A 72,089-nucleotide genomic window follows, 5' to 3' on the forward strand; every position below is an offset into this window, starting at 1 on the left:
AGAAGAGGGCGGTGTTTTCTACATGTTCTATATTATCGTCAAGAAAATTTGCCCAACATGTTTTAAGTCAATTCCCAAAGTCCTGAGTGGTATAAGTATGTCGGGAAGGACCATATTTTTGTTTTACTCTGAGTGTCCCTGCCCTGGAAGTATATGGTGATTGGGGCATGATCTGATATCTCAATAGGTAGTATGGAGGCATCTATAATTTTCTCGAAGAGTGAGACAGATAAAAGGAAGCAGTCTATCTTGGAAAAGCTCTGGTGTGCCGAGTAGCAGTCTGCATTCATTATGCACCAGGGGTTACAGTGATCGTGTCTCCATAAGGTGGAGTACATCCATGGAAGCCTGAGTATGGGTGTTATTTTACAATGACCTGTACAGCGATAGGTGCGTGGTAGTGTTAAGGGTTCAACCCAGTATCAGAAAAAGTTGCTGGCTCTGTAGCATTATAGTATTTAGTTTTGCAAAAAAACCTGGTGTTTGCCTGATTAGGGGAATAGAAGTTCAATAGTGCGTAGTCTATGTTATGTATTCGTAGCCTAATTAGTAGCAATTTGCCTTCTATATCTGCCAACTCGTCCTCTACCAAGAATGTCAGACCCTTGCAAAAAAAAAAAAGGATGGCTACCCCTCTGTTCTTAGATGTATAATTTGCTCTGTAGCAAGCGTGTAGCCAGGGGGCTTTTAGTGGGGCCCCAGAATCATGTTTTCAATGTGTCTTTTGTAAGTATATGATATCAGGGCGAAGGTGCCTCAAACGTGTAAGACTTCTTGTCCTTTTTACTGGGGTGTTGAGGCCTGCCATGTTCCACGGTACTACTTTAATTTGTGCGGGTGTGAAGTATTTTTATTTTGTCTCAGTGTTTGTGTCTGACAGAGCGGGGAGTTTTTTATCGTGTGGCTTGTGTAGTTTTGTTGTACTTTTCTCCTTCACTGGCCCAACAAGCGGCAAAGGATCAGGTGGGGCACTTGAGGGGGCCCACGTGCTGACGCATCAGGTCCAGGTGTCAACAGAGAAGAGAGGCATTGCGGTGTCAAGTCCAACTTGCAAACGGAAAGAACAGAAAACATGGTTAAACAAAGCCCCTTATAGGGAGGGGTAATTCAAGTTCACGCTGTGGAGTGGTGAAACCCGTAGGCTACCACTCCGCAGTGTATCAGAGCCTTCGGATATGTTGCTTGCTGTGCTTAGTTGTTGGCTACAAGGTGGAAGTTTTGGGCTGCCTCTTGAGGGTCGTCAAACAACAGTTTTCAGCCATTTTCTTGCACCCTCAATTTAGCTGGTAATAGTAGATGGAATCTTATGGAACTCTCATGGAGGTGGCGACAAACTGGAGTTAAGGCTTTCCATTTCTGGGTGACCGATGATGAAAAGTTTTGCAATATGAGGACTCAAATCTCTGACTTTCAGATTTTGTTGGCGGCTGTATTGACGTAGGATGGTCTCTTTCACTGCCGAGTTGAGGTATGAGATGAGGGGGGGGTGTCCATCTCTATGCACAAGCTCTGAACTCGATCTGTCAGATATAGTCTTTGGAGATAGGGCCCTAGGGAGGTCTACTGTTAGTAGGGTTATTAGGTCTTCTCCTGTGACATTCTCCAGGATGCCCACAAATCTGAGGTTGTTTCTGTGGTCCCCATTTTCCAAGTCCTCTAGTTTTTCTCTGCAGGCCTGTTTGTTCTTGTGGAACCTAGTTATGGTGTGTTACATGTAGGAGATTATTTCTTGCGAGTTTAATTTGTTTTCTAGGTCTGTGATCTTTTGTGTGTTCAAGGTGATAAGAGTTAGATCGGCATTGATAGAGGTGTGTAGTACCTCCAACCTATTATCCATCATGGGCATGAGAGTTTTTGATACTTTCTGTGCTATTGAGGTAGCTTGGAGGGCCCCCAAGTCTGGTGGTTGAGTTGGACTGTGGCATGGAGATGTCATATTCTAGGACTGGGTCCTGAGTCGGGTCTGATTGTTGACTTGGCTGTGGGGGGTCTTGGGCAAATCTCAAGGAGGATTTTTCATTTTTACTTTTGGTTTTAGTCATGCTTGGAGGAATTCAATCTCCCAGGCAGACCTGTTGAGATATTTTAGACGTGTCCAGTCTTTTAACAAATTTGTCCATGCCCGCCTTTCCTGGACGTTTGGGGGTTATGGTGAAGAATTTGTTCTGGCTTATTAATTAGTGCATATCCTTAGCGTTTTATTGATCATGCTTTTGTTTTATTGGGCCTCTCAGGTTAGGGTCACTGGGTATCTGACCCGTTATCTGACATTTCGGTTGGCCTTTGTGTTTGGGTCTGAATGGGCTGTGGCGTGTTCAGGAATACTTGTGTTCTGTCTTGGCTTTCGAGCGCCAGGCCGTTGTCAGTTCGGCCATGTTGTTTATATCGTGAAGTAGTTGACTTGTGTGATCTGTTTAAGGTCAGGTGGAGGGGTGGAATTCCCCAGCTGGTCCATGTCTCTGCCTAATTAGGCAGAGACACCTTTGTCCTCCACAGTAGAGAAACTTTGCTCTCCCTTGCTCACAGCAGGGAGAGGCTTGTTAAAAAGCGGGAATACGAGACATCCCACCTCTGGGTAGACCGCGGTCCTCTTTTAGAAAGGTGGGTAGTCGGGCATTCCTTCTTTTATGGACTTCCTCCCTTCTTTTCTGTGCTTTGTATGTCCTTCTAGATTCCGCCACAAGGAGGTAGCAGTGCACTGATATCAGGCCCAGAGCTAGTGTTACATATGTGTAATGGTTTTTAATCTCTAATGAAAGCAAGTGAAAAAATTCAGGGCAATGCTCTGCATTTTTATCAAGGTAATGCTGCTTTGTATGGTGGGGGGTTGGAGCAGGGCCTGTTTTCCTCTCCCAGTATTAAAGTGCAGGTCCTCCCAGCAGGTTTCAGGCCACAGTTTCCAGACCTTTGAGGTGCGCTTCTCACCTGTTCCCTCAGGCCAGGGAGACTCTGCCATGGTGCTGCTTTATGTGGTGGGGATGGGATAAAGGCTTCCTGTCCCCTCAGGGGGCCATTGTGTTTGTCCCCCCCCCCCCCCAGTGGCAGCCAGGCCATGCAAATGCATGTCAATATGTGGGCTATTCATGTAAAAAAAATGGCACATGGACAGGGGTCCAATATAAAATTGCACCCAAATCAGGTATATTTTCTAGGGCAACAAAGGCATGTTGAAATGCAACATATCTTAAAAAAAAAAAGAAGAAGATAACCGATACAAATTATACAAAGCTGAACAATTGCAAGCAAAATGATTGTTAGCTGACTGATCTTGAACGGTCATCCTGTAGAAAGAAGTCAGTGGTGTTTAACATTTTTGTCCGATAGTTAGACTCAAGACCTTTCATTCTTATAGAAGCTTTCACCCACAAATCATTCCTTGAAAGAACATTCCCGAAAGCATCATTAGGCCTTTACTCAGTCATTGACCATATATGGCCAGTTTGAACAACAACATGGACTAAAATGTATATCGCTTCAGCGGAACGATTGTTTACCAGATTATCATTCAAATGTTCAGCTATCAACCTTCTACTACTGAACATGAATGGCCACATTTATCCTACTTTTTACCTAAAATCTTCATCTACCCTTATACACATTTGATCAGGAGCAGATCCTGCTCAAATCCAACAATATTGTGTGTCGCGAGACACACAAAACTTGCACGGACACACAACCCATTATTTGCGATGGATGTATTTGCCGTTTTACTCACAGTGATAGAACGAGAGAAGGACATTTTTCTGCTATGCCACAGAAAACACTCATTAACATCCCCAGGAATCCTCCTGTAAGAGAGGCACTGACCACAGAATACACAAGGCTAAAAATAGGTGGCTTTTAGCCAGTGAATTCCTGAAATTTTTCTACTTCTGTCACATTCTCTATTACTAATACTGTCTCTTGAGGTTTAGAAGTATCAAACATCAGATATTTCATAGCAGAAACTATGGATGTGCACCAAAGTTTTCCAAAGGCTTCCTTCACACACACACACTTCTGTTTGTTTGCAAAACACTTTTTATGCATTTTTAGCAAGTGTTTATTGGCTTTTTTGTCATGCATTTTCTTCTCAGGCTTCCTCTTTTTTTCCTATAGAAAAGTTTACTGAAAGGTGCCTTAAAAAAAAAAAAAAAAGCTATATTCACAAGTCTGCTGTCCTCCGTATGTGTACACACACTGAAAAGATGAACCAATATACCCACTGAGAGCAGACTGCTTGGGCGGGCAGCAAGGGAAGGGGGAGGCAGGCTAGCCTTTATTACAAATAAATAAATAAAATTATATATTATATTCAGCAGTCCCTTAGTTTCTGGTCCTCATTAGACGCTGAAAGGTTCTCTTCAAAAGAAGTTTGTCACTAGTTTTTGGGTTACCAACTGAAAACACACATAGATGCCCAATGAGAGGAAGAGCACAATGGTCCCTTTCCAGTGTGACTGAGCTGGGAAAGCCTAAGCACACCTGCTTGCTTAGTGTGGCAACGCTGGAACACATGACGTTTCCAACAAGTTGAGCTGGAGACGTCACAAAGAACTCAATGGGCATGATTTCTTAAGCAATGGGCAAGAATACAACCGGACGGTGGGCATAGAGGGGAAATGTCCATCAGAGGGTGCTACCCTAATTTTGCATATAGCATGTGGCTCAAAGACCAGGTTATATCTGGGGAGTAAAGTCACAATGAAAAATTATAAAAAGGTTCCAATACACTATTCATAGCATTGGGCATCTACATGTGTATTCAGTTGGTAGTCAAAAAACTGACAGACCCCAAAGTACAATATGCTGAGCTTGTACCCAAAGTCAGAATGCTCTTCTACAGCAGTAAAAATTGCATAATCACAATAGTCTATAACAAAGGTCTTGGTGTAGTTATAACCTTAGGTTGCAATTATGCAGGCCTTTCACAGCATAAACGTTCGAATTACAACAGTCACCAACTCTCTGAGTCGGATACTAGTACAACATTAAGACCATCATTAAACTGCATAGTGACAAATGTTTCTCCAGTTAAGACTGCAGCCATTGTACTACACACGTCTGTGGGTAGCCTAAGCTAAGGCTACCCACAGACGTGTGATCAGCCTATGATTTACTGCATATTAAGAACCTTGTTGCTGCACCTCTGCATGTGGTACAGTTGAGGCATACACACAGCTTAGAGCCAATTCACAGGAGTATTTTCAGTTTGTGTGCTCTCCGAGACTACAGCTGACTAGACTGGCAGCATGCAGACCCATAGTACTCAATATACCAATTCACACATTAGGCGGCGGCGCGCCCCCCCCCGCGTCCAAGTATGCCGACATGCCACCCTGACTGGCACCAACAGGCCAGTATTTTAGCCTCCATTTGAATGGGGGTCTATGGTTACGATTTTCCCAGTGTAAACACTGCAGGTCTTCACCTGAACATGGGGTACACACAGCCCAAGGGCTCCTTCACACAGGCATATGTGCATTTGCAGAATGAACTATACTTTTTTGCACACATATCGGTGTATTTTACTGAACTTTTTCCACCTGCAGAAAAAAAAAAAAACCCGCACCCCTTGAAATGGCTAATTTGTCTAATGAGTTGCAGATGTGTCTTTTTCTAATTTCACAAGCAAAAGGTGCGTGCAAAATACAGAAATGTGAATGAACATATCGAATTCAATGAGTTTTGTTCTCTGCACATTGCATGTGCAAATACTGGCCGGTGTCAAGGAGCTGTTAAAACGGATTGTACCAAATTAGAAAAAAAACCAAAAAAAAAAAAAAACCAGGTTTACAATATTCTAAAACCCGCAGTAAACCTGTCCATGGGTTGTGTCTGCTGTTACAGTTCCTCCGAAATGTACAGGATTGAGCTGCAATATAACATACAACCTGGACAGGTGTGGAACGGTTTTATGGGAGAAAACAAGCAAGCGTGTTTTTCCATTTGTGCACAGTCGCCAAAAATGACAGTATTCAGACCTGCATGTGAATGGAATACAACGGAAATGTCCATCACATGGCGCTACCCTAATTTGCATGTCGCACGTGGCCCACAAATCAGCTTACAGTGAGGAAAAAAGTATTTAGTCAGATACCAATTGTACAAGTTCTCGCACTTAAAAAGATGAGAGGCCTGAAATTAACATCATAGGTAGACCTCCACTATGAGAGACATGAGAAAACACATCCAGAAAATCACAGTCTGATTTTTAACGAATTTATTTGCAAATTATGGTGGAAAATAAGTATTTGGTCACCTATAAACAAGCAAGATTTCTGGGTCTCACAGACCTGTAACAACTTCTTTAAGAGGCTCCTCTACCCTCCACTCATTACCTGTAGTAATGGCATCTGTTTGAACTTGTTATCAGTATATAAGACACCTGTCCACAACCTCAAGCAGTCACACTCCAAACTCCACTATGGTGAAGTCCAAAGAGCTGTCAAAAGGACACCAGAAACAAAATTGTAGCCCTACACCAGACTGGGAAGCCTAATTCTGCAATAGGCAAGCAGCTTGGTGTGAAGAAATTAACTGTGGGAGCAATAATTAGAAAATGGAAGAGATACAAGACCACTGATAATCTCCCTCGATCTGGGGCTCCACGCAAAATCATCTCACCCCGTGGGGTCAAAATGATCACAAGAACGGTGAGCAAAAATCCCAGAACCACACGGGGGAACCTAGTGAATGACCTGCAGAGAGCTGGGACCAACGTAACAAAGACTACCATCAGTAACACACTACGTCGCCAGGGACTCAGATCCTGCAGTGCCAGACGTGTCCTCCTGCTTAAGCCAGTACATGTCCGGGGCCGACTGAAGTTTGCTAGATAGCATTTGGATGATCCAGAAGAGTATTGTGAGAATGTCATATGGTCAGATGAAACCAAAGTAGAACTGTTTGGCAGAAACACAACTCGTCGTGTTTGGAGGAGAAAGAATACTGAGTTGCATCCAAAGAACATCATACCTACTGTGAAGCATGGGGGTGGCAACATCATGCTTTGGGGCTGTTTCTCTGCAAAGAGACCAGGACGACTGATCTGTATACATGAAAGAATGAATGGGCCCATGTCTCGTGAGATTTTATGTGCAAACCTCCTTCCATCAGCAAGGGCACTGAAAATGAAATGTGGCTGGGTCTTTCAGCATGACAATGATCCCAAGCACACCGCCAGGGCAACGAAGGAGTGGCTTCGTAAGAAGCATTTTAAAGGTCCTGGAGTAGCCTAGCCAGTCTACAGATCTCAACCCTATAGAAATCCTTTGGAGGGAGTTGAAAGTCCGTGTTGCCCAGCGAAAGCCCCCAAACATCACTGCTCTTGAGGAGATCTGCATGGAGGAATGGGCCAACATATCAAAAACAGTGTGTGCCAACTTTGTGAGAACTTACAGAAAACGTTTGACCTCTGTCATTGTCAGTAAAGTATATATAACAAAGTATTGACATGAACTTTTGTTATTGAATACTTATTTTTTACCATAATTTGCAAATAAATTGGTTAATCAGGCAATGTGGTTTTCTGGATGTGTTTTCTCATGTTGTCTCTCATAGTTGAGGTCTACCTATGTCAATTACAGGCCTCTCATCTTTTTAAGTGGAAGAACTTGTACAATTGGTATCTGACTAAATACTTTTTTCCCCCCGTGTATATCTGGTGAGTGGAGTCACACTAGAAAATAACCAAAGGTACCAATAAACTCTTCATATCACTGGGCATCCACCTTACCCACTTCGCCCTACTACCGCACTTCTGATATAGTGATAAGCATATGCACATTACTATTCATTACAGAGAACAAAAAGGATTTTTCTAGACATCACAGCAAGACTGTAACAATAATTATGGAACCACTGATTTACTTCAGCAATAAAGTAACTTTAAGCCGCAAGTCATATAATTAACAATATAGAATACTTATCACACAAGACAATCCAAAAGGAATCTCATTTAGATTTACAGTACTGCAAGGCACATACAGAACTTTCCCTCATTTACACAGCAGATGTACTCCCTGAAGTAGAATTTTAAAAATTCTGAAAACAATTTAGAAATACTATAAAGTTAGCATTTTGTTTTCTAGATTAAAAAAAAAAAAAAAGTTTGTAGAAGATCATGCATTTTCATAAAAAGTGATTTCACAGATTTATGTACATATTCTCTCTGATGCTTTATGATAGTTAGTGGAAAATACCCTGAACTGGATCAAAATGCAAACCATTATTGCTTTCGGCATAGGATGCTCCATAAAGCTTTCAGTATCTCAGGAAAAAAAATGTAACACAAAACAATGAGTAGTGAAAAAAAAATAACCCAGTTCTACAGATTGCTACACTTGTACAATTGTATAGAAGAACTGTATATATATATATATAGGCAGCTTATTTTCTTAAAGAGAACACATTGATGCATATCCATTCAAGTGTACATGATTCTTGCAAATAGAAACAAGAAGCTGCCCATCAATTCTGTCGATTGGTTGTAGTAAAATGTGATATGTCACAGTCAGGTAGGGCTACACAGTCTCATCGGCCAGTGTGGTTTTGTCATTAGTGCATATTGGACAATAGATAGACAATTTGACTTTATTCAAAAGACAAGTCTGCCAATGGTGCTGAACCCTCCTTCTCCACCGCCTCCGGTAGGACCGCAGCTCCCAGGTGGATCATTGTCATCAAAACCGTTCGGGCGAAAAGAGCAGGAAGCAGATGCTGCTTGTAGAGCCCGTGTGCGTGCGTTCAGTTCTTGCTCCTAAGGCCAAACAAAAAAAGAAAATTTAGTCGTGTTCCAGTGTTCAAATCTAGTGCACATGAATGATGGCGGCACTGGAATCAAGCTGGTCTTAATAGAACACCGGTCGGATTCGACAGCCCGCCAATGGGAAATATTCCATTAACATACATACACTTAAAAAATATTAACTACTTATACATTCATGAAAGTGTTGGAAGTCTGGCTTCACAGCTCCAGTTTTTAATAGAGGGTGAGACTTTATTTAAGACGGATCTGGTACATTTCTACTATCTCCATGACCCTGTTATGAACAGTTTTCCTCGTGAGCAGAAAAGTGTCTGAATGATGAAAAAGGAGACTGCAGGCAACCCCTTTCCTAATTGGCCATCAGATTGCGCCGCTATTTCCCAATTTAGAAATAGAAGCTTTTTCTTATTCGTTTAGTCTACGAGCACATTCTGCTGCAGAGGCCGTAAGGAAAAATACTGGTAAAATAACACTGACAATTGGGCTATGTCAGGAAACTTTTTAATGTTTCCCCAACAGGACCATTGTGTGGTCAGGAAGGTTGTTTGGAGCATGCTTGGGAGAAGATTCTGCTCCATACCTGGTGGCTATCAGCTTATTCTGACTGCCCCTGGCAACTGCCACGATCGGAGTTAGCGTCCATCATGGATGTTAACTATATTTGCAGTAAGCTTTGGACACAGCATCTAAACAGCCGGATAAAGGAGGGGCCTTCAGCATCACATCAGCCCTCCCTGGGATGCAATCACAAGGGGTTGATGGTTTAGCATGGCAACTTGTAGCGTAGTGGAGGCTCATGGGGCTCCCACACATGGATGCCTATTAAGCCCCGCCTGTGGCAGCACTTTATAGGAAACATTGAAAATTATTATCTACTGTGTTAGGCCTCCTTCCCACGAGCGTGACGGGGTCCGCCGCGTAATATTACGCAGTGAAGCCCGTCACGGCGCCCCCCAGAGCCCCTATACTTACCTGCGGGAGATAGCGTGAAATCGCTTCCCCGCCCACCACCGCCGCGTCACCGCCCGTCACCGCCCACCACCGCCGCGTCACCGGCCGTGTCACGTGCACGGCCGGCCGTGTCACGTGACGCGGCCGGCCGCGTCATTTGGCGTCATATGACGCGCAGCGGTGGGCGGGAAAGCGTTTTTTCACGCTATCTCCCGCTGGTTACAGCGGGAGATAGCGTGAACGGACGGCTTCCATTGACTGCAATGGAAGCCGTCAGTGCGTACAGCCCGTCCTCACCCGCAGAAAATAGAGCATGCTGCGGGTGAGGACGGGAGAAATCGCGGTGCGTAATTCCGCGCTGGAATTACGCATCGTGAGCATTGTGCTATTAGGTTCAATAGAACCTAATAGCTGCGGGCAACGCAGCGGATTTTCGCCGCGAATTACGCGGCGGAAATCCGTTCGTGGGAAGGAGGCCTTAAAGAATATATACCTAAAAGGATCTTCAGAATTTGTAATGCTAGAGATGAGAAATCAATAAGTAATATTATAGTGGATTTAAGTATTCATATTATGTATGTATTAGCATAAACAGGTTTTCTTCACTCTAATATCTTAATGATTATCGGGGGTGTAACATGATATGACAGCACAGCAGCTTATCTCTACTAGAGTTAAACAGACTTGCACAACCTAAGCAAGTTGACATCATAGTGTTATCAAGCACTTTAAGAGTGGGACACAGGACATAAGACCACCCTTGTTTACTGGTTTCTGATTGGAAGATAAGAACATCTGTGGATAAATAAGACACACCCTCTCTAATGGTGAAGTTGGATAAGAATGTACTATTTTTCTATTGGTTGAAAAGAAGCCGCACCCTACAAGCTTATGCTTACTGTTATGCATAAAATACCCGCTGTTTGATGCATAAAGGTGGATCATCGGATAACAACAATTGTGTGCGATTTCTCTTGATTTCCAGAGTGGCTCCTGAAAACGCTGCTTCTCGCCAATTTGGCACAAGCAAGATATGCTCGTATACTTCAGGAGTGTAGCAATATATAGTAGAAGTGGTCGCAAATTCAAGCACTCCATGCTTAAATTTAGTAAAAAAGAAGGTTAAAAAGTTAAAAATGTAAAAAAAAAAAAAATTTAACCCAAAAAACCCTTTCCCATAACTCAATCTAAGTAGTTCAAAAGAAGTCCAGTCTTAAAATATCACACAATTTATCCCGCACAGTGAAAAATGCAGAATACCAGAAATGCAACGTTTCTTGTTAAGTCTCCCAAATAAATTGAATTAAAAAAGTGATCAAAAAGATGTACTTACCCCAAAATGGTACCAATAAAAACTACAGCTCACCCCACAAAAAATAAGCCCTCCTACAATACAATTGATGAAAAAGTAAAAAAATGTTACGGCCCTCAGAATATAGTACAGGAAAATAATTTTTGTTTAAAAAGTAACATTGCATTGGTAGGCTGAAAAAAGGCATACGTCCATACAGTTCAGCCCATTTCCCCACCCAAATGTAGTAGAAAAAAATAATTATCTATATATTACACACACTTACACATACACACACACACACACACACACACCATTTTTTATTGTACTGTGAATACAGTTAACAACTAAAGCCACTTCAAAAAAAGTGCAATTTAATTTAAAAAAAAATATTTTACTGTACTTAAAAATTCTTAAAAGTTTTCCAGTACATGACATGGTACATCAAATGGTACCATTAAAAAGAGAACTCATCTAGCGGGGGAAAAAAAGTTATGGCTCTTAGAAAGCAGAGACAAATACAAAAGGTAAAAGTCTCTGGGTTTTAAGGGGTTAAACCAACTTGAATTATTTTTCCTTTATGATACATTAGTTACTGAAGTCAACAGAACAGTTATCAGCCCATACCTGTAAATAGAGCTTATTATCCTTTGTAATGGCATCCATGAGCTCCTTCTGAAGTGGGGGCTCTCCATTGACCCATACTCCATGTGAAGAATTAGACTGCACATTGTCTATATCACCAGAGCTGTGCCTTTTATAGATCAGCACATAAGCAGTGTCCTTTGGAAATCGACTTGTAATATTTAAAACGGACTGAAACGACGTAAAAGTCACTCTGCTGTCATTAAACAGAAACCATTCTTTTGACATATCATTGCACGGCTTATCATTTCCAACCACAGAGTTGCAGGTTTCCTTGCCTACTATCTGACTCTGATGAGAAGTCAAGGCGGTTTTCTCTGGCTGGATACACCTTGCTGAATTATTGATATTCCTGGCATAGGAGTAATAATGGCCACTTTCTGAAGAGGTGCCAGAATGGACCACAATGGAGCTTAAAACGTAAGTTATAAGTTGTGTGCAGCTCATATCTTCAGTGCCAGATGGTTTCAACTTTTTGGCCAAGTTTCCTCCAACATCAGGGAGGTCACCATCTCGATTCCAATCTCCAGGAGAAGCCACTGAGGTAGTTCTTTCTACGGGCAGCTCAAGTACCAATGGAATGGATACATTATCCAGAATTTTACGCCTGACATGACATTTTGGATCATATGAAAATCTTAACAGAGTTAATATGAGGTATTCTGGCTCTTCCAGGATTTGCATAGTCTTTTCAGCATTCTGGAGGGAAGAACACTTTTCACAATGATAACGATTTTCTCCATCAAGGATCTCAGGTGCTAAGAAATAGTTTAGCAAGTCTGTTACAGACATCGGTTTATCTCGCTCGCTGTTTCTGCAAGAGTCATTAGCACATTCTACTGTACTTTCACATGTAGGGGCGCCCACTACACAAGTACTAGTGGCCTGAATTTCCCTCCCAACAGATTTCAGCTCGGAGTCTTTGACACCCTCTTCAGCTGAAGGGAGATTTACACTTTGTGGTTCAGTTTCAGGTGCAACATCAATCTCTATACAATCATCATCTTTTTCTGTGGGGGAGCATATCATGTTCTGTGCAGGTTTGTCAATGGCTGGAGGACAGAATGCTAAAGAAAGGTCTGAGAAGGCTTCTATCTTCTGTGAAGTACTCCTGCAATTCAAGCAGCAAATATTCGTTTGGAGCTTTCCTCCAAACATGCTTTCTATTAGGGTCTTGTCGTCACTTTTCCAGCCTGTGCTTTGTGGACGGGGAAAACCATCCGCTCCTGAGGGTGAGGATGGCTGCACATTGCCATCAGTAATCATGGTGTCTGGACTCATTGAGGACACAGCTTTGAGAGTCTTCTCCTCTTCATGTAATCTATCAAAGACCAAAGAATCCATTACTAAAGGGAAATGGAAAGAAAAATTTGGATGGATAGAAAAAGGGATACATTGGATGAAACTAAATAGCCTCTTGACTACACGGTATGTTTTCTAAAACGTCTAATTTAAGGCTCTTCTATCTGAAGTATGGGGCTCTTATACAATTACAGAGGTTAATAGGAAAAACAAAAATGCACATTTGCATTGAAACAAGGTTTTTGTTTTTTGTTTTTTTAAGATAAGAGATAATTCAGGACATTCCCTCCTTTAGAATGTGGGCAATTCTGTCAGAAGAATTTTTACGTCTTGGGTGCTATAGGGTCAAAGGGGTTTTGTCAGAATAAAAAAAAAAATTCTACACTTGGCTATTCCTCCCCAGGCAATCTTCTTACCACATCTCCTCATCGATCTTTCTCCCAGCTCCTGCGGTCCCCTGGGTGACGTTACCGCAAGCCGGCCTAATCCTCTCTTTCTGGTGATGTAGTGTCCATTTGCAACATTTAACTTCCTGCAGGTCAGTGTTTGCTACGTCACTAATGACATAGCATTCACCACCTAGCAGGAAATGCCGAATCCTCGGCATATGGACACGAGTGCGCATGCGCGGTGTCTCGCCGTGAGTGTTCATATAGCATATTACTGAGGTTTAACAGGAGAAAAAAAAAAAAAAAAAAAAAGCACATTTTTATTGAAACAAGGATTGCAATGCAGCGCTGCAAGCGTTCATATAGCAGATCAACACTCGCGGTGAGACACCGTGCATGCGCACTTGCATGCTAAAACAAGCTGCAGAGGATTTGGCATTTCCCGCTAGTTAGAAAATGCTAGTGACTAGAGATGAATGAGCACCAAAATGCTCAGGTGCTCGTTACTCGAGCCAAGCTTTTTGTAATGCTCGAGAGCTTGTTTCGAGTAACGAACCCCATTGAAGTCAATGGGAGCATTGAGCATTTTTAAATGGAGCCGCGGCTGCTGCCGGCGGCTCCATTGAAAACAATGGTCTGCCGACACCCCTGAATTTTTCATGGAAGGGCTTTACAGCAGCCGCGGCTCTATTGAAAACGATTTAGTATGTGTCCTGTCCATCTGCACTCATTTTACACTGTCTATTTTTTGCTAAAGTGTATTGAAAATACTATTTTGCATACACTTTAGCAAAAAATAAACATGTGGGGAGGAGAGGGTGAAATTTTCTCGAGCACCGCGCGGTGCTCGCTCAAGTAACGAGTACTTTCGAGTATACTAATGCTCGAACGAGCATGCTCGCTCATCTCTACTAGTAACGTAGCATACACTGCCCTGCATGAAGTAAAATGTAGCAAATGTATACTACATCACGGGAAAGAGAAGATTCGGACGGCTTGCGGTGACATGGGTGAGCCAGGAGAAGATGTGGTAAGACGACTGTCTGGGGAGGAATAGGCAAGAATATTTTTATTCTAATGACAGAACCCCATTAATCACACTAACCTATGTGAACATGTGATACTCTGAGCCACAACCACTACTTAGTTTATTTAAGACCTTTAAAACAAAAAAATATAAAATGGTTTTACTTCTCATAAGAAAAAACAAAAACAAATGAAAAATTATATTTAGCTCCACTCTTCTCTAAATATTAAGAAACAGCTTTTATAGTAATTGTCCAATATACTTCCAGTAGCAAAGGAGGAGAAACAGAGTTATGTGACCCAACTAGCAAACATACAGCCTGTCCTGGGCTAATGGGCCTCACTCTACTAGACCGAAGAGATTGTTTAGTGTAAGGACTTTGTGATGCTCACTGGTTAGTGGATTCGCTATACAGCGCTGGAGAATATTTCCTGCTTTCTATGGAACGCTCCATCCCAGGATGTTGAGATGGCAGGTTCACTAAGTCCAAGAGGCACCCGGATGCTTTTCTTGAAAAATATATTACGAGTTATTGGTACCAGATTTCTGGAGATGGGGCGTTGATCCAGAGGTTTATTCTGGCTGCCATACTTGGAGTCAGGAAGGATTTTTTCCCTAAATGGGTAGAAATTGGCATCCACCTCACAGGCGTTTTCGTGCCTTCCTCTGGTTCAACATAGTAGGATTATAGGTTGGATGCGATGGTTGTCTTTAACCATATCAACTGAGTAACCTTGTAAGACCTCCTTCGCACTATGTTGTGGTAGTTCTTTTCTGCTGGTAAAAACACCATGAAATGTACGCGATTTTAACATGCTCCTTTTTTTTAGCCACACTTTTTTAATGCATTTTTTGTGTTTTTTTTTCCTTTTCCTATACAGAAGTCTATAGAAAAACACCTGAAAAAAAAAAGGAATGTCATACCTACAACATGCTGGGTTTTTAAAAACGAAACTTGGGAAAAAAATAAATAAAAGTTCCAGAAATTGGGACAGGCGAATGAGTAAAGTACTGTCTTTCTACAGATGGCAAACTACAGAGAAAGGAAAAAAAGGACTGACTTCATAAGGATAATAGACTGGATATAATTACGGGGAGACTACTAGGATGTAAAAGCACATTTTTTTCCCCTACTCTGAAGTCATAATGATCTCTGGGGACCTTTTGCATAGGCAGAATTGTACCGCAAACAGCGAGTGGAATCTGCTGCCGTGCAGAAAATTATACATGAAATTAAGCATATCAAGGGTAATAAAGCAAGTAATGCAATTCTACTATACCTGTCTAAAAGAAATCGGAGGTACTCGGAGCAGTCTTGCTGAGATCGTGGGGTGAACCAAGGTGGTCTAGAAGCCTCAAAGAAAACATGAGGTGCATATGCTTCCCTCTGTGTAGGGGAATAACCAAAAACATAAAAAGATCAACAAGATGTAGGAAAACAAAAGCTGCAATCTCCGCAAGAGTTTAAAATGCAAAAAAAAAAAAAAAACACCGACACTTTAAGCTAGTCTTATTATTCTTTATAAGTACCTGTGTATGAGCCAGAAATGCAAAAAGGTGCTGGAGTTTCTTCATCAATGAGTTGCACCCATTCAAATTAAGTGAGAGCACCTGCCTCCTAAAACTGAGAAAAGAACAGATAAATATTGCAGGGCCTCAAAAAGGCACACAATATGCAATGTATTTTTAATCCTGCTATTTTAGGACCTCATTAAATTAAAAGATTTCCATTTTAGGCATACCTGAAAAAAATGTGTATTTTTGGTCAAACTACACCAATAATTTAATTCCTGCAAATTACACATAGTATAAAATGCAGCTGACTCAGTCCCTGCCGCACGGATGTGTATAAAGGGAAAAACAAAAGCGGTGTCCGTTTCTGTAACTCCAAAACACTTGAATGCAGACCCTCCCACGAGCGTAGACCATAGTTTATATATTCTATTCATTCTCTTCATGTGGGTGTCAACAGGCTCCGGAGACACTCGGTCCCCCAACAGGTAGGTCTCCACATCTATCAGACATTTGTGGCAAGCTTTCAACGGTACAAAGCTTTTAAGCTCATTTTCGAATCTGTGCAAGTCTACAATCTTCCGTCTCATTAGAGTTAGCCTTTTTGTTATCTACAGTACATGTTGATGTATGATGAAGTGGGATTGAATGTGTGTGACCTCATATTCCAATAGGTGGCGCTGCAGAGGTTTTGTTTCATCTTCCCTACTTGCATATTTCCCAGAGGCGCACGGATGGCATAAGTCTCCTCACACCTACCAGACACATGTCTACAGGCCTCTCACAAGCCAAGCCAGAAACCTACTGCAAACTAATGAGGGGAAAAAGCCCTGAAACAGCTGTCTATGGATTCTGGCTTGGCTTACATTTCCCAGTCATTGTTATAAGGCTTGTCTAAAAGGTCTGACATTAAAGGGGTTGTCTCGCGAAAGCAAGTGGGGTTAAGCACTTCTGTATAGCCATATTAATGCACTTTGTAATATACATCGTGCATTAAATATGAGCCATACAGAAGTTATTCACTTACCTTCCCTGCGCTGGCGTCCCCGTCTCCATGGCTCCGTCTAATCGCCCTCCTGATTGGCTGGAATCGGCACACGTGACGGGCCGGAGCTACGCGATGACGCGTAGAAGGGGGTGGAGCCAGAACGCCGCTCGTGCCAGACCGAGCCGAAGGCAGAAGACCCTTCTGCGCAAGCGCGTCTAATCGGGCGATTAGACGCTGAAGTTAGACGGAGCCATGGAGACGGGGACGCCAGCGCAGGCAAGGTAAGTGAATAACTTCTGTATGGCTCATATTTAAAGGGGTTGTCTCACGCCGAAACGGGGTTTTTTTTTTAATTCAATAGGCCCCCCTGTTCGGCGCGAGACAAACCCAAGGGATGGGTAAAAAAACAAAAACAAAAAAAAAAACAAAAGTTTATTACTTACCCGAATCCCCGCGCTGCGGCGACTTCTTTCTTCCTTTACCAAGATGGCCGCCGGGATCTTCACCCACGATGCACCGCGGGTCTTCTCCCATGGTGCACCGTGGGCTCTGTGCGGTCCATTGCCGATTCCAGCCTCCTGATTGGCTGGAATCGGCACACGTGACGGGGCGGAGCTACGAGGACCAGCTCTCCGGCACGAGCGGCCACATTCACCAAGGAGAAGACCGGACTGCGCAAGCGCATCTAAAAACGCCAGAAGAAAGCGAATTTAGACGGATCCATGGCGACGGGGATGCTAGCAACGGAGCAGGTAAGTGAATAACTTCTGTATGGCTCATATTTAATGCACGATGTATATTACAAAGTGCATTAATATGGCCATACAGAAGTGCTGAACCCCACTTGATTTCACGAGACAACCCCTTTAACTTGCAGGAATGCAGCCATCCAATGGGTGGCGCTGCAGAGGTATTGTTCCATCTTCCCTATTTGCAGAGCAGCACGGATGGTCTTAAAAGACTTCTCAACCACCCCCAAGGTGCTCTCCCTAAGCTCATATTTAGAGACATTAGGAGTAAAATATTGCAGTATGTGAGTGAATGTCATAATATTTTTACCTTTGTTGGTACTTTTATATATTTCATATTGTGATAGATTCACACAGTTTTTAAAAGGATGATTGAATTTCAGTGTTTCTGTAGAATAAGGGTGTTATGTTCACATGTGGTATAAATACTGCAAAACTTCTGCAAAGAGGATCCACAGCATTTACACTACATCATTGGTGCAGAAAAAAAACATCTGCATGAAATCCGCAGCAGAACGGATTAGTAGTTCAGATTTTAAATCTGCAGAGTGTCAATTTATGGTGTGAGTTTTCAGTACAGATGAGGGAGAAATCCAGGTCAGAAACTGCATGTAATACACGGGGAATTTGACGCAGAACTGTGCCAAAATCCACGTTAGAAATCCACTACATGTGAACAAACCCTAAAGCCATGCTCACACGGGGTGGATCTGCAGTGTATTTAATTTAACCCTTTCCAATCCACTGTCTGACGTCTAAAGACATTATGATTTAAGGCTGTTGAGCTCCGATGTTGGAAGACGCCCGTCGGGGTTCTCTTACTGTACAGTGCCAGCCTCTCTGCGGTTGGAGCCTATCCAATGTGTCCCCTCATGCAGTACTGGCTTTAGCCAGCATATAACGGTAGAAAAATAGCAAGCCACCCTAGGAAAACCAGGATACAAATTGGGTTGGAAAGGGTTAAAGTAGCAGCAACATAGATGAGATTTTCAAAATTTTGGAAGACATCTGCAGAAACTGACCTGCGGTGTGGAATTTAAATCTGAAATAGGTCAAGTTTTAGCAGTGGATTTAGTGCAGAAAACTTGCTGATTTCGACTTTAGACTTCAATGGAGACGCTAAAATCCACACCAAAAACGGCAACAACAGCGGCAGATTTGGAAAGCAGATTTCTGCATTAGATTTTCTGATAGAAAAAAAGGCAGATAATACACAAGAAAATAATATGCAACATATCCACAACAGATCCACGTTAGTAGCCGTGGATTTTGTTTAACCCATGTTTTGCATCTTTTGTTTTCTGTGACTAATCCACTGCTAAAATGACATGCTGCAGATTTAAATTCCACTTTCTTACATTGCATCGACAAGATTCTGAAAATCTCATCCATAGTCTGATATTGTACATGCTGCAGATTTTCCATGCAACAAATCCATCCTGTGTGAACATTGACTAAGGGTTTAAAACTAGACAATCTTATGAAGATTAACACAATGCCTGTTATACTGGAGCAAGTGTCAGAAACGTTATCTTTTCCCCTTAGGAAGAGCAACTAGACTGCAAGGAGACTCAAATGGCCATGCATGCTGCTCTGGGTAATATGCAAATAAGGGAGATGGAATAAAACCTCCACAGTGCCATCTATTGGTAGGCAGCATTCCTTCAAGTCAAAGTCATTCTTTATACAAGCCTGACTGGGAATTAAAAGCAAAGCCTGACTCCATGTCTTTGCTTTGGCTTTGCTTTTAATTCCCAGTCATTGTTACAAGGCTTGTATAAAGAGTCTGACTTTGGCTTGAAGGAATGCTGCCTTCCAATAGGTGGCACTGTGGAGGTTTTATTCCTTGTCCATTATTTACTGGAGCAAGTATCATTGGCATCCCTCACAGTGCTGCCAGAATGGAGGCGGAGCGGCCAGAGAGTGTTCTCCCTGTGCACGCCTCCATTCACAGTAAGCAGACAGTCGTTCAAAAGTGAGCGACTGTGGTTTTACACTGAATGGCATGTCGTTCAGTCGCTGCATGCGTTTACACGGGTGGATTATCTTTCAGAATCATTCAGATTACCATGCCAATCTGAAGGGTAATCATCCCCTGTAAAAGGGCCATAACATTGTGAACACTGGATACTTACTCTGTAGCCATAAAAAGTGCTTGTAAGACACTATTCATATAACACGTATTCCCTAGGTTGATTAACCCAGTTTTTCCAGTTTCTGATTTCCCCGACAGTCTAGGTAAACAGGATGCTAAAGCATTGGATTGAGATGTCCAGGCACTTTGGTTTAAAATAAGTTTAACTTTTTCTTCAGATGGTTTGGGTAAGTCCTGCAAGAAAACAAAAGGGAGAAAATACCAAACACTTCAGTACGTATAGATCAACTGTCTAAACACACGGGAATCTCCATTGTTGCACTAAGAACAACAAAATAAAACAATGAACTGTGAACCAACAGCCAACAATAACTCCTCGTGACGCCAATAAACGATCAGTCTTTGAAGTTGGAACAAGAGTCGCCTTTCCTTACACGTACTTGATTACCTACGATGCCACAATTACAAACATTATATGTTAGCAATGTGACAAGGCAACAGTACAACCACAAAAAGAATATTGCAACATACCGTTTTGAAAGAATGTTAGTCCTGACACTAAGGGCTCCCACCCACTTGCGTTTTAACGCTGCTATATCGCTGCTTTTTTTTTTTTTTTACGCAAATGTGAATGGGACTTTCTAATGTTAAAAACGCATCACAAGTTTGTGCTTTTTGTGTGATGCGTTTTTTAACGTTAGAAAGTCCCATTGACATTAGTGTTTAAAAAAATGCAGCGTTAAAAAAATTGCAAGTGGGTGGTAGCCCTAGGGGCTCATTCACACGGCCGTGATTTCACCTTGGTGAATGGAGTCAATGTAAGTAAATGGACTTTCATTGATCGATTCGCATTAACGTATAGACACCGGTTGTAAAAAACGCGCAAGAAAAACAACGCAGTATTTTTTTTCCCACTGCCTACCACGCAGAGTGAGTGGCGTATGCACCACTGTCTATTTGCATTACATTCTATTATGGTGATAATCCATACGCAACTCCGCTGTGAAACAGAGCAAAGAATAAAAAAAAAAAATCAGATCACACTGCGCATGATAGCATGCGTGATATACGCAGTCATGCGCACTGCACTTGTTGCCATACGCAGCGGTAGCCGTCTTTTTGCCGGCATCAGACAGACTGGTAAAAACGCTGCAGGACCCCCACAACGTTTTACGCATACGGTCGTGTGAATGAGGCCTAAGAGACAGTCCACTGAAACAGCACAACCAGCAAGTGTATTAAATACATCAATATGAAATATTTCATGTGTCTACTACGCTAGGTTATCAATTAGCACTTTATTCCTGTTTAACAGCATATACTCATTTATGTCCATTATCCGTATACAAATGTGCCAACTCTTACCTTGGTGAATTCTGTTGATACATGATACAGATACAACATAAAATAACGCCATGCACTGAAAAGCTGCAATTCACAACACAACCACTAGTCACGTATAGCATAAAAATAGAAAATGAATGATAGCCGACTAAATGGACAATGTAGTATTTTTCTCTTATATGGTTTCCTCTTAGGCTGGGCTCACATGAGCGCAACTCACTGTGTGCCGCCTGCGAGAAAGAAGTATGGCACGCAGTAAGTACACAATAACATTGCATACTTGCTGCAAAATACCATGAATGTACGTATAATACGTGCCAAGACACAGCATGCTGCGATTTGTCTTGTGCACGGATTTTGCACAATTCATGTGAATGCTACAGTGTATTATACACACCAAACCCGTGCACATAATACGCTATGACAATATGCTTGTGTGAGCCCGGCCTTAGGATAGATCAGTGCTTACCCCAGGCAGCTTGTTGATTTCCCAACCACGTCTGCTGGAGGTTTGTTCCAAGTATCTACTACTCTTTCAGTAAAATATTTCCTTACATTGCTTCTGAGCTCCTTGTTCTAGTGCTTAACTTCCCCATAAAAACACTTCTCACCTGAACCTTATTAATACCTTTAACATCTCCCAACAGAGTAGATCAGATTGTTTCATTCTTCAAAGCTGGCCATCTTGGCCCACTCCCCTTGAGATATGTCAAGAAGAAAGGCAAGGAAGGACAAATCTGTACATTTATTATGGCATTCACCAAGTCGTCCCATTTAGGTTATCTGTGCTCTAGTGTTCCGCCTGGCGATAGTCTCTATAGGATTTACACGGGTAAGCTAGGCCATGTTTATACTAGCATCCATCCATTTCTACTCAAGCTAATCATGATGAACTGATAAAAATTTGTGTAAACTGGTGCAATAACCATCAAATTGAGGGAATATTTAGCGGTCTCAACCAGTAAAGACCAAGAGGCTGTTCACATCACATTTTCTTTTCAACTAGGAAACCTAGTTAGACCGGAGACCAGAAAATACAACAAGCTAATAATCCTCTCTTCCAGTAAGTTCTTTGTCAGCAGCTCTGGGTCTCCCCTGTGACAGTGTTGACAGGCTGCTGCAGCAATCAGGTGCTGAGCTCTGACTGGCTGCTGCAGCCCGTGATGTCCTGTATACCAGCAGCTGCAGCCTGTAACGCTGCATCACAGGGGAGCCCGGAAGTTGCCGATGGAGGACATGCAGGAAGTAGGTAGAGGCGAGTATCAGCTCATTATTGTCTGACATTGGAGTCCAATTTAAAAAAAATACATATCAACCCTTTAAATATACAGCTGATTATTACACTGTAGAAAGTTACAGAATACAAAAATGTTATTGTCTGAAATTGTACATGGAAGAGAAATTACCTTAAGAGCTTCCAAAATAGGCTCATAAAGGTCTGGAAATCCAGAGTAATGATAGATCATACAGTGCATCAATTCAGAAAACTGGATGAGGAAAGTTGTACTAGACGGGAGGCCATCACTTTTAAAGGACTGTACCAAATTTACAACATGGGGGACAATCTAATAGAAAAAAACAAAAACACAAATTAAAATTATTGTTGATCAAGATGAACATATTTTTTATGTACAGAGAACGGTAAAATGTATCATGTCTGCAAAGCTCCTTTACTAAACTTTTTTCACCATGACTTGCCGTGCATCAGCCCCCTATATGACACTGCCAGGAACCCCCGCTATCAGCTGCTGTCACTGGGAGAAATTGCTAGTTAGTGATTATTGCTCCTGCAGTGATGCTGTAGGATAAATAAAGCACTACACAATGCCAAATGAAATATTGTACCCCCCACCCCCACCCACAATTGGCTCTCCAGAGGAAGAACATCTCCATGCAGCAGATATCTAATAAATCCATATTTTTTTTACTAGTAATTAGGAAATTATAACAGCAGTGTTGCTGGTGGCACAATGTGCGTCACATATAGCTCCGCTACATACATTTTTCATCCCATACAACAGGAATCACAACCAGCACAGCAGAGTCCTGCAGACACCGATCCCTCCATGGTCATGAGACCCCGGACTCCTCCCACACAGGTGACTGATCACATGACGGTGACATCACAGGTGCTGTAAGGCTCTGCAGGGTTTTAATAAAGTGAAGGACCTGTGATGACGTCACAGTCATGTGAACAGGGGCAGAGCACAGAGTCCATAGCAACTGAGGCCGCGGGGGTTTGTAGGGGGATGTAGTCCGCCTGTAATCTGCACAGGGATGAAGGACACATGATGGTGACATCACAGGTCCTGTAAGCACACAGCTGCTGTCAGACTCTGCATGTTTTTTGACCTTTGATGACGTCACCGTCATGTGATCAGTTGTGGAACATGTAACTCACTCACAGACAAGTGGTCGTTAATATTTTGCTAGAAAATCTAAATAGGGGGAGGTTTAAAAACCAAGAACCTTTTTAAGATGTAATTATAACCACCAAATAAGCTAAAGACCACAAGAATTCAAATCTGAGAGAAAGAGCTGTCATGTTTATTATAATTGTGTCAGAGGAGCCTCATTAGTAACTGTGGTAGAAGTTTGTTCTCCCCTATGAAGAGCCTATTTAGTACAGTCCATGCAGTTTCATCATACAGGACGTTCTGGTGACTGCTGGAGAGAACAGAGGCACAATTCCCAGGTGGTAGCAATGAGATCACACAACCCAAATGAAGAGAAGGCCTCCAAGAATTTTCAGATAGAAAGGAACACCTAAAACAAGGTAATACTAGCTGACATACACTGCCTCACAGAAAAAAAAGGGACATGAAGTTTTTGTCATAACAATTTTCAGGATATGTTAAGACAAACAAGTTATGCAAATTGATGCAGTTTCGGGCCAATCACATGATCTGGGAGCATGATAAAGGCAAAAACCAGCCTGTGAAGCTAACTTTAGAGATGTTGTCACACCCATGGAAACTGCTGTGTCTTTCTTAAGGTGTGAAGATGCCTCCAAGACACCAGTGAGAGCCATTTCCTCAAACAAACGAGTTTACTAAAGATTTCATCGTAGGGCTGCATACGGACGCTTGGCCTTTGCGTTGATACGATAGGGGTGCCACAACCATGGGTCAAATTTGAAGACGATGGTCAGAACGAAATGTGCATCATCATAGTGGGACTGGATTACCGAGAGAAATGTCACAATGCAAAGATCAACCCATTCAGTGTTCTGCAGTACAGCTCCACAATCGGCACCATTCTGCAGACGGTACAGACAGATCTGGTTGCTCCAGTAGCCACAATTTTTGGAAGATTTGTTGAAGCTGGTTTGCAATCAAGTCATTCTCTGGGAAGACATTCACACACAGACCTACAGAGCCTGATGAACAGCAGAGTGTGATGTTCAGCGATGAATCAAGACTCTGTCTTGGCCAAGATAATAGTGCGGGTCTGTAAGAGTTGTGGCAACCGGCAGGATCCTTTCACCATTTTGGAGCACCACACCCCTTGTTAAAGTGAAGTCACGGTTAGGGTGCCATCAGCCTCACGACCAGCTGATCACCTCTATAACGTATCAGTAACATACTGATGACACGACATTATGTTGATTAGATGCTGCAGCCTGTTGCACTGTCATATCTTCAGGCCATACCTAACAATTCTTCTGCAAGGAAATAAGTGGCCTCACATTGCGGACATCAGAACGCATGCTTTGCAAGTTATCCAGGCGTTCCCTTTGCCAACACCATCAGCAACCGAGAATTTGTGGGACATGTTTGATGACGAGTAAAAGCTCTCCCACAGCCTTGTAATGAATATGAACTGTGGACTATGGTCAATATAACCCTATGACAGAACTCATTCAATGTATGCCAACTGCATTGCCCACTACTTACTGATTGCCCTGTTTATTGGGCCACAGGAGACGTGCAAGTATTTAAAATAAAAAATAAAAAAATATCGACTGTTCACAACTTAATTCTGTGTACATTTTGTCTCATTTAGAGTATTTCTTCAAGTGCTGATTTACTCGGTGAGGCAGCATATATGCTGTGGCATTACATAATTAAAATTTTTTCACTGGAGTGGCACGCCCTGGAAATTTTCCAGGACGAGCTCCACTGCCCAGCCCATAGCGATATAGCCCGGAAGATTTCCGGGCTATGTTTCACTATGGGACCTGCAGCGCACAATGCCACAAGCTGTGGCATTGTGCTCTGCCTGCACAGACCCACACAGAGCAGTGCAGGACTTTGAAAAAAGAAGCAGGGAGATATTACCGATCTGCCGGCAATCTCCCGCTTCTATTTCCAAACTCCTGCACTGTTTTGTTTACAGGTTGCCATGGAGACCAGATTGTCTCTGACAGGGAGAGCTGGTGCTTGGCTGTCAGAGTATAACCAGGCACCAGCTCTTACAGCATAGATGGGAGAAAACGTCTGATCTCTGTTTTGTTAACCCTTTACATGCTGCGGTCTATGCGACCACAGCATGTAAAGGACTGACAGAGGGAGGGGGCTCCCTCTGTCAGAGGATAGTCAGGCACCAGAGAGACTGCAGCATGTAAAGGGCTGTCACCATCGGACCCCTGGAATGTGATCAGGGGAAGATCTGCGAAAGTCCCTCAAAAGGGACAAACATTTTGAAAAAGTAAAAAAAAAAAAAAAACACTTTTGTCCATTTACTTTGTAAAAAATAAAAAACAAAGTTACACATATTGTATCCCACAGTCGTAATGACCCAGTTTAAAAAAATCATAACTCCTTTATTTATTCATCAACGTCGCTGCATGAGGGCTTGTTTTTTTGCGGAGAACTTTTACAAAACTCTAAGTGGAGTAAAATGAAAATAATGACATTCCGCCATATTTTAGTGCGTCTTGCTTCTACGGCGAACAAACTGCAACAAAGATGACATGATAACTTTATTCTATGGCTCAGTGCGATTACTACGATACCAAGCTTGTATAGTTTTTTTGCTGTAGTACTTGTATTTTTTTCAGACATTTAATTTTTTCAATTATTTTCTGCTGCATCTTCTGCGCACAATAAATTTTTTTATTTTTCCGTCGACGTACTTGATCAAGGGCTCATTTTTTGCAGGATGAGCTGTGGTTTACGGTAGTGCTAATTCGGAATACATATGACTTTTTGTTGCATTTTTTCTGGGAGACAGGGTGACTGAAAAAGTGCATTTCCGGCATTCTTTATTTATTTATTTCGGACGACGTTCACCGTGCGGGGTACATAGTGCACTACTTTGATAGATCGGACTTTTACGGACGCGGCGATACCAAATATGTTTTTCTTTTAGGATTTAGATTTTTTATTATAGATATGGCAAAAGGAGGGCGAATTAAACTTTTATTACCTTTTTTTTTTTTTAACTGTGAAAAAGTCACGAAAAAGAAAAAAGCTATTACAATTTGGTATTGGCATAATCGTACTGGCCTGTAGAATTGCTTTAATATATTATTTATACTGCTCAGAGAATGCAGTGAAAAATAAAAAACATGCCAGAATTACAGATTTTGTTAATCTTGCCACTAGTAAAAATGAATTAAAAAGCGATCAAAATTTTACATGTTCCCAAAAATGAGATAAAGACTAGAGTTCATCCCGCAAAAAACAAGCCCTTCTAGAGCTCTGGCAATGAAAAAATAAAATGATATGGCTCTTGGAATGTGGCGACACAAAAGCAAACCTTTAAGAAAAAAAAAAATGTTTTAAATGTACAGAGATAGAAAAACATAAAACTGTATAAACTTGGTATCGCCGGAATCGTGCTGACTCAGAATAACAATATCACATTATTCATTCTGCACGCTGAACGCCGTAAAAAAAACAAATGGCAGAATCTCTTTTTCCCCTAATCTCCCTACAAATTTTGTTTTTACAAAAGTTATGCAATACATTATAAATACTCAAAAATGATGCCATCAAAAAGTACAACTTGTCCTGCAAAAAAGAAGCCCTCATATGGCTGTGTCAATGGAAAAATGAAAAAGGTTATGGCTCTTGGAACGCGACTGGAAAATTAGTTGAAATTAAATGATTGGCCCATTTAAAAAAACCTGCCCTGGTAGGTCTGACAGGGTGGTAAGAAACCCGCCAATCAAGGGGTTAAGGAGCAAACATTTACATTTTGAAAGTCTTCCTGCATTACCTACATGGTAGCAGCTGACTGCAAGAAGTTCCGGAGGGGTTATGAAGGGGTCAATATGCCTGGTGGTCTATAGAGTATTAGAGGTGGTAATAGTAACTTTGCTGTCCGTGTAGGATACTGGCCAACTATCACATATACACTCATTGTCAGACAGAAAATACCGTATATACACTCGAGTATTAGCCGACCCGAGTAGAAGCCGAGTCAATAAGTTTTACCACAAAAAACTGGTAAAAACTTATTGACTCGAGTATAAGCCTAGCTATACTCGAGTATATACTAGGTAAAGAAAAAAATGCAATACTCACCTCCCAGCCGGCGTCTGTGTCCCCAGCATGATGGTCTCCCCAGCGGTGCGGCAAGCTGCTTGAGACTTCTCCCCGCTGTCATCTCTCTGCTCAGCTTTGAATTCCCCTACCGTCAGCACTGTGTAAGTAAGCACTGTGATTGGATCGAGCGCCAGCCAATCATAGCTGGCGCTCAATAAACCAATCACAGCCATTCAGTGAGGTCATCCACTGAATGGCTCTGCATGATTGAGCGCCGGCTGTGATTGGCCGGCGCTCGATCCAATCACAGCGCTTACTTACACAGTGCTGACGGTAGGGGAATTCAAAGCTGAGCAGGGAGATGACAGAGGGGAAAGTTCTCAAGCAGCTTGCCACACCGCCGAGGAGACCATCGCGCCGGGGACACAGACAAGTATTGTGGGTTTTTTGTTGGGTTTTCTTTTTTTTAACCTCACTCGAGTATAAGCCGAGGGGGTTTTTTCAGCATAAAAAAAATGTGCTGAAAAACTAGGCTTATACTAGAGTATATACAGTAAATAAAATGAAGCACCTATGAGACGGCAGACGGAGTTGGAATTGAATTAAACTTCATATGTGCGATTGTAACATGGATATAACGAATGGCTCTTTTACACGGGCCGTCAGCTAAACGACCGCCCAAGTGCGATGTCATGCCTAAGGTAGTCAGCGACGGTGCAGCGTGTTTACACAGATAAGACTTCGTCGCTCGATTGCGGGCTTTTCACCAAGCGCTTCACTTTCTATGTGAAGGACTGAGCAGGAAGCATTTACACGACAGTTTTTATGCTGACTGAAAGCCAGCGATAACTTCTTGTGAACATATTGTGAGCATTTTTTTTTTCTTACACTGCATGATTATCACTCAAATTCAATCGTTTGAACGAATTTTGAGCGATAATTATGTGTAAATGGGTCATAAGTGATTACAATATCAGAGCAAAAGTATACTTTATTTCAGAAAACTGACCCCTTGAAGGGAGGCTCTAGCACCCTGTTGTACTGCCCCTAGCTTGGATGCAAGATGTGATACAGGAGGCATGGAGGCTGTAGTACTCCGTTGTATACATGCTAGGGGTGGCACAAGATGTGATACAGGCGGGCATGGAGGCTCTAGGACCCTGTTGTACCACCTCTAGCTTGGATGCAAGATGTGATACGGGTGGGCATGGAGGCTCTAGTACCCTGTTGTACGGTCTCTAGCTTGGATTCTAGATGTGATACGGGCAGGCATGAAGGCATACAGGTTTCGTATGGTAGCCTTGTGGGTGTGCCCTCAAGCATCCACTAGTCCTAACACCTCTTAAGGGTGAGTGCACATGGGACGATTTGAATTGCAGAATCCGGACCGCCCCAGGATTTTGCAGCAAATACTGTCCATAGCATGCCATGAAAACGTGATTCTTCATGCACACAAGTGGAAGCCAATTGCAGTTTCCGCTTGCGAATGATAAATCGCAACATACTCCATTTTCCTGTAGTGACCGCACGGACGCCTTCCACTGAAGTCAATGGAAGCCGTCTGACCCACAACTTTTCCGTAAGTGACAGGTGCTGGAATTGTTCTTTCTTTTTTTAAAACAAAGACTACATGTTGCATTATTTCTCCAGTTAAAACGATGGACACCATCCTGGAACACAGCCTTAGAAGGGGGTTTTCTCACTAAAAAAAATATTTTCTAACAGCTGGGCAAGCTGATTTTCAGGGGAGTAATGTACTTATTTTATTTACTCTTCTCCTCAGATACACAAGCAATATGTCCAGACGTGATTTCAGTCACCTACTTCACATAGCCATCTTTGTTATATGTAGTATTGGCCATTCCAACTAGACCCAATACGTGACTTTTAAAACATTTTTTTTAGTGGATCTGAACATTAAGACTATAAGCAATTAAGTACAACAGTTTACTAACTACAGAAGTCGGCTTACCATGTGAAAAGCCTCCGGAGAATGTTGGAAGCTAAGTAACATATGAGAAAGAACAGCCAAAGCTCCCGGCCTCACCAGAGGAAACCAAAGTCTGTTAAACACCTAAAAAACAATAAATGATAACAAATCAATACTTTGAAAAAGTAAGGTAAAAATGTTCCATCACAAACTGAACTTGTTAAACGCCAATCAATCACCCCAGGTCTCCGCCCCTTTGTGTTATACACACTCGTATAGATTTGTCCAGATATACTTTATTACACCTGGCTGATGAAGGGGCCCAAGTAGCCTCAAAAGCTCACACCGTTATCTTTGTGTTAAGCATTAAAATGTATCCTATCGGCAAAGTTATTTTGTTTCTCTTCCTGAACTCCTACACAACAGACTGAAACCTTCAGGACCTTGGTAAATTCCTCAGACATCTGTATTGTAGCGACGGCTTTCAGAACATTTTCTACCCTTCCGTCAAACAATATGATAGCGGAGAGAAACAACACTATGTAGTTTGGGAGCTCAGACTAGTCAGCAACACTTTGTAGACCTCCACCATCTGAGCCATTGTGTTTGTCACTATCAGCAGAAAACTGCATAGGGTCTCAGAGGCTGAAAAACAAACAAAGGCCTTTGTTACACAGCTAAATAGAATGATGCACAATGACTTTCTAGTCTGGTTGTGTCAGTTTACTAACATTATGGAGTCCCTGCTAGTAATTACCAAGGTTACTGTGTAAAACTAGTAGTCATCTAAACCCGGTCCTCAGAGCGCATTCTAGTGAACTCTCCCACTTCAAATGGTTGGTTTGAATTTCTGATGATACATCCACCTTCTTGTGAAACTACTCTTGCAATTGCTTACTTCTAAGGAAGAATGGCACCCGACATGTGCCACACTATATTGCTATGCCTGGCGGTGTATGTGATCCAGTACAGCTCTGTAGTTCATAGAACTTTCCTAAAACGTAGCTAAAAACAAAACGTTCGGTAAATCTGAGAAGAAAAAAAACTAATCTCTAAATATAAGCAATTACTAAATTTTTAAAATTTCCATTGCAGTTAGCCTGTATGGGACGATGGTCTTTTATGCAAAATAACCCAACCCCCCTCCAAAGTCGCCACCATGTAGAGTTGTGGAAAGTTCCCAGCATCCCCAGCGGTACAATTCCTAAAATGCACACCAGCATGTGTTTCAAGATAGTCAAAACTTGCCCAGAAATAGACCCCGTTGTTTTCAATGGGTATATGTACATAGAATGTGCTGGGATTTTCTATTTTTCTACAATTTGGCAGAAAACTCACGTACTATTTGCTATGGGCAGATTAAAAGTTGCACAAAATAAAAGAAATTTTACGAGCATGATATTGGTCCAATCTTAGACTAAAACTGCGCTTGCCTGTGTAAATACAGCCTAATTTATTTATTTTTTCTGTTTAATTGCGGCAGTTTCTGAGGTTAGGAGTCCAGTGGGCGGACCCATTAGTGAATGACAGCTATTGCGGAAAGCACAGGTAGACGGGGAAGGCTATAGGACCATCCACTGAAAGCCAAACACCAAAATGAGCAGAAATTGAAATAACGAGAAAAAAAAAATTATACTTAATCTTTTTTCCACAAAACTAAACAAAATTATTACAAATGATCTTCCCAATTTTAAACCCTCATAACTCACGTTTTAGGATACTCAGATACATAAATGGAAACAATCTCAAAGTTTTGTCGCACAACATCAAAGTGTTCTCCACATCAGAGGTGATCAGTGTGGCCCCTTTGTCACTCGACATACATGGAGCCTGTAGTCAAGATACTGCCATAAATGTTGTGACATATCCATCAGTTTGGTGGTCGCCTATTGAGCTTGCTTAGGACCTCACTGTAAAAAATACGGGGTGGGAGGGCCATCCTGGTGGAAGATGAAACCTGGGATTCCCTGATCCGGCTGCGGCAGAAGCCATATCTGTAGCGTCCGGGTGCGAAATCCCCTGAGTGCTTCCTCATGGAGAAAGAAGCCGCCGCACACTTTCCTACAGGTTATAGCGCAAATCACATTCACCTTGGGGGAGTCGCGCTCACGCTCCACGTAGACAGGTGGGGTCTGCTTCCCCTGATTCTGACATTACGTTTGTTACCCGAAAGATGGAAGGCGGCTCCATCACTAAACACTAAAGATTCCATGAAACCATCACCTTCCATTAGAGTTTGCATCCTCTTGTAGAAGGAACTTCGCCTCGCTTTGTCATCTGGTTTCAGGCCCGGTAACAATCACAATCAGTAGGGATAACATTGCGAACATTTGTGCAGAATATTCCACACAGTCGGCTGTGAGATATCCAATGCTCTGATGGTGGTTTTCTGAGGAGTTCATGTGAAACTTGCACGGACACACTCCACTGCTTGCACACTTGATTTTCACATAAGAATGTCACCTTTTTCCTTAAGCTGGAGTACCCCTTACAGATTGTGTGGATCTTCACCGAACTTTGTTCAAAAATGATGTTGCACACTAATAACTGGTAAACGTGAAGTCAAGGACACAAAATGCTCTTCTCTTTGTTTGCAGTTATTGTCGCTTTATCCCCCTAGCGATGACTACGGCAGAATAAAACATTTTGGGCCTCATTTAGCAAAACTGTCTAACATGAAGACTGTCCTTGTTGTCCACAGCAACAGAGACGGCCCTGCTGGTAGACAGATTTGCTAAGTGCAAATTTTTGAGTTTGCTCCCAGGAATATCAAATGTATGTATCTGAGTGTCATTAAACAGGAGTTGTGAAGGGTCGAGAAGAGACATCATATATAGATGTCAGCTCCTGCTGCCTGCAGATTAACAGTGCTGTCCAATATCAATCTAACGGGTTCCCATGCAGTGTGACATGTACCAACACCCGGATTCCAGCTTGTGTGCTGGCGAGAGGCCTATACCCACACGTGCCCCGGTATATAAAGCACTCCATGCACAGGTCTCCGCTCAGCATTCTTAGTTAGGTAATGTACTCTGAAATGTATAGGCTAAAATAAAGAGACATTATCCTTTACATACCAATTCAATTTTGAGCAATGTAACATCGATGAGAATAGTAAATTTCTGGACGGCAGCCAGCCCCTTGAGCAGAGCGATCACCCATGTCTCCACATGCTGCGCTAGAGGCCAGGAGAGCCAGTCAATCATTCTGAAAGAGAGGGGACAGCATGTTCTAATCACTAAACTTCTCCTCGCAAGAGATTCAATAACTCTAATTAGAGGATATGTCTAATGATAGATGTACTAATGAGCCGGGCTGGGGAAGTAAACACTGTTCTGCATCGCTCAGGCGATGCTGCGGCGCATAATGTGAGCCCGGCCAAAAACCTATTAGTTTTCCGACAGCGAAACCTCAGGTGACTTCCAACCCAAGAACAAAAGTGGTCACTGAAATGTGTATGTGAACTAATGTGGCAGCGGACCAATACTAACAGCAGTACTGAAGAATCAATACCAGATAGAGCCAGCTGACATTTCTTTACCATGGGGGGGAAAAAAAATTCTGCAAAACTATTCTCTCCTGTTCTGAGGGTTCGCTACAATGTAGCAGCCTGGGGTTTAGTTCACAGAGAATTGCTTAGATTGCATTAGGTCACTACTATTAGAGCCTCTTAATCTAAGTAAGGCCGGTTGTCCATGGGCGATGTAGTATCCCACGGCGAAGCTCCGCCGCGGAAGCCGCTGCCGAATCACTGCCGGTCAGCCCTATCTAATAGGCTGACCGTGGAGAATCGGGGCAATATGCAGCATGCTGCGAACTGCCCGCCGCTCGTGGAGAATCGCAATTCTCCGCTCGTGGACAGGTGCCGGCGCTTTCCAGCGTCATCCGGCGTAATTCAGCATGCCGCGAGCGGATAATCACTATGAATCTCTGCTTGTGGACGTCTGGCGGTGCTTTCCATAGTTAACCTATGGAAGCTTTTCATAGCGTGATCCGCAGGTGATTTATCGCAAGCGGATCATCGCTCGTGGACAGGCAAGCAGCTTACACAAGTTCTAACAAAATGCAGCAACCATTTAAGCTCTTAATAGTAGTAAACTATTGATGGTCTATCCTCAGAATAGATAATCAATAGCAGATGGCCAAAGATCTACTGCACAGTACCCCCACCAATCAGCTGTTTGTCAAGCCATTGTGTTCCTGCACATAGTCGATTTCTGCAGGAAGCAGACAACTCCATTCGCAATGCAGTGGCCAGGCTTGGTATTGCAGGCCAAGTGTCCATTCATTTCCTCTCAATATATGGCAAGTATGTGAATGGCTGTTAAACCCATTTTGCACCTATGCAATGCTCCTCCATATTGCAATTTGGCTGTCTGCATGCTGACAGATGTGGTTCTACACCTGTTCCTGTATTTTCTATCAGCAAGTATGGCTGCTGGTAGTAATATTTTTTTGCAATGGAACTTTGCCTGCAATACCAAATCAGGCCACTGCAGTGGGAATGGAGCCATCTGCTCCCTGCTGAAATGTGTTCAGCTTGGTAAACAGCTGATCAATGGGGGTCCCAGACGGTGGACCCCCTCATATCTACTGTTAATGACCTATTCTGAGGCTAGGCAATTTACAAATGGACAACCCCTTTGAACCTGTATAGTAGACTGGACCATAACCTTAAATGGTCATTCCAAGAAGAGTGATTATTAATGTCCCGTACCTGCAGAGAGCTTGAGTCATGCTTGCATCCTTGACATTGGGATCCGTGGTCAAACTTCGGATGAGGACAGTAATCATCTGTAGAGGAATATGCTGTACTAAGCTGGCCAAGGCAACAGATGGTTCAAAGGAAGCATCTGAAATGAAAGATCCTCCAAATAGAAACACTGACAACATTTTAGAAGCGTGAAAACAGTAAAATTCTATCATTGCAACCAAAATGTTGCAGGCAGCAAAATCTACGCAACCAACGAGTGTTTGCAAAAACGGCATTATCTTAACAATGGGCAAGAGGTGGGGTGGATGGAACCCAGAAGCCCCCCTTAAAGTGATGCGTTCCTATAACGCTGGAACGCCATGGCTCCAACAGAAAGGGACCTTCATGTGACAGACAGTGACCGTGAAATCTCACAATGTGGCTCATGAGGATTATGCACCAAGTTTTCAACTAGAAATTCTGCAGAAATTAAGAGTAAAAACATGTAATACTTTTTTCAGTGTTTATAAATCCCAAAGTCAGGAAACCGTGAGCATGTGTCACCCAACGTTGTCTCAAGTAGGCAAGAAGTGTGCCGTCTGCGATGTCTCTTCTGTGGGAATGGTTATCATGTGGCGAGGGATCAAGTTAGGATTTGGCAAGTCTAATAGAACTTACCCATGCCAAGTGCCAATCAACAATATAGCAAGTCGTTTAGACACGAGCCACTTGTATGTGACAATCCTCGCGTGTATTTCATGCAGGCAGTAGCTTATATTTACTCCTCCCATGGCGTTCCATTAGGACAAGACTGGCATGTGCCCGTTTACATGAGTGGGTATACGGCCATACATTTGTCAGCATAAAAAGTGCACTCGGTGACTTTAATCACAGAGCATTTACATTGGACCATGACATCGCTGACACGATTCCCAAGTTGCGACCAGACATCGAAGTTCTAAATCTGTTCCATCTAATTAAAGGGAGCTTCAGATGTGGGTGATAGAGCGTGTCTAGGAACCGGGAGGGGGGCGGGGTGTTACTAACTGGTGCCCCTCTTCACGGCTATCCAGGCACTAGCACATGGTGCATCGATAGTCAGACTACTTTCTATGCATTCTGATTGGCCAGCATTGTTCACATGAGGAAGGCTGGCCAATAAGAACAGCATGCAAGTCTTAAGACTGCAATCCACCTCCAGTGCTCAGTGTACATCAGGTAGTCTAAGAATGGTCATCTTGGACATATGAGCTACAGTTTTACCATAATTATATATAGTAAATGCTTGCATCTCCAGTAAAATAATCTCTAACCATCTTTTCTTAAAATTCGACATTGTACCAATCTTCTGTTATTCCTCCTGGAAACATACGTATATACTGACAACTGGGTGTTACTATAGAGGGTGACATTTTTCAAACACTGACAGGACTAGTCTGTAGACACACACCCTACTGACAAGGGGGATGGTAACACCCAGTTGACAATTTACTCATAAATTTGTAGTAAGGACAACAGAAGAGCTGCCCAACACAATGTTCTATGAAAAGCTACAGAATTATTTTAGGACGATACAAGGCGATTCAAGAAGAACGGTACAAAAGTAATGCAGATGTATTCTTCCGACTACAGCCGCAATGACATGAAAAGCTAGAAGAACTCCTCAAGTTGTGAAAGCACCTTACAGATGTTTGATGCGAGCGCCGGTGGAGACACGGCAGATGTCAAGTCGGTAGTCTAGATCTGACCAGATGTGTCCCAGCACATCCTCTGTTATCGATTTCACTGCAGCGGAGATGCGTTGTCTTAGGTCATATAGCGTCATCAAGGGCCCCGACACCAAATATCTGTAAGGTGCATTAACCCCTTAACACTACAGGGTGTTTTATTATTAAAGAAAAAAAATGAAGTAATAAAAAGTCAGAATTGTGCATTTTTGGTCACGCTGTCTCCAAGAAAAAAAAATGTAATAAAAAGCGGTCAGAAAGTCGTTTGTACTCCAAAAATGGTACCAATAAAAACTACAAGATGCCCCGCAAAAAACAAGCCCTCGCACAACTATGTGGACGGAAAAAAAAAAAAGTTATGGCTGTCAGAACATGGTGGGCACAAAGAATAAAAAAAATAAAATCTATCTTCGGAAAAAATCATATAAGCAGTACAGCAAAGAACAAAAACACCCTATATAAATTCAGTGTCATAGTAGTTGTACTCACCCATAGAATAAATTTAGTCATTTTTGCAACAGTGTACACAACACAGAAACAAGATCGCCACCTCCACCCCTCAATGGCAGAGTTTTTTTTTTCCATTGCACTGCACTTAAAATTTTTAAACCGTTTTCAGTACATTCCGGTGGGAATCTCACGATTTGGCCGCAGCAAAAAAACCCGTGAAATTTCTTCTGGGAAAGCGCTGCTTCAAAACCCACGGCACTTAGCCGCGGGTTTTGAAGCGGCCTGGTACGCTTTTCCATTGCGGACAGTGCCCCCCTAGAGGAGAGTGTGGCCGCAGCGGATGAAAAAAAAGAATGGACATGCTGCGGCTCACTAATCCGCACCGACTTCTGCTGGCTGTGCCGCGACGGATTCACCGTCCAGTTTCTTAGAAATCTCGTCCACATGGCTGTCTAATGCCGGGATTAGTGGCCACAGGCGGATTTGCCACAGCGAAATTCCGGACTGAATTTCCGCGGCAAATCCGCCCCGTGTGAACTCGGCCTAAATAGTACCATTGAAAAATACTACGCACAAAAAACAAGTCCTTTGGCAGCTACGTGGATGGATAAATAAACGTTATGATTTTTTAAAAGTGGGGAAGGAACAAAAAGGGCTGCGCCCTTAAGGAGGTAAGAAATGAAACCTACCAGAAGAACTGGCCGGACCTCTCTAAGCTTATCCGTTAGAATGTGCATACAGGACAGAACATGGACCTACCTGTGGAAGAAATAATGGCAAACACTTCTTGCAGGGATGGAAGTAAAGTGCATGGTTCCGCCTTCCAGATATTCTGCAGCAAGCTACTAACTTTGGTGACTTGTGAAACATATTCCCGCAGTTCTTTTTCCAGTGTTGAAATACATTGGAAATGCCCGATGGTCCGAACAAGCTGCTGGCAGAAGGAGATGGACATTTTACCCTTTGGAACACATTGTACAAAGTCGCTCAGTAGCTCGCTCAGCCTAGCACACAGCGATGGCTCGGGCCGCTCACAGACTATCCTCAAGACCTCCACTTGGAGGACAGTAAAGATGTCCAGAACAGAAGGACAACTCATGATCAGCTTGAGTCCGCTGTGGATGTAGTCAATAATCAGCACATCCTTCCGGTCTAGAGAGCCGTAGCCTTCTTGTAAGAGAGTTAAGACAAAGTTTCTATTGAAAAAGTTCTCAAATTCTGCACGATGATATCTTGCATAGGCTTCCAAGACCTGGTGCCCGACCTGCTTCTGAAAGTAGTCCTCCCCCTCCAAGACCAATCGGGTGGTCAGCGTGAACATGGCCTTGCATTGCTCCTCGTTGATCGAGTTCTCCGCAGATTCAACAACCTTTTTGACAATTAATTTCTTCAGGTTTAAAGGATGCGAAGAGGTCACCAAACCTTCCAAAATCTTGTCCATTTTGACCCAAAAAGTAAGAATTGCATCTATAAGAGAAAGAAAAGAGCATCATTGTAGACATGTTCAGTGATTTTGTACTACACAATTGAGGGTTGGACAAACTACTACAGACTTCAGGAAGCATTCAGGAAGCGCTCACTAGAGGCCGCTGGGTGAAGGACCCGCTGACAGTGGAAACAATTTAGAGGTGACGGGGAGCGCTGCAGCTGATCAAATTACACACCGACTGCAGATTTTGACCGCCCCTTTGCAGAAATGCTGCGGATATTGCCATGGCTGATAAAGTGAGATTTTTCCGAAAACTACAAGACATCCAATAAATGACACCAATGGAATGAATACCCCCCCCTCCTACAATGCGCCCATTTTTCTATATGGTGGTGTGTCACATGACCTGCGACATCACAGCTGCATTCTGGTCCAGTGAGGTCCCATACGCAGATATGGGTAGGAGCTGAGAGCCCCGGCCCTGTATATGGGACATCACTGATGACATTTGGTTCGGCTACTGGTAGCAGTTTGCCCGCAGCAGTCAAGTGAGTTGACAGCCGTCACCGCTGCAGGCAGGGACAGCGCAGCAGGCAATTACCAGGCAAGTAATGTGCTGTTTGAGGGTGGCTTCACACTGGCGAAGGAATCGCACGATTTCCCAGCACTGCAAGGGATCACAAAATTATGAAGCCAATGGCTTCTTGCAGGTCCCGGAACTCTTCTTCTGCTGCTCTTCTGGCCGGGGACTGAAAATCCCCACCTCCTGAAGTGCTGCCTCTGATCAGCTGAGTGCTGTGACCAATCAGTGGCAGCACTCAGCATTGAATGATAGATGAGCGCTGGTTGGTCACAGTGCTCAGCCAATCAGAGGCAGCACTTTAGGAGGCAGGGATTTTTCAATCCCCAGCCAGAAGAGCAGCAGAAGAAGAGTGCTGGGACCTGCTAGAAGACGCGCCGGAGATGACAGTGCTACTAAGGTGATGTATTCTTTTTTATTTTTTTTCTACAGTTATTGTTATTTTCGGGGGGGGGGGGTGGGGGGAGCTTATATTTCAATTTCTCATTGATTTCAATGGAACTGGCGCTGCTGCCCCCGGCCTCATTGCAGACAATGGGAGAAGATCCCCATCTCCTGCTGTGGCAGTGACAGCCACAGCAGGAGATTCCTTCAGCCCTGCAGTGACCGGAGGCTGTTTCCCTGCGGATCCTCTGACGCCCGTGAAACTGAGGATCTCAATGTGACAAAAGTGCTAAGTCGTTTTTGAAAAAAAACACACCACGCAGTGGCTGGAAGAAAAAAAAGAATTGGCAAGTGTGATAACGAGCCAGGCTTCTTGGCCTAAAATCGCACTTGCCTGCAGCTTTAGGCTAATTTCACACAGGCGAGTGCGATATCGAACCGTGAAACACGGCCCAATATTGTGCTTGCCAACATGCGTCAGAACTGCCTGGCATCACTTTGAAGTAGCAGCCGAGAGCCGCGGCGGAGGATCGCAGAGTGTCTTCAATGGGAAACCTCATCCCGCACATGGTGCAATGCATTGTCGGCCCCACTGAGAACAACAGGCGACGTGATGCGAGGGCATGACCAACTATATCGCCAAAACATTGCTCATGTGTGTGACTCCATCCCAAACAATGGGGCTCCTATTCGTGTGTCTCACACCACACAAATCTCACAGGAGATTCTCGGCCGCGTGTAACCGGCCTTACGTGAATGCTGAGTGCGGGACTCAGAAATGCGTCAGTCTCCAGTTTTGCACCGCTGTACAGCTGCCTACATGTGAGCATACCGCTACCAGGACTCTAGATGGCACATCCAGGCTGGGTTTCCACACGGCATATTCCCGGCAGTAATCTCGCGGTTTGGCCGTAGCGAAAAAACTGGAGATTTCCGCTGGAAAAGCGCCGCTTCAAAACTTGCAGCACTTAGCCGTTGGTTCTCGCCCGGCTCGGCCGCATGCTTTCCCATTGAGGCTGGCGCTCCCATCGAGAAGAGTGAAGCCGCAACGGGAAAAAAAAAAGAATGACCATTCTGCGGCCGGGGAATCCGCATCGCAACGCGCTGTGTGTTGTATATCAGTCCATGCAGCGCAGCTCATCACAGTGATGGGGGCGCTACAACCCGCCATCGGCCACGTCCGTGTAGGAGAGGACCCTCAGGCCGTGACACTCCGCACGTAGCGTATACCGGCAGGCGCGAGGCCATTTTCTGTAAAAACCGCCTTCCATCACTGCAGCGAGGCTCCAGCCCTCCAGAGCGGCGGCGCGGCGACCCTCACAACGCGGCCTGCGGTGTCCCATCTAAAACCATGGCGATGCGTTCCGAGGGAGCAGCCAAAGATGAACCATGATGCAGGGTTTTCCTGCGCCACAACAGCAAAAAAAAAAAAAAACCCTCCTCCCCGGTACGACCCCATTCACACCACACAAATCTTGCGCGATTTCCATGGTCGTACCCGTCAGCAGCCCGACAATCCAGAGCTGCTGCCCAACGCTCCTCCCGGGCACTGACCGCGGCAGCCAGAGGCCACAGTGCCACCCCTGGGTACCGTGATGCCAATGAGGAACCACGGCGCTGGAGCACATTGCGTACGGGCTGCGCACCACCAGCCACCATGTACTAACTGGCATGCACAAATAAACGCACCAAGCTAGAACATGCAGCCATATTCCTTGCCCAGTTCACACAAGCAGTAACATGGCCGCCTATGGGAGATGAGGGCAGAGCAGCCCCCCGGGGGACGACAGTAACCAGGGCTCAACAGCCGGCCCGTCCGATGTGCGGCCATTACCGGATGGAACACATAGAGCGCCGCTCCCTCCACAGCGGCCCCCGGCGGTACTGCAGGCCAGTAACGTGACTGTGTACAGAGCGCTCCGGTCGTCTCCCTCGCCTCACGGCCAGCGCTCTCACCTGTCAGTGACGCGGCACAGCTCGGCCTGGAGCTCCAGCATCGGTCGGCGGTGACTCAGCGGTGGACGAGGCGCTCCAGTATCTAGAATAGGTTATCGCTACTAGTCGCTGTTCCTAGACACAGCGCCGCCATATTGCGCTTCCCCAGCCGGGTCTGTAGGCGGAGCCTTCCCGTTTCCTATCTGATTGGTTCATAAGCCGCCAACGTCATCGGTAACCGCCCCTCATGCGCCTGTTGCCATAAACATCTCGCATTCGGACTGCAGGTTAGGCGTAAGGGTCATGTGACCAGATGACGTGATGGTCGCACGGCCATTTTAAGTGTGGTCAAAACAAACCGGCTACTAAACGCTTACAGCCGGTATATCAAAGCTCTGCCAGTATACTGACCGGCTTGTTCTATAGTGACCGGCAGCAGTGGGAGAGGCTTATGACTCTAGGTGGGAGTAATGCCAGCTCTACTAGTCACGTTAGGAAGCAAAACTGTGGGCTTCGGTCGCCATTTTGGGTAGGACCTGAACGAGAGGGTTTTGTCAAGAAGTGAATATTGTGGTTATGGCGCAGGAGGGTACATATATACAACCTTTTAGGGACTGAGTTGGTTTACTTGTACACCGGTGCCATGATAGGGCTCGTTCACATTACCGCTAAGGGGTCTTCATTTTGAGGCGCAAGAAAATGGCAACCTGTGGCCAAATGTAACTGTCACATGACTACTGAATGGCGCCAAATGGACCCCGTTGACTGATTATTTTCTTTTTAGCGGAAATCAGCAATGGAAGCTTTGAAAGGAACCTGAGGCACGGGTGTGAACGAGCCCTTAGGGCTCTCAGTGTATCAATAGTATTAGACTTGGTGCACATCTTCGTTGGACATCCTGCGGAGTAAGGAGTGGTGGCGTCACCCGTGACAGAGTTCTTCAAGTCCACTACACCATTGATTCAAGTAACCGCTACCCTAGCGTTGCCTGGAGAGGCCAGTTAGTGCCCTAGCCAAGGGTCACACGTGTCCGTAGGGGAGGAGTTGGACCTGCCACCGTCACCACCCTAACATCTACTTTGCCATCGCCCCGGTTGCTGCACAGGCGGCACTATTCGAGTCAAGCATGTGATTTGGCAGTTCTGGTATTCTTGTTGTTCGGTTCTGTATTGAATTACATCTGACGCATTTGTCCCTGGATTTCAATCGAAAATGTGAAAGTATGGAATGATATAAAACACACAATCTGTTTGTGTCGTATACAAATCCACAGTTCTGGTCCGATTTGAGTGAAAATTTGCATGTGCGTTCTTCAGCACCGGGCGACCAATACTGGCGTAATTAAAAATTTAAAACTCACTGACTTCCCCAGTAATTTTTTTGCCAATAGCAACCAATCACAGCTCGGCTTTCTTTTCTTATACTGCTGAGGTAAAATGAAAGCTGCACTGTGATTGGTTGCTATGGGCAACACAGATTTTGTTTTTTTGTGACAGCTTCCATAACAGTGTGGTGCGGGGCTTATTTTTGTGGCCCACTTTGTATATCCCAGGACTGCTAGTCATAAAATCGCCGTGGAACACGGGTATGGTCTCCAGCGCTGCTGCAAGCTTTCGAGTAGTCCTCAGCGGTGACAGAACATTTCTTCCTGGTAGCAGGGCTTGAATACCCCGCCTCTGGCAAGCAATTGCTCTAATTAGTTCATTGAGCGCCGCTTCAGTCAATCAGAGCCGGTGCTCAATTAACCAATCACAGCCATTCATTGAATGTCATCATTGAATGGCTGTGATTGGTTGATCGAGCACTGATGCAGCGCTCGATACAACAATGAGAGCAATCACTTGCTGGAGGCGGAGTATTCAAGCCCCGCTACCAGGAAGAAATGCTCTGTCACCGTAGCGGACTGCACAGAAGCTTGTTGGAGCGCCGCAGCCCCTGTGCGAGGGACCCGAACGCCAGCTACTAGGTGAGTATTGCTTTTTTTCTTGTGATGTAGCTAGAGCTAATTTTCGGGGAGGGTTTATATTTTTAGAGCTGCCCCCGCCCTCTTGGGAAAATTAGGGTAGGATTTATTATTGGGGTAGGTCTTCTTTTTGGAGAAACATGGTAGTTTCAATCACACAGCTTTGTCATAATTAACCTTTGTAATCATACATGCTGTAGACTTTGAATTGTTTACCTTTGTGTGTGTGTGTGTGTGTGTGTGGGGGGGGGGGGTTGCCTCACTATATAAGCTCTTGCATTTAAGGCCCATTTACACGTAACGATTATCGCTCAAAAATCGTTTAAATGAACAAATTTGAGCGATAATCGTTCAGTGTGAATGCGAAAAAAAAATCGATCACTTGTCGTTCGCGGTTGTTTAAGCTGACTTTTCAGTCAGCTTACAAAACCTCGTTGGCTTGTCATCCTGTTTAAATGCTCCCTGCTTAGAGCTTCCCATAGGAGGTGAAGCGCTGAGCGAGAAACAGACGAGGAGCCGGCGGCAGAACTTTCAGTGTAAATGCTCTGCAGAAGCACTGATGACCGGTGACGTCAGCGCTCATGCAGTCGTTTGAAAGACTGTCGGCCCATGTAAAAGGGCCTTTGAACAACAAAGCAGAAGAATGACTAGAAACATGCCAGTGTTATTTCTATGTTGACTTCACTGGTACAACGCCCATAATTGGATTCATTGACTGATGAGGCTTCAATAATCCTTGAGTATCGCCTAAAAGTAGCTGAATACTCTTAACAGTTCCAAGGACAAACTTGTGTAAGTTATCTTAAAGGGGTTGTCTCACACCGAAACATTTTTTTTTTTATTCAATAGGCGCGAGACAAACCCAAGGGATGGGTTAAAAAAAAAAAAAAAAAAAAAGTTTATTACTTACCCGAATCCCCGCGCTGCGACGACTTCTTTCTTCCTTTACCAAGATGGCCGCCGGGATCTTCACCCACGATGCACCGCGGGTCTTCTCCCATGGTGCACCGTGGGCTCTGTGCGGTCCATTGCCGATTCCAGCCTCCTGATCGGCTGGAATCGGCACACGTGACGGAGCGGAGCTACGAGGACCAGCTCTCCGGCACGAGCAGCCCCATTCACCAGGGAGAAGACCGGACTGCGCAAGCGCGTCTAAAAACGCCAGAAGACAGCGAATTTAGACGGATCCATGGTGACGGGGACGCTAGCAACGGAGCAGGTAAGTGAATAACTTCTGTATGGCTCATATTTAATGCACGATGTATATTACAAAGTGCATTAATATGGCCATACAGAAGTGCTGAACCCCACTTGATTTCACGAGACAACCCCTTTAAGGATGAAGATCATACAATTGATGTTGAAATTAAAAAAAGATTTGCTACCATGTTAGCCAGTAGAGCAATGTGTGATCATTCTCAGTGAGAGAAACCAAATAATCTTGTAGGATACCTTTTAATGGCTAACAAAAAGACAAGATGTTATAGAGCGCTTTCAGGGATATCTCGCCCCCTTCGTCAGGCTAATGAATGACACTAGTTTGGATGGCACATAATTATAACATACAGATGCAGGGGGGAGGAGAACACATTCTTCATGATCTAAATAAATGTTCACAGAAATTTTAGACTGTTTTGCACTCAAAACCTAAAACAGACAAACTGAGCCGAGACATAAATCGTAAATCAGTCCACTGAGCTCAGGACAGTTTTATGATGTGTCCTTCAACATGCACATGGAAGGAGATGCAGCACCACCTAGTGGATGGCAACATTATTACAAGTCAAGTTCTGAATTTTTATGAAGTTATAAAGAAAGAGGAAAAAAAAATGATTGGAAGAGGACATCCCTCTTGACCTCCTTCAGACCTTTCATATTTTCCACTTATGCAAGAATCCCGGGCTGATGTTCATTCCTTTCTTGAGGTTATCAAACATGGCCATTAATTTGTACTCCCAAATTCTTTTGTGATGCCTTGACTTGAAATTGCCCTTTAGTATAACTCTCATCTGCTCTATGCTGTGTCCCTGACTACAAAAATGTTTTGCCACAGGTAGTTGAGTCTTTCCATCTGTAATTGAGTGGCGATGTGATCTCATCCTTGCTCTCAGTTTTTGTCCTGTTTCCCCGATATAAAGCCCCCCAACAAGACATTTACTGCACCAGAACAGGTACACAACATTGGGCATGGATTATGTGAATGTCCCTGGGATCTTATAGTTCTGCTGTGTGTTGGGGATCCGTATCCTGTCCACAGTCAGTATATATGAGCAGGTCTCACAGCTCTTTACATTACAGGGAGAAGTTCCTTTTTGTGTGTCAGAGGGCAATGCACTCCTGATTATACAGTTTCTCAAATTTGAATGTTGCCTGTAACACAGAAGGGGAGGGTCGGGGAGTATAATTCTAATGTACTGTCCATTGCATGTTTTCAACTGACGACTGTCTCTAGTAACAGAGATAAAAAGACAGAGAATTGGAAATGAAGCATGACTCCTGCTCCCCATAGAGGTTTATGCGGAGGTGGGAAACAAAAGTAGAGACTCAGACTTGGCTACTCGAGATAACAATTATTTACTGTCCCACAGCTAACGTAGTCGACTATATCATTCTATACTCCAAAGATAACAGAAACCATTTGAAGTGACACCAAAGTGATGTCTGTTTCACTAATGATAGTTTCAATTCGGGGGTTCTGCCACAATGCTGTTTTTAGCACCTTGGATATAACCCCCAGACGGAATCCCACAGAGCAGTGAAAAACACTATGGGAAAGCTCCTATAAGGCTCATTTAGACACAAAGGTTATTGCTCAAAATTGGCTCAAAAGCAATTTTTTAAGGGTTTAATCGTTGTGTGCATTTACACGGCAAGATTATGGCTCACAATTCAAACGGTAGTATGAGTGACAGTTTTGAGCGTTCATTTTGCATAAGCTCTTAAGTAGCTAATTAGGTACTTAAGAGCATATTAGTGTGTAAATGAAGGCTCCCACTATGTTAAAGGCACAGGTGCTGTGTTCTCGTAGCGCTCAGCTGGTATACCACTGAGTGCTCTGAGCAGGGTATGCAGAAGACAGCTGGAGTGCTGTCTTCTGCATACTTCTGCTGTGTTCTCAGAGCAGGATACTAGCTAAAACAATACTATCAGCGTTATCCAACTGAGAACTCAGTGCGTGTTGCTGATAACGCTCATCACTGATTTTTAGCTTGCTAATAGTTAGCGATGAGCAAATACTGCACAAAAAGTGCACGATGGCCGCGCATTTAGAAACAACGATTATCGCTCAAAAGATGCCTTTGAGTGATAATTGTTGTGCCTAAATGGGCCTTAACAGATACAACCTGCATAGGGAGAAACTGGGGATAAATGCAAGATATAAGCCATACAATGGCAGATATATTGGTTTTCCTCATGTACACCGATGACAGCTTACTCTGAAAATTCACCTAAAAAATTAGTAACACTTTTACACCATTTTGTAGCACATATAATTTATTGATTGAAGACTTTTACTTTAATTTTCAGATCGTTTTTTTAAAATTAAACTTAAAAATGTTTTATAGTCCCACTAGGGGATATGATGCTGCAATTATTCGTTCACATATATTTTGTTTTGGAATATTTATTCTTGGTTTCCTACCACATTGTCTTCTGTACCATCCATTTCACGTATGGAGTTTAGAAATGTGTCTCAGCCTGACCGCGGATCTCCAAGCCCGACCTCGGAGCATTATATGCGCGGTTAGGCCGCTACACACTTCTGCGCTTCGTACATGAAATGCATGGTGCAGAAGACAGTGTGCTAGGGCCCCAGTTCATGGCCTAAAATGTTTTCTACTTGTCTCTCACCAGCCAATCTAACACAAGAATATACCTGTAGTGCTCCATTGCACTAACAAAGTGATCAAACTGTTGCAAGTTCAAGTCTCTGTGGGACTAAAAAATGTAAAAATGGGTTGACTTTTAAAAATAAAAAAAGAAAAGTAAATAAATACATTTCCCAGTTTTTAACCTAAAAAATAAAAAAAACATGATTGATATTGCTGTGCCCGTAAAAGTCCAAACTGTTAAAATACATAATTATTTATCCTGAACTGTGAACATCATAAGAAAAAAATACTTAATGCCAGAAATGCATTTTTTAGGTGATCCTATCTCCTAAAAAAATTAAATAAAAAGCGATCAAAAAGTTATATATATCTTAAAATTGTAGCCAAAAAAAAAATTTAAGCTGCACCGCAAAATAACAAGCCCTCACACAGCCACATCAGTGTAAAAATAAAAAAGTTATGAGTCTCAGAAAATGGTCACAGAAGTAATTGTTTTTTAAAGGTTGTTTAATTTTTTTTAGAATAATACATTAAAAACACTATATAAATGTAGTATCGTCACCTTTGTACTGACCCACAGAATAAAGTTAACATGTCATTTTTGCTGCACTATGAACATCATAAGAATAAACCCCCTAAACAATGGCACAATTGTGTTGTTTTTTTTTGTAATTCTCCCCACTTACAATATTTTTAAAGTTTTTCAAAACATTATATGGTACAGCAAATAGAACAATTAAAAAATCCAAGTCATTTTTACAAAATAAGCCTCATTTAACCATGTTGACAGAAAAAGTTATAGATTCTGAAAAGTGGGGATGAAAAAACAAAAAGGAAAATTTGAGACATTTCTAGTCTTTATCAGGATTAACAGCTCCATAAGGAGGCTACGTTGGAGATTCCACCTCATTGGGCAGAAAAGTAGCACAATATGCTGCACTAACTTTTCCAGCAAAACGACGGACCCCATTATAAGGGTTTGTTGGCCACTGTTGGCGTCTGTCATGTGACTACCCTTATATGCAACCAATAAAACCTATGCAGCTGCAAATGGTGACTGATAATGGAGCAACGGTCTGAATGTGTAGGACCATTTACGTGTTTCTGGGAACTTGGAAACACCGTGAATGAGATGTTGTTGACATGTTTTCCACTGAAACTATGTTATCAATGGTCCATGCTGCAGAATCTACATGTAAATGCGATATTAACCTGTGTCTGTATAAGAGTAGCAGGTAAAAATCTTGAAAGTCCAAGACATTGCATCGTCCATGCAGGAAAAGACAATGGAGAAAGGATCTTATTACAGAGAGTTACACTCATCAACTGTTGGATCAGCTGAGGATGGGTTCTGCCTCTTCTAAACAATCATCGGTCAGTGGACAGGGAGAACTGGTTGTATGCGCCAGTCAGGTGCTTTTTATTAAAAAGGGAGACTTTTACTCTTTGGTTCAAGGTCCATTAGATAGTCAGAGACTGCCAGGAGGCCACAATCAGTAAATACTCTATTCTTGCATTAGTAAGTATGTGGAATTGTATATTCTTAGGCCAGCCTTACATGAGCATATGCATGTTTATGCACGCCTGATCGCTGCATTTTTGCAGAATGAACAATGTTTTTTTGCGCTCGCATCGGCGTATTTTACTGTACTTGTTCAATTGCATGCTGCAAACAAAGCCACACAAATTGAAATGGCTAATTAGTTCCAGATGTGTTCTTTTTCTCTTTGCGTGTTATGCACGCATTTGCGCACCCTCCATTGACTTCGATGGGGACCTTTGGTGCGCAAATACACAAAAAATAGAGCATGTTTTTTTTTTTTCCCGCCACCAAAATGTGCACGCAAAATACAGTAATGTGAATGAACCCATTGAAATCAGTGTGAAGCCTGCTTAAGCCTATGCAGTCAGATTGCTTCCTACGTAATGTGGATACTTCTCCTTTGCCAGCCAAGCCTTAGAAATGTTAGCAGTGTCAAGACTAGGTCAAGTGTGGAATTGACGCTTGAGAGAAATTGCAATGGCAAAACAGCAGAGAGCTAGAGATGCATTCACCAGCTAGACGTGAGCACACAGGCTGCCTTCAGAGGTCAGAGGAGGATACTTACTGACAGCGGTGTATACAGGATTTTCTAAAGGAATGGGCAGTTTTCAGGTTTTAACTGCCACATACTTGGATATATATGCACACTTGTGCAGTACATGAATAGGTAGACAAAAACACACTGCTATATATTATAGCAGTGCAGCTACTAGAGTAGCTACTAGGGGGCTTGATTACAGACTGCCTTAAAGTCTATGTGGCAGAGAATGGGTGTCTCTGCTGGCTAATTAGGAGGCACCTGAGAAGACTGAAAAGAAAGGGTGTGTTACGTCATTCACACTCACGAGCTGGTGGAGCTCAGAAACAGACACAACTCATGACTAACAAATGCTCAAAACCCAACCAAGCATACCTGCATGCATAAACAGATGTAAATAGATATGATATGAGGTACTGGTTCGTAATTTGGCCAAGATACTTAAGCCCGCGGGCCAACTTCAAGGGTCCTCGCCACACAGGTTCCTACTCTAACGAGACAACTTCCACATGAAACCTGCCCGCATGCGGGGCAATCGTCCTGACAGGGACGGCCCCACACTGGAACCTAAGGACTGACCTAGATAAACAAAACACAGCAGGACTAAACGCAGCTCACACCAATGCGCCAGGGATTTGCATACAACACCCAACACCATGCACCTTGAACGGGACTGTCCATACCTCATGTTCGGCAGCCTGCATAGACACACAGGAACATGACACTGTTTACACTGAACAAAGAGAGGAATGTCCAGCAGCCTCTAGCAGAGGAGCTGGTATATATGAGCAGCAGAATCATATATAAATCCACACCCAGCCAGCTCAATCAACCACCACTTGTGGGGCTGCGCTGCTGGAAACCCATGTAGAACAACAGATCTCAGCAGCACACCCTAACAGTACCTCCCCCTTAAAGAGGGGACACATGCACCCAACACATGGGTCTGAGACCTGGGGGACTGGCTGGAGAAATCCACACCCAGCTAGCGCACTCAACCCCCACCTGTGGGAGGCTCCACTGCACTAGAACCTAACAGTACCTCCCCCTTAAAGAGGGGCTTCCAGAGACACAGGCACCCAACACACAGGGGTCTGGTGCAAAGTCAAGGTGGAACATTGTGACAAGTCCAAACCGGACGCACTAGTTCCGAACCAGAAATACTGCGTCAATGTTCACACGAAACTCCAAACAAAAGAGAACAAATCTGACGTAGAACGGAAAACAGACATAAGCTAGACTAACAAAACAACTTACAGGACTTAGCCGTATGGGCCTAATACAGGTATACATGTATGACAGATAAGGAGAGGGAACAGAACAAGGCACAACACACATAGAGATCTGTTTTCAAACTATTTCCTTTCTTTTCTTTGTATAATAGATCATTCTTCTCTATCTGTCTCGTAATCGTCAGTCTCTAACCTTCAGTATATAGAATCCTTGCTTTATATCTTTCTTTGCTTAATATATTCCTCCTTTCTATATCCTTCTTATCTTAATACAATTCTTCTTTCTATATCCTTTTTAGTTACTAGAAACCCGTATATATTAAGGACAGCAGCACATGAACGTACCTTGCTTAGGCAGATGGAGGCTGGTGAAGAAATGCAGGCTCAAAAACAAGAGTCTGGATCCATGACCCATATGAACACATGTAGATGCTTCAGAGGAGAGCCGCATACAGGGTTCCAATAGCACGATACTCACAGGTTTAAAAGTGTTTCATCTTTATTCAATGCACATAAGCTTGACAACTTTCGGCTGTCACTCGCAGCCTTTATCCAGTCACTGAATACTCAAAACCCCACACCAATATATACACCTCAGTTAAAAAGTATACACCAATCAAGAAACATCAATTAAAAAAGGGCCCACCCACTTAGTGTGAGCCCTATAGTCCACTACACCTCAGATGCAGGTGTGCGTTATGTCATCATGACAATGTTTAAACGGAAGAATGATTTACCTAACTCGTCATCCGGGACTGCCGGACTGGCGTCCACATTATGTCACGACGCATACGCGAGATGCTAAGCATGCTTCTGCGATATTGAATGTTTGCCCATAATGAACATGGTGGCTGGAACTCGCGGCGCACTAAAGCGCATATGCAAACCCCAGCCACAAGTCAATGTACGTGGGCTGTTTGGCACCCATGATGGCTTACCGCAGGGGACACAACCTAAAGGATAAACTCGTCCATAACTTTGACTCGTCTCAAAGATTATTGGCACCTGCCAAAGATGGCTGCTTCCCATGTTTGGGTTGTGTTTCATGTGGTAATCTCCTTCGGGGTGACACTTTTATGCACCCACGTACAGCAGCTAGATATCATATTAGATGCCAGTTTACATGCTCCTCGACACATTTGATTTATGTCCTCATATGCCCTTGTTTACTGTATGTTGGAGAGACAAGTACAGAAGTACGGAAGCACATAGCCAATCATAAGAGCAGTATCAGAACCGGCAAGGTTGATTTGCTGGTTCCCAAACATTTTGTGCCCTCTGGACATTCGGTTAGCTAACTACGATATACAGTTATAGACTCGGTATCCCCCAGCATAAGGGGAGGTAACAGAGAAAAAAGGTTGCGCCTTTTGGGGGCAAGATAGATTTTTCAATTAGACACGCTGCAGCCAAAAGGGTTAAACATTGAATATAACCCGTTACCTTATGTAATTTAATGATCTATGGGGAATTGTTTTTCCTCTGTTCGATGTTCTTGTTGCGTACAATATTCTTGAATTTAAGCATGTTTTTTTATCTTTTTGTCCCTAGATCCTCGGATGCATGGCGATAGATTTGATATTGATCTGTATATGTGGAGGACATAGGCGTACAGACTGTGCCACGTTTATGGCTTCTGTCATCAATTATCCATTCTCTGGCTCATCGGTTTTGTGGAATATATTGCTGATAGTATGCTAATTTCGCTCGACATCTGGTGCACCATATGTGTGAAGCAGTTGGGGCATATGCCCTATATAAATAAAATAAAATTTATAGCAATCCAGTTGGTGTCATATGACTTATTTGGTTCTGTTTTGTGTTAATTAGAGAGTGTTTTGGCCAATTTTTGTGCAGTATTCATGTCTAAAGCCAATATGCTATGACATATTTTTTGACTTGACATGATGATTCCATTTACATTTGACACTAACAAGTACCCTATACATGTGACATATGGATGACCATTGTGTAAGGCTATTTAGAATTTGGAAATGGTTCGCCATATGTTGATAGACACACATACTCAGCACTCCTATGTGCAGTTTTATTATGTGATGGGGATGAAGAGTTGGAGGACTGACGGTCCATAGGCCATGTCCCACACATGCGCAGAATTCAGTGTTGCTAAAGTAGCCTGCAGATGATAGTAGAGCTGGAGACATAACACTGCGAGATTTGTCCCTGATATCGCGCATGCAGTTTGGCACACCCATCAGATGACATAGTTGGGTGAGTTAGAACAACCCATGTACATTGACATGTGGCTGGGGTTTGCGCATGCGCTTTGGTGCGCCTCGTGTTCCAGCCACCATGTTGGTTATGGGCAAACATTCAATATCGTGGTAGCATGCTTAGCATCTCGCATATGCACTGTGACATAATGTGGATGTCAGTCCCGGATGACAAGTTAGGTAAATCTTCCATTTAAACATCGCCATGATGACATATAACACACACCTGGATCTGAGGTGTAGTGGACTATAGGGTTCACACGGAGTGGGTGGGCACTTTTTAAATTGATGTTTCTTGATTGGTGTATAATTTTTAACTGAGGTGTATATATTGGTGTGGGGTTTTGAGTATTCAGTGAGTGAATAAAGGCTGCCAGTGACAGCCGAAACATTGTCAAGCTTATGTGCATGTGTGCATTGAATAAAGATGAAGCACTTTTAAACCTGTGAATATCATGCTATTGGAACCCTGTATGCAGCTCTTGTCTGAAATATCTACTTTTTAAGTTACTGTTATCTAAACTGAATCCTTTCTTCTTTGCATTGTCTAGCTTTGTTTTAATAATTTTCTTGAGTACCATTCTGTTACTTCTAGTCACTCCTACCTGAGTACGTGTACATTCTGCCAAGTCCAGTTCACACAAGAACTCAGGAACTCAGATGGAACATGGAAAACTGCAAACTGGTCTCATGGAGAGACATAACACAAACACAGAGGAGGGGCCCAAATGACATATATACCTCCCACCTGAAATGTATACTTTCTGATACGTCCATCACACTTATGAGCTGGCAAAACTCCAGTGGAACTCGGAAACAGCGGACATAACTAAGAAACAGACAAAACTCATGAGTAACAAACTCTCAAATCATGACCAAGCATACCCGCACGTATAAACAGATGTAAATAGATACTGGTTCAAATTTTACCAAGATACTTAAGCCTGGGAGCCCACTTCAAGGGTCCTCATTGTCTTGTAGGTCCCTACTCTAACGAAACAACTTCCATATGAAACCCAACTGCATGCGGGGCGATAGTCCCAACAGGGACGGCCCTGCGCTAGAACCTAGGGACCTAATTAGACCTAGATGACAAACCAAACACAGAAGGACTGTACACAGCTCACACCAACATGCCAGGAATTTGCATACAACACCAAACACCATGTACCCTGAGTCACCCTGGGGGGGGGGGGGGGTGTTCTGCGCTACACTGGAACCTAACAGGGTGTGCCTTTCAGGGATAGCTTCTGGCTCCTGGACTTTCAGTCTGGCTCTAAAGCTGATGTTATATGGGATGGTGAGATCCTGGTAGGCGGATATGACCAGCTAATATGTGGTATACAGTTTATGTTATGAAATGTGAAGCTTTGGCATTAGGCTTAAGTATAGTAAGGGTCATTGCTAATGTTTACATAGAGGCCAGATGTCCAGGTATTGATTTTGTGTACTGTGGAAGGTGTTAAACAGTGTGAACATTGCTACGCTAAAAGAAATAAAACTGTGAATTGCCAGATCTGAAAAAGCTGTTGTTGTGGACTTGGTTTGCAAGTGCTACCAAACTGAGGAAAAGATGGAGATCCAAGTGTGACTAATCCCCACTTTATCAACAATATATATATAAATTCTCACACACAAAATACATACATGCATTCACACAAGTGTATAAATACATATATTCACACTTTGACACAGATATATTATACATATATTCATATACATATGCGGTGAGACGGATCAGACCTAGGTGGGGCAGTGACTGAAAAGCTGCTATATGTCACAGTGGCCTCGCTGCTCTTCTTCCAGGAAAATATGAGGTTCTGGTGCAACAAATTGGCTTTCTGACAGTAATTAAGACACAGGATTTCTCTCTGTCCTCTATGCTTTGCCCTCCTGCTTCTTCTATTCCTTAAAGTATTGAATTTCCTTTTGTTCCTGTTAATATCAAGCTTCATTTTTAGTGTATTACAGTTACTTTATTCCTTTGTTGATTCCTTTCAATTCCTTCAAGTATCTCAATTCCTTTTAGTGCATTACAGTTCCTATAGGTACTGGCTGAGGTTTATCTATTACTTTTCTTTTCCTTTTCTCTTTGTATGAATTATAGAACTTTAAGGTACTCACACTTTCTCTCCTTCCTACCGCACTGTCTCTCAGCTTTGGCTTTTTTCTGCTAGCATTCCATCTCCATCTCTCTTGAATCTCCTGGAACCACTCGTGACTAGATTCCTTCCCTCTCCTTTATACTGACTCCTACAAACCAACCCATGCGAAGCATCTGACTACCTATCACAGGGCTGCCCATCTCCTGCCTATCTGACTCTAACTTCCAACTTATATTGAACTTTGTCAGAGCAAAGTGTGGTTGACCAACAATAACTTTACATTATTAAAGTAACATTTGCATTCATTCATCACATCACCTCAGAGTCCACAGGCTATATACGGAGTGTTCAACGTCTGTACATTACACATACATACACACTATAACACAAACTTACTTCTACTGATGGGTGGACATAGCAGCACAGACTGGTCGAGCTGGCAGTGATGTGAAGAGTTGGATTTGTACGTTTTTTCTGCCCCCTCTACTCTCTGTTAAAGAGGTTGCCAGTAAGAAGAGTGGCGAGTGCAGCCAAGAGTCTGGTAGCAGGAGCTGGGAGCATCTAGTAACTGCAGAAGATAGTGGCTGTGAGTTGCATATGCCATGGGCAATCTGTAGCCTCATATTAGGGTGCAACTGTGTCTAGCAGCAACATAAAGAGAAGATGCACCATGATGAAGAAGATGGAGTTTCCCCTCTTGCATGGGACTCAGTCCCGGATGAAGAGATTGGCATCATATGGTTTATCTTGTAGTGTCGCCATTTTCCTAAAAAACTTTAAGCAACAAGAAACACCAGTGGGGCAAAAAATTGTACTAATTAGTATGTCATAAAAAACTGTGAACCTTCCTCTTTTCGGTGATGAGCGGATTGTGTTCCTGTCTTTTGTAGTTTATTTGTAATTAAATCCTCAAATCTGCTCTTTCTATTTGAATAACCCTGAATTACAGTCATGAGACAACTGAAAACACTGTCCACTAGATGGCAGTGAAATAACACAAGATTAGTTGTTTTAAATACAGTAAATTCTTTTTAAGTCATAAATTAAGAGTTTTTACATTTCTATGAAATCTACGAAACGTTAAAAGGATGATTCCAAGTAAAACTGAAAATTCAGTTTTGCTCTGGGTTTGTACTTAAAAACCCTCTGGCACTGTGATCAGACTGCTTTCATCGCCTGCTGTAGGATAGTGGAAATGAACAAGGCGTACCGTGTTCCTGAGTAACAAAAATACTGTTTTTACTTAATCTATTCAACATAGTTAAACCCAGCAGTATCAGTAATTCGATACTCTGAGATGAAATATGTTACCTTGTGGTATTTTACACTATATATTTCACATATCCAGAGTGATTCAGCTGTTTGTTTCTTAGTGGATTATGGTGCTCTGGGACATGATGAAATGTTTCTAAAAGCTGGTATAAAATCTTATCTGCTTCCCGGATTTTGCACTTGACTAACTATAACACTGACTAATCATTTTGTGAATAGAAGATCCTTTTCTCTTCCACTGACCCTACAGTTGTATGAATAAAATGATTGGGTAGTAATTGCTGTTCATCAGAAAATGGCACAATCCTAACTTTCTGATTCATTTCCATTTTCTCAAACCCCTTTTAACCCCTTGAGTGGCACGCCTGGAAATTTTCCGGGACGAGCTCCACGGCTCATAGCGACATAGCCCGGAAGATTTCCGGGCTATGTATCACTATGGGAGCTGCAGAGCACAATGCCACAAGCTGTGACAGTGTGCTCTGCCTGCACTGTCCCACATAGAACAAAGCAAGGGCTTTGAAAAACCAGCAGAAGATATTGCCAATATGTCGGCAATCTCCTGCTTTGTTTACAGGTTGCCATAGAGACCATCGGCTTGTCAGAAGCAAGCCGATGGTCTCTGTGGCAGGGAGAGCTTGGTGCTTGGCTGTCAGAGGACAGCTAGATACTAGCTCTTACAGCAGAGATCAGAGAAAACCTCCGATCTCTGCTGTGTTAACCCTTTACATGCTGCAGTCTATGTGACTGCAGCATGTAAAGGGCTGTCACCTCCTGATTGGCTGGAATCGGCACATGTGATGGGGCGGAGCTACGCGATGACGCGTACAAGGGGGCGGAGCCAAAACGCCGCTGCTACCGAGCCGAGCCGAAGGGAGAAGACCCATCTGCGCAAGCGCGTCTAAAAAAGCAAGAAGACACCGAAATTAGACGGAGCCATGGAGACGGGCACTCCAGCAACGGAGCAGGTAAGTGAATAACTTCTGTATGGCTCATATTTAATGCACGATGTATATTACAAAGTGCATTAATATGGCCATACAGAAGTATATAACCCCACTTGCTTTCGCCAGACAACCCCTTTAAGACTTTATCAGGATCAATGCAAGAACCCTCAGAAAAGATGATGTAACCTTAGAAAGAACACTTGTTTTTGAAGAAATAACTCTTTGTATGCAAAGCTAGAGAACTATTTCGCAACTGCAGAAGACAAAGTGTACTGCCAATAGATCCGTAGACCCTTAGAGAAAGTCGTAATATCATTTAAATAGGCTAGCACATATTTATAGTGGACACTGTTTGAAGATGTTTTTTTTTAAAAATTAGAAAAATTAAATTGAAGAGACCAAATTGCATCAATCATAGTGCCTATTCCAGGTATTGAAGGCAAGTTTCATTGGTCTCCTTTCTAAATGTGTATTAGATTGTAGATCTCATACAGATGCAACTTGGAGAGGTAACTATCCCATTTAATATGATCAAAAAGCTTTGAGATCATCTGGCGTGGAAAAGTACCTATTTTTAATGGTAATCGTATTAATTCCCCATTAGTCAATACAGGGTCTCAGTGAACCTTCTGATGGAAAAAGTGCTGGCTACTCCTGCAATTTTTTCAGTGTAAGCTGTCAATAGTTTCTTATATGGTCTGGAAGCAGCATAATGGCATAATCATAGGGGTGATGCATTAGGAAGGTCTCTGCTTGCTTCTTGGAGATGATGTCTCCATACTCTTGATATTGTAGAGGCAGCAAATCCGGGAGATAAATTTACTTGAGTGACAACAGATAGTGGGAATCATGTTAGAGTGGCAGGGCCAAAAACAAGAGGGACCTCAAGAAACAATTTGTCTGGCTCATCATTCAATAGATAAGGAGTGTCGCCTAGGCCAGGACAATCTCCAAGAGCACAAGAATGTTGGCTTGCTAAAGGACCAGGAAGGAAATTTCTTCTGTATGAAGGGCTTAGATTTGTAGTTGGTCTGGGACCGTAGAATGACTGAGATGATCCTAAGAATAAAGCCATTGACAGAAGTGAAACAAAGAGATTCTTACAACAGATTGAAACAGTACACAAAAGGTGTAAATTTGCAAGGTAAACAAGTTTTGTTAATGCTTCAGTAGCATAAGCAACTAGAAGAAGTTGTTTTGCTGAAAAACCCGGCATGCAGTTACATCTCAGGCAGATATGCACATACTTAGAGTTATGGGATTAGATGAACAGTCTTGTCATCTGAGGCCCTAAAAGTGGTTCCACCCTTGGCCTATAAAAAGGCTCTCAGAGTTTACACGTGTGCAGTGGACCTTTTTTTCCGCCTGTGTAGAGCTTGTTGACCACTAGGCATGCCTCTACAATCTAATCAAAGATATTTCGCCCAGTAAACAGACATTGAGAGGGGGCACATTATTGGCAGACGAGAAGCTTGATGGCCGTATTGACGAATTGCCACCACCTGGGCCATTCTGACCAGACTGTTAGGAAGTGTTGGGTGATGGATATGTGAAGGCATGTACACAAGGTGACCGGGCTGAGGACTCCCTCGACAGACCACCAGTAGAGAGGACCATTTGATCGTCCAACAAGCACAAGCAGCTCCAACTATTTTATTGTCTGCCATCCATAGACAAGTGACACCATTATTACAGGCCCCTGTGGTGGAAGCATTTACAGGCATTTGGCTGAAGGACATTTGGCCTCATGGCACCCATTACGTGTACTGCCTTTGATACCCACCCACTATCACCTCCGTTTGCAGAGGTGTGAACTGCTATGGAGTGGAGCTGGGTTGTCTTTAGTGACAAATCCAGCTTTAGTTTTGGCATTGACAATGATATGTTCAGGACATCCTGCAGCCACATGTGTTGCTCTCATGGCGGCTTCCAAGAGGCATTTTCTAGCAGGATAATGCTCAGCTGCACACAGCAAGGGTTTCACAGGAATACCTCCACAGCATTGGCACACTTCTGTAGCCTCGCGGTCACCAGATTTTTCGCCAATAGAACATGCATGGGACCCTCTGGGGCACCAACTTTGACAGCCAACAAGTTGGCGCGATCTAGAGGCTCAGTTACAGCAAATGTGGACTAATATGTCAGAGGATACCATATGGAACCTGTATGCCTCCATGACTGCTGTATCACATCTTGCAGCCAAGCTAGAGGTGTCCAGCAGGGTACTAGAGCTTCCCTTCAAGTGTTCAGTTTTCTGCAATAAGTTATCCCTTTGCTCTGATATTGTAATCACTTATTTATATCAATGTTACAATCACACATAAAAAGTTTCATTCAATTCCGAGAGCTCCTTCTAAGTAACTGATTCATTTTAACAATTAGTAAATGTAGCTAAAATCTTGGGATACTGAGAATTGAACAAAGGAACTATTAAATTGCCACTAGATGGCGATGTTGTTACATTTTAATTTCATACAGTACACCAATATTACACATTATTTAACAGCGAAACAAATGACGGCATAAAACTAGTCATTGCAAACGATAAAAAAATTTAATAAAATACAATTGCATTGTTTTAATATAAATATTCATCCCTTTAAAGTTAGAAATAAAAATTGTTTATCAATATTGTATTTATGCATATACATTAATGTATACAAGAACAGTGCAGCAGAGAGCATTACTATTAGAGATGAGCGAGCGTACTCGCTATGGCAAACTACTCGAGCAAGTAGTGCCTTATGCAAGTACCTGCCCGCTAGTCTCTAAAGATTTGGGTGCCGGCAAGGGAGAGCAGTGAGTTGCAGGAGTGAGCAGGGCGGAGAGAGTGAGAGATCTCCCCCCCCCCTTCCTCCCTGCTCTCCCCCGTCGCTCCCTGCCGGCACCCGAATCTTTTAAGACGAGCGGGCAGGTACTCGCATAAGGCAATACTTGCTCAGTACACTCACTTATCTGTAATTACTATGTATGAATTTGCTGAGTCTTTAGTTACAAAGCACAAATGCTAAGCAGATTTTTTTTTTACTCGTGTTCCATAAAAACTTAAAATTACCCATTCAATGTGTTAGAACAGAGTGTTGGAGACAATTACCATGACGTACCTTGGTTTACCATGCAAATATTCCTTTTAATATATACCCTAACAGTGGTCCTTGCCGCTTACAAATAGTTTTTTCATGTCTTTTTAATTATGTACTTATCAAGTGTCTTACATAACTGAAATTTCTTGTCCAATATTCTGTTCAGCCCCACACTTAAATGGTTTTTAGACAAGCCATGGTGAAGCTCACTCACCACTTCCATGTTGGTAAGTATCAAATATTTTCCTGTAGCCAGATACAGCCCTGCTCCTTTGGATCTTCAAATAAGAGACAACATACACTAAGGCCGCCTTCATACTGGCAATAGGCTTTCTTGCGATGCAAGAGTGAATGAAAACGCATGATAATCAAACCAATGATATTTAATGGTTTCATTCTTACTTGCGATGTCTTCACTCAACCCTTGTAGCGCTAAGAAAAATCTGCGCTGCCACCCACTGTTTTCAATGGGGCCGGCAGGCAGCAGCGCCAGCCCTGTTGAAAACATAGGGAGTACATCACGCCCCCCTGACACAGCTGTGACACCTGTGATAGCTATGGCAGGGGACTCCTTCATCCCTGCGGGGATGAAGGAATCCCCTGTCGCAGCTGTGGTAGAGGTCCACGATGCTATCCCATTGCTTTCAATGGGAGCGGAGCTGCTGCCGCCCCATTGCAGGCAATGGGTTGCAGGCAACCCCTGCAGCAATAATTTTCGGGGAAGGGCTTGAAATACAAGCCTTTCCCTGAAAATCATCCCTAGCTGTAAAAAAATAAATAAAAATTAACTAACCTAGACGAGCTGTCCGGCTCTTCTCTCCATCCCTGGCAGTTGTCTCCTGTCTTTTGGAGGCCAGGGATTGAAAAATCTCACGGAATGACCACACGGAAATACTGCAAGATTTCCATGGGAGAAATGCAGCTTCAAAACCTGCGGCTGCTCGCCGCGGGTTTTGGAGCGGCTTCGCCGCCTGCATTCCGCGGTGGCCATCTCTTACCATAGAGAGGACAGCGGCCGCCACAGAAACGGGGAAAGAATTGACATGCCGCGTTTCTGAATTCCACGCAGCATGTCAATTTCAGTGTGGCTTGGCCGCAATGGATAGCCCGCAGTCTGTGGACGAGATTTTTGCATATCTCGTCTACTTTTCTGGCTATCCCGGGATAAAAAGCTGTGGGCGGAATGTCCGTGCAGAAAGTCTGCATGGACATTCTGCTACAATTACGCTCTATGTGAATTCAGCCTTAGGCCCAATGCACACGGGCAGATTTTTGCTGCAGAACCTGGAACAGGCGTCCGCCTCTGGATTCTGCAGCAATAGCACTCCATAGCATGCAATGCAAAACAGATTCATCATGCACACGAACAGAAACCAACTGCAGTTTCTGCTCGCAAATGAAAAATCAGCATGCTCCATTTTTCTGCGATTCCTGCACAGATGGCTTCCATTGAAGTCAATGGAAGCCATCCGATCCAGTCCTGTAAAATGATGAAACTAGCTCCAATCAAGTGCACGCCAAGAAGTATGGCATGGTGTTGCAAAATGGAGTGGAAGCTTACCTTAATTAAAATTCCTATTATCTCATATAAATATCCCACTTTACCAGCACCAAAACAGCCCCAAACCATCTCATTTCATTCACCATGCTTGCCGGACAACTGCAGCAAGCAGTCCTGTACCATCCTTTCATATGTTCCGTACCCCACAAATATTCTTCTCTGTGATCCAAGACCTCACCTTTAGATTTTTTTCTGTTCATAAAACATTTTTTTTTAGTACAATTGTCTGTATTCTTTTGCTTATTTCAGTATTTTCCTTAAATAAGCCAGTGTCAGATATGTCTTTTTCTTTATAATTCAACTGAAGATCAAGTTGGTGTATTTTGAGTTATATTTAACCCCTTTTGGAAGCAGCTACAGTCATGAGACAACCTCTTTGAATTCTATGATTTTACATATCAAGACATGATAAAAAAAAAATGGTTCTTAGGTGAACCTAAAATCAGGTAAATAGGACCTCAGATGAACAACACCACTTTTGATTATTATAATATGTCTTTGTTTATTTTGTAAAAATGGACCAAAATGCAGAAGCAGTGTGTGAAAAATTAAATATACACCCCATAAGTCAATAGCTTGTAGAATCACCTTTAGCAGGAATAACTTAAAGTAATAAAGTCTAAAGTAATTGTCTTCTCTATGACTTTATCAGTCTCACATCATTTAGGAAGAATGTTGGCCCACTCTTCTTTACAATGTTGCTTCAGTTTATTGAGGTTTATGGGGATTCATTTGTGTACAGAAAACCTTTCAAACTTGTTCGGTCTTTCTCTAATTGTAATGTCATGAACTTGAACCTTTAACACTCTAACTGAGGCCATTAAGAGTGTGAGATCTAGCTCTTGAGTTTTTTGCAATTTCTCGGAGTATTGATTGCATGGTCTGACTTTGTGGTGAATTTTCTGGGATGTCCACCCCTAGGAACATTGCCAACTGTCATGAATGTTTTCCATTTGTGAGTAATCTTTCTCACTGTAGAATGATGGACTCCAAATTGTTTGGAAATGATGTTATAATAACCCTTCCCTGATTACTTCTCTAAGACCATTGCTGATGTCTTTCCTCTTTGGCATCATGTTAACACATGCCTGAATGCTCCAGACCAGCTAATTGTCAAAACTTCAGCTTTTAGAGGGGTGGTTAGACTTGCTGATGATTAATTAATCAAGGACATTTGATTAGCAGCACCTGGGTGCTATTTACCATCTTAATTCCTCTGGAAACAGTAAGGCCTTATACACGGCCACACATGGATTTTGCATGGGGCATTCCACATACCTTCAATGTCTTCTTTTTCTGCACTGCGGTTGGTCCACTTTAAAAGGGCTTTTAGTCTTCCCTTCACAATGGCACTCCCAGCCAGTGACTGTGCAGGGAACTACAGCACAGCTCTATTCACATGAAAAGAAAATGAAGAGGACACAACTTTAAATCAGCCAAGCAGTCCCTACATTCTCAGGATTAGTGCAGCCTTAGGCCACCCTCGCAGTAGCGCTTTTTACAGTACAGCGCTAATTGCTGTATAATGCTCCTATTGTATTCAATTGAGCCTCTCAGACAGCCTTCTTGATCGCGGTGCTGTTCTATTTTTGACATTTAGCGCACTTCATCCATGATGAGATATGCTAAACTCTGCTGTCAGCCGCAAGGAGCTGTAGCCGAAAGTGAAAGTAAAGTCGCGGCAAATCGCGGTGCTTTGCTGAACGCCTGCGTGAGGGAGGCCTTAGGCTACTTTTAGAGGAGCACTAGCAGCTGCTGCTAGCGCTTGCATTTTCCAGACAAGTGTTGGGCTGAACATACAGGTGCAACCCAGCAATTAGCGCTATTACACAAGCGCTTGTGTAATAACACCCTTAGGGGCTCCTCCACACAACCATATGCTCAATTTGCGCAGTGAACAGCAATGTATGAGGTACATTTGCATGCGTATTGGTGCACAGTACTGTATTTTTTGCGCATGCAGGGCCAATTCACACACACAGGAGATTCACCCATTCCATGGTTTAAAAGGCTATTTAGTATAATAAGGTCCAGATGTGTTCTATTTTTTGCTGAATTGCGCAGCCTATTGTACATTTGCGAGTATTTTGAGTACATATTTGCATATTTCCTATAGACTTGTTTGAGGCCTCCAGTTCATAAATGAGAACAAAAACAGAGCAGGCTGCGGTTTGTTTTCGCACACGGAAGTTGTACAGAGGATGAACTTATTGAAATCAATGGATTCTTTTCCCACAAATTTTGTGAGCGCAAATACGTGAAGCCACTCTAAAGGTCAGACTACTACTAATCATAAAGTGGTGGCATATCTTAGCCATATGCCGTTCCTTCATAAGATGGGCTTAACCTTTTAAGGACAGGAAAGAAAATGGTTTCAGGACATTTCGTGCAATCCAAATCTCGTCCAATCTATAGATTTTGTCCATTGCTTTCCTCGTCCACTAGGACATTTCGTCTAATTTCTTTCGTCCAATTGCTTTCCTTGTCCAGTAAGACATTTGACATTTCAGCATTGATACTTTAGGCCATCCTTAAGAAAAGGGACACATTTTCTCCTCTCAAATATATAGTCTATATGAAATCACTGTCCGAAGAACAACTTCAGACGTCACCACATCTTGATCTAATACTGTAGTAAAAAAGTTGTAATTTCAAAAATTTTTAACGGATCTAATTACTCTTAAATTGAAAGCACAAACAGGGACCTTAATTCCATGTAAGAATGGGAGTCCGCACCATGCGGTACAGAAGTAGAGGCAGGGAAAACTGGGCCGAAATCCCCTCCCTCTCAATGCCAGAGCTTTGGGTGGGGGTGAGGGTGGGAGGAATTCTGCAGCCGACTCGTCATACAAATTATGCCACCTAAATGAAGTGCACTATGTGGCGAAAAAAAACAATGTCAGAATTTACGGAGCTATTCTATGTTAAATTGACATGTCAGTTTTCTAAACTTGGCCTGGGCATTAAGGCGCAAACAGGCCTGGTCACTAAGGGGTTACAACAAGTGGCTCAGAATCACTTTTGCATTTCCAGTGCTAAGGGGATAAAATCTAGGTTGAACATAGTAATATATTGGACAAAGTGACATTAGATCAATTGTCCGCCCAGACGAGTTTTTCCTTGGACAAACTTATGTAAGGACAAGAAATCTTGGACCAACTGCCCTCAAGCCAAGAAAACAATATAGCTGCCATCCTACGGCATCCATGGATGCAAAAAAAAGATGGGATTTAAACCCTCTCCAATCCACTGTCTGACGTCTGAAGACATTCTGATTGAAAGCTGTACAGCTCTGATGTCAGAAGACGTCTGGCAGGGTATTCTTACGGTATATAACTGGCTGCTCTGTTGTCGGGGGCCTCTCCAGCATGTCCCATACTGCAGTATTGGCTGTATTGTATAATGGCAGAAAGAGAAAAACCCCTAGGAAACCCTGAATCCAAAATTGGATTGCAAAGGGTTAATAAACAAATATGGCTTTTGTGATGTACTCTGAGGAATATTACTTTAACAGTTTCCCTTCAAATCACTGGAAATATACTTTTGGTTTTGACTAAATAAAATGAAAAAAAAAACAATGGACTGCTCTAATGCTAGTTTCCAAAGAGCCCCATAAGTATCATTATGTAAGTCTGCAATACCTCAACTATTACGTAATTCTTTGAATTTAACTTTTTTCTACATACCTTAATTGCTTAAAGATTTTAAGTATGATATATAACACTATCATGAGATAAAATAAGTAACTTGCTTTAAATGAACTTAAACATTCCATTATAAATTTAGGTAAGTAGAAAAGTTGCAAAATAATTAAAAAATTACATTAGGCATTTGCACATTAAGCACTCATTTAATGTTAGCATTAAAATGCTTTACAATTATGCTATTTTTCTCACTTTAAACAATATTATTGGGACATTAAATACAGTTAAAACAATACTGAGATGCATTCTGGAAAGGACAAATGAGGAGTCGATGAATAGAAAAAGGCTTTAAATAAGCAATATTTCAACTTTAAGACAATGTGAATTCTGCCCAGGACCTGACTGCCCATCTGGCAATTCTAGCAAATGTCAGATGGCCCGCTGTCTGCAGTGGGCTACTTGCTCTGTCACAATCATGCGGTTAGAGACAGAACTCCGCAAAATAGTAGGAAAGGTTCTGCAGTGATGTCAAAATCATGTGACCTGCAGCAGCAGAGTTTAGCATGTAGAGGAGGAGTGGTGGTGAAAAACCTGTGATGTCACTATTGTGTGACATTGTGGGGAGCTTTGTATCGATCAGAAGATAATGGAAAAGTGGTGGAGTTACTGTTTTCTATAGGATAAGAGCTGGTAGCCATGGAAATACTGTCTACTATGTAATATCCACTGATACCCCATAATACGAACCTGGATGTGCTGAGAGTTGTAATCCTTTTATATTCCCTCTCTATTATGGCCTCTGACATCACATAATAACAGTCTGGATTGGACATGCTCCATGTCCGTTGGTTCCACTTAATCAAAAACAGTGAGATACAGGCTTGCACGGGTCTTGAGTCAATCACAGAAACAATAACAAGGAGACGACTTGCACTTTTTGGTTATGTTGCAGGCTTGATAGAAGCTGACTCGGCCCACGGTGCTCCAACCGCAGCAATTGCTGGGAAAATTGAAAGACGACCCCTTGTCGGGTGGTGGAGGCCTCCTGGTCGCCCGCGGCGCTCGTGGGTGCAACAGATAGGCAATGGTTCCTCCTCTGACATCTACCCTGAATGGAACAATGGTCATGGTCATTCCAGATTGGCACTACGGACCATTGTCGTCCAAGCGTGATAACTAAACTGAACTGACTGGACATGCTGGGTCTTGTAGTTTTTCTCTTTTTTATTCCCTGCCTGTAAATTCCTCTGGTATCCCATAAGACCCTGTATATGTTGTGAGTTATAGTTCACCATAACTTCATAAGTTCATGGCTCCGGAGTTGGTGTAAGAAGGAGGGATTTGGGTTCCTGGAGAACTGGGCTGACTTTGCTGTCGGCTACAGGCTCTACCGTAGGGACGGACTGCATCTTAATGGGGAGGGTGCAGCTGTGCTGGGGGAGAAGATGGCTAGAAGGCTGGAGGAGTGTTTAAACTAGGGACTGGGGGGAGGGCAAAAAGATAAATAGTGGGGTAGCCAGTGTAGCTAGCGACCTGGGTCAAAGAAATGGGAATGGGGGTCGAGCGGGGGGGGGGGGGGGGGTTAGTACAGTTAGAAATGTGAGGTCAGTAGTACGAATAGCAACAAAACGAATTTAAAAAACAAAAATAACGATATCAATTGTATGACCACGAATGCAAGAAGTCTGATTGGTAAAGTGGGTGAGCTTGAAGCGAGAATGACTGATGAGAGTTGTGATATAGTTGGAATAACGGAAACATGGCTTAATGATAAGTGTGATTGGGTGGCAAATTTACAGGGGTACAATCTCTTCAGAAGAGACCGAAGGAACCAGAAAGGGGGAGCGGTATGTCTGTATACGTCAAATCGATCTTAAATCCGAGACTACGGGAGGACATAGGTGTAGGAGACGAACAGGTGGAATCTCTGTGGGTAGAAATACAGGGAAGAAAAAATAACAAAATCCTGATAGGCGTCTTCTATAGACCACCAAAAGCAACAGAAGAAACTGAAAACTTACTATTAACCCCTTAGTGACGGAGCTTTTTTGCTTTTCTCCATTTTTGTTTTTTCCTACTCCCTTTTAAAAAATCGTAGCTCCTTAATTTATCCATCGACGTCGCTGTATGTGGGCTTGTTTTTTGCGGGATGAGTTGTATTTTTCAATGGCACTATTTATTGTACCATATAATTTACTGAAAAACTTTTTAAAAATTCTTAGCGGAGAGAAATGGAAAAAAAACGACATTCCACCATCTTTCGGTGCGTCCTGTTTCTACAGCACACAAATTGCAACAAAAATGACCTGATATTTTTATTCTATGGGTCAGTACGATTGCTATGATACCAAACTTGTATAGTATTTTTTTTGCTGTAGTACTTTTATTTTTTTTTTAAGATATTTAATTTTTTTCAATTATTTTCTGCGGTCATTTTGTGCGCGCAATACCTTTTTTATTTTTTCGTTGATGTAGTTGAGCAAGGGCTCATTTTTTGCGGGATGTCCTGTAGTTTCCGATAGTATCAATTTGGAATACATACGACTTTTTGTTCACTTTTTATTGCGTTTTTTCTGGGTGACAGGGTAACTAAAAAAGTGTATTTCTGGCGTTCTTAATTTTTTTTTCAGACGACGTTCACCGTGCGGGAAAAATAATGCACTACTTTGATAGATCGGACTTTTACGGACGCGGCGATATCAAATACACATTTTTATTTTATGATTTTGATTTTTTAATAATGGATATGGCAAAAGGGGGGTGATTTAAACTTTTATAACTTTTTTTTTTTTTAACAATTAAAAAAACTTTATTGATTATTTTTTTTACATTACTTTGAAGTCCCCCTGGGGGACTTTGACATGCGATGCTTTGATCGCTCCTGCAGTATGACGTAATGCTATAGCATTACGTCATACTGCTTTTTTACAGGCAGTCTTTCAAGCCACCCTGTGTGGATGGCTTGATAGGCAGTCTGCTAAGGCAGCCCTGAGGCCATTCATTAAGCCCCCGGCTGCCATGACACCTGCACGGATCCCCCGATCTCACCGCGGGGGGGCCGTGCGGGAACCCCGAACAGCGTTCGGGGCATTTAAAGGGTTAATAGCCGCGATCGGCCGAATGGCCGAGCGCAGCTATTGCCCGCGGGTGTCAGCTGTAATAAACAGCTGACGCCCGCGCTGTATGGAGGGAGATAGCGCCGCTACCTCCCTCCATACACGTCCTGCAACAGCAGGACGTAGTTTCCCGATGGGGCGGTCGTTAAGGGGTTAAGGCAGATAGAAGAGGTGTCAAAGCGCAACAAAGTAATTATAATGGGGGACTTTAATTATCCAGATATAATATGGGAAAATGAGACCTGCAAATTTCACAAGGGTGATAAGTTCTTGAGAGTAATTAAAGATAATTATCTGAACCAACTGGTGCAGGAACCAACAAAAGGGAGGGCCATTCTGGACCTAGTACTAACTAACAAACCGGACCGAATAAAGGGGGTGCAGGTTGAGGGGCACTTGGGGAACAGTGACCACAATATAATCAACTTCCAGCTGTCATTCAACAAGAAGCCTTATCAGGGAGCGACAAACAAACTAAACTTTGGTAAAGCAAAATTTGATGAGCTTAGAACTACTATCGGTAACATTAATTGGGACAACATCCTCAAAAATGCCAGTACGGAGGACAAATGGGAAAAGTTCAAAAGGATCCTAATCACCTCATGTGAGCAGTTTATTCCCTTTAAAAATAAAAGAATCTCAACTAAAAGGAAATCAATGTGGCTCGACAAGACGGTAAGAGGGGCAATAAACGAAAAGAAGAAAGCGTTCAAACTACTAAAGCAACAAGGCAGCGAAGAAGCGCTAAAATCATACAGGGAAAAAAACAAAATATGCAAATATACGATCAAAATTGCTAAGGAGGAGGCGGAAAGAGTGATCGCCAAAGAGAGCAAAAACAACCCAAAACTATTTTTCAACTATATTAACAGCAAAAGGATTTACAGGGAGAGCACTGGCCCTTTAACAAATAATGCAGGAGGAATCATTGAAGATGATGGAGGGAAGGCAAATCTATTAAATAGTTTCTTTTCAAGCGTATTCACAAACGAAAAGGAAATGCCACACGAGATACAGGGAAATAAAATAAACCCCTCGCAAAATATGTCATACCTAACGCAGGAGGAAGTGCGGAACAGGTTAAAGAAGATTAAAATCGATAAATCGCCAGGCCCAGATGGAATACACCCAAGGATACTAAGGGAACTAAGTGATGAGATAGCTAGGCTGCTATACCTAATATTTCTAGACACTATCAAGACCGGTGTTGTACCATTGGATTGGCGCATTGCCAACATGATTCCAATTTATAAAAAGGGGACCAAAAGTGAGCCTGGTAATTACAGGCCGGTAAGTCTCACCTCAGTAACGGGAAACATTTTTGAGGGGATTCTGAGAGACGCCATCGATGAGCACCTCAAGGAGAACAAGGGAATAACTTCTCACCAGCATGGATTCATGAAGGGTCGCTCATGTCAGACAAATGTGATCAGTTTCTACGATGAAGTAAGCTCTAAGCTGGACCTGGGAGAATCTATTGATCTCGTATATCTGGACTTCTCTAAAGCGTTTGACACCGTGCCACATAATAGGCTAATATACAAAATGAGACAGCTCGGATTGGGTGAAAACGTGTGTAATTGGGTTAAAAATTGGCTCAATGAAAGAAAGCAGAGGGTGGTAATAAATGGTTCATACTCTGATTGGGCCACAGTCCCTAGTGGGGTGCCACAGGGTTCAGTATTGGGTCCTATTCTGTTCAATATATTTATCAACGACCTGATAGAGGGACTGCATAGTAAAATATCAATATTTGCAGATGACACAAAATTATACAATACTAGCTGATATACCCAGCTTCGCCCGAATTAATTTGGTACTGGTATTTATCTGGTGTTCACACGGAAAATCTTATGAAGTCGTGGTTACTTTAGAGATACCGAGGAAAAACATATGTTCACCATTTTGCATAGTTCTCTGCGTTACCCAGGAAACACCACGGGGAGGTAACCATGCGACTAGAGATGAGCGAGCACCAAAATGCTCAGGTGCTCGTTACTCGGGACGAAATTTTCACAATGCTCGAGGGTTCGTTTCGAGTAACGAACCCCATTGAAGTCAATGGGCGACCCGAGCATTTTTGTATATCGCCGATGCTCGCTAAGGTTTTCGTTTGTGAAAATCTGGGCAATTCAAGAAAGTGATGGGAACGACACAGCAACGGATAGGGCAGGCGAGGGGCTACATGTTGGGCTGCATCTCAAGTTCCCAGGTCCCACTATTAAGCCACAATAGCGGCAAGAGTGGGCCCCCCCCCCGCACTGTCAGCGTAAAGATCGTTCTCCTCTGCCATAGCTGTAACAGCTGTGGCAGAGAAGAACGATGTTTGCCCATTGAATTCAATGGAGCCAGCAATACAGCAGGTTCCACTGAAAGCAATGGGCTGCCGGCGATCGCAGGATGAATTGTCAGGAAAGGGTTAAATATATAAGCCCTTCCCTGCAATTCATCCAGAAATGTGTTACAATAAAAATATATACCGGTGTATAAGACGACCTCCCAACTGTCACCTTATACGCCGGCAATACAGTGGAGCAAAGAATAAAAATCATTACTCACTTCTTCTGACGTTCTGCGCCGCTCCTGCAGGCTGTCGCTCCCTCCTGGTCCACGGCAGAGCATTGCTTTCTGGACGCAGGGCTTGAAATCCCTGCCTCCAGAAACACAGCCAATCACAGCCATTCAATGACATCATTGTCATTGGCTGTGATTGGCTGAAGGCACGTGTGTTTCTGGAGGCGGGGATTTAAAGCCCTTCGTAGAGAAATCAATGCTCTGTCGGGAACCAGGAGGGAGCGACAGCCTGCAGCAGCGCCGCAGAATGTCAGAAGAAGTAAGTAATGATTTTTATTCTTTGCTCCACTGTATTGCCGGCGTATAAGGTGACAGTTGGGGGGTCGTCTTATACGCCCCGTCGCCTTATACGCTGGTACATATTTTTATTGTAACACATTTCTGGATGAATTGCAGGGAAGGGCTTATATATTTAAGCCCTTCCTGACAATTCATCCCCGCGCTCGCCGGCAGCCCATTGCTTTCAGTGGAACCTGCTGTATTGCTGGTTCCATTGAATTCAATGGGCAAACATCGTTCTTCTCTACCACAGCTGTTACAGCTGTGGCAGAGAAGAAGGATTTGTCTTCTATATGTTCTCAATGGGGTCGGCGCTGCTGACGCCGGCCCCATTGAGCGCATATAGAGAAGATTTATGGCCTTAAGAAGGACCGTTGGGGTTCTTGAAACCTAAAATCACTCCTAACACTCTCCCTATAGCAGCTCCACCAAGATACCACTTTCCCTGAACTAATGTCAGAATGCATCTGTGGCGAGCCGCGGGAGGGGCAGATTTTAATAATCGGGTGACACCTAATCTCGCCAGCCACTCACTGCAGGGGGGTGGTATAGGGCTTGAACGTTGCAGGGGGAAGTTGTAATGCCTTCCCTGTCTTTCTATTGGCCAGAAAAGCGCGCAAATTTCTCAGGGAAGAAAATGAAAGTAACCCGAACACCGCGTGGTACTCGTTACAAGTAACGAGCATCTCGAACACCCTAATACTCGAACGAGTATCAAGCTCGGACGAGTGTGCTCGCTCATCTCTACATGCGACGTTTCCTTTATATAAAATGACATCAGGAAGTGAGAGAATTTGATTACGTACATAAAATTTGGACACTAATTCTTTTGCGCTTAAAATTGAATAATCGAGTTGGGACCCATTAGCTTTTCCTATTTATGACATAATCAATGCTCCTGCCAAATTTCCCGTTTCTATGACACCGGAAAGTGAAAAAATTACATTCCGCACGTAAAATTTGGACGCTAATTCTTTTGCGCATAGAATTGAATAATCGAGTTGGGACCCATTAGCTTTTCCTACTTATAACATAATCAATGCTCCTGCCAAATTTCCCGTTTCTATGACACCGGAAAGTGAAAAAATTACATTCCGTACGTAAAATTTGGACGCTAATTCTTTTGCGCATAGAATTGAATAATCGAGTTGGGACCCATTAGCTTTTCCTATTTATGACATAGTCAATGCTCGTGCCAAATTTCCCATTTCTATGACACCGGAAAGTGAAAAAATTACATTCCGCACGTAAAATTTCGACGCCAATTCTTTTGCGCTAGAATTGAATAATCGAGTTGGGACCTATTAACTTTTCCTATTTATGACATAATCAATGCCCGTGCCAAATTTCATGTTTCTATCACATTGGGAAGTGAGAGATTTAGACTATGTACGTAAAATTTGGACGCTAATTCTTTTGCGCATAGAATTGACTAATGGAGTTGGGACCCATTAGCTTTTCCTATTTATGACATAATCAATGCTCGTGCCAAATTTCCTGTTTCTATGACACCGGAAAGTGAGAAAATTACATTCCGCACGTAAAATTTGGACGCTAATTC

The 72,089-nt window shown here is 43.0% G+C and overlaps 1 protein-coding gene across 2 annotated transcripts; it reads right to left on the reverse strand.

Annotated features, from left to right (window-relative positions):
* Positions 1-7,831: 7,831 nt before the first annotated feature.
* Positions 7,832-40,772, reverse strand: USP38 (ubiquitin specific peptidase 38). 2 transcript variants are annotated; one of them, XM_066573703.1, is made up of 11 exons: positions 40,626-40,772; positions 37,036-37,743; positions 34,124-34,259; positions 32,484-32,613; positions 29,449-29,550; positions 22,449-22,607; positions 19,739-19,932; positions 15,885-15,978; positions 15,635-15,741; positions 11,619-12,957; positions 7,832-8,740 (listed from the first exon to the last, which is right to left on the reverse strand). In XM_066573703.1, exons 2-11 carry the CDS (start codon positions 37,715-37,717, stop codon positions 8,579-8,581), a joined length of 3,105 nt encoding a protein of 1,034 aa, XP_066429800.1. In that variant the 5' UTR covers positions 37,718-37,743; positions 40,626-40,772; the 3' UTR covers positions 7,832-8,578. The 2 variants fall into 2 exon arrangements, with proteins under 2 accessions (XP_066429800.1, XP_066429799.1); XM_066573702.1 differs by having other exon boundaries at positions 34,124-34,289.
* Positions 40,773-72,089: the final 31,317 nt, after the last annotated feature.

This window comes from Eleutherodactylus coqui, chromosome 7 (genome assembly GCF_035609145.1).
Source record: "Eleutherodactylus coqui strain aEleCoq1 chromosome 7, aEleCoq1.hap1, whole genome shotgun sequence".
NCBI lineage: Eukaryota > Metazoa > Chordata > Amphibia > Anura > Eleutherodactylidae > Eleutherodactylus > Eleutherodactylus coqui.

Excerpts from the sequence above, each read along its gene's own strand:
- USP38 (XM_066573702.1), bottom strand. The coding sequence starts at position 37,717 with ATGGACAAGATTTTGGAAGGTTTGGTGACCTCTTCGCATCCTTTAAAC. Across the intron at positions 32,614-34,123 it reads ATGACTCAAGCTCTCTGCAG|AATGATTGACTGGCTCTCCT; the intron begins GTACGGGACATT and ends CCTCTCTTTCAG. Across the intron at positions 15,979-19,738 it reads GCACTTTTTATGGCTACAGA|TTTTAGGAGGCAGGTGCTCT; the intron begins GTAAGTATCCAG and ends TTCTTTTCTCAG.